We start from the raw sequence: 72,089 nt of genomic DNA on the forward strand, positions 1-72,089 counted from the left end.
GAATCATATTAACTATGTCATAGAACCTAACTCGATGGAGCTTTTCTTTCTCAATGGCTCTGGCATCTCTCAGCTTTGTCAAAGATGCCCTGCATCCTTGTTATGAAGTACAATAATCAAAGTATAATCCATAGCCCTCCTGATGTGCTTGGAAAAACATCAAATATCAAGGTAATAGACAACTGGGGGGTATATTAAATATATTCTTCTGCAGTGCATGATAGCAGAAGGAGCTGCCTTGATGGTGGAAGCAACCATTTCTGACACACTATCAGGATCTGGGGTTGCCAGTCTCCAAGTTTGTAACAATAGAAAGGGGACACCCCAACTGGGTCAAAAAGCTTTTTTTCTTTTACAAAGTAACAAATGCTCACTCTTTATGCAATGGATTTCATAAATAACAATTTAAAGACACGACTCCAGATAACTGAAGCAAGGTAAGTCATTAAAGTCCATTCTTTTTTCAGAACAACAATTGGTCACTCTTTATACACTGTAGTAATTAAAGTCCATTCATAGTAGTGCTCTTATCTTCTTTCCTTTTGCAGCTTGTCCTTTTGCAGCTTGTATTTATCAGTTATTGTTACCAGAGGAATTGGCATTCCCACGCAGACGTACAAATCGGGGCCGGCTATTTGTAAATGCTGATTTTCGTCCCACAGACTTCCTCAGGGGCGTTGTCAGTACTGGTGCCCACAGTCCTTCCATATTGTTTTTGCTTGCTGTACTTTTCCAGTAATATATCCCGTGTGTGTGTTATCAGGAGCAACTTGGTTCCCGAGACAGCCTTATCTGAGATGGCTCACCACAGCAGCCTTGGGACAGCTCCTTTCACTTTCCCACCTTCTGTACCAGCTGGGTAGACACCGAGGGTGGGGGATGGTTTAGAGGGTTTGATATACTGTAGCAAGTCCCTAATACGTCATTCTCAACAAGAGATCTATGTACAGCCAGAAGCTTGCTTTAGCCTTTGGATAACCTATGGACACTTGTACTTTCTGAATATATAATCTCTCAATAAAGAACCTTTGACTCAGGAGACCTTGGATTTCTTGCTGCAAGGGGTGGGAGACGAAATCAGAGTATCCTGCTTTCCATAGACTGACAGGTGTTTAATCTGTCTCCTTTTGTCTTATACACGTATCTTCTATCTCTCTTATTAGGTAACTGGAGAGCGACACCAATACTCTTTCTCTGGCGTATCTGGAGTCTCCAAGTCTGGGCTGGGGTTCTCCTGGAATTGCAAGTGATCTCCAGACCACAGAGATCAGTTCCCCTGAAGGAAACGGCTGCTTTGGAGGGTAGACTCTAAGGTGTTATATCCTGCTGAGGATCCCTCACATCCCTAAACCCTTCCTAGGCTCCACCCCCCAAATCTCCAGGAATCCCCCATCCAAGAGATGGCAGCCCTATCAGGAACACTATGCATATTCCTGAAGGCAGGATGGAGCAGTCCAGTTCTTGGAACCCACTTGGAGAACACCATTTTGCTTCATTGGTTTTGCAAGGGATGCACGCTCCGTAATCTGACACTTTTTTATTGTTGGATTTGTTGATTTACTTTATTTCCCCATATATCCCCCCCCCCATGGGACTTGAAGCTGCTTACTTAATTATCCCCTCCATTTTATTCTCAGAATAACCCAGTGAGGTAGGTTAGGCTGATAGTGTGTGACTGGTCACCCTGGTCACCCAAGGTCACCCAGGAAGCTTCGAAGAAAGAGTGGGGATTCAAAACTGGGTGTCTTAGATCCTAGTCCAAGACCCTACCCATTACACCCAATGGACCCTCAGAATTTGCAATGCAATTCTAAGCAGAGTTATACCCTTGAAGGGCTTTTTTTTCAGCTGGAATGCGGTGGAATGGAGTTCCAGCACCTCTTGGAAATTGTCACATGGCCGGTGGCCCCTCCTCCTGATCTCCAGACAGAGGGGAGTTTAGATTGCCGTCTGCATGACTGGCATGGAGGGCAATCTAAACTCCCCTCTGTCTGGAGATCAGGGGGAGGGGCAACTGGCCATGTGACCATTTTTGCCAAGGGCAATTTAAACCTTTAAAAACTCCCCCCTTGTTCCAGCTGACCCAAAGTGATGTCATTGTGTGGTCCTGAGTTCCCCTACTGAGTTCCACCACCTCTTTTCACAGAAAAAAATACCTGACCTTCTAAGTCCTTTGAAATCAATGGACTTAGAAGGGTAGAACTCAACTTAGGATTGCACCGTAAGGCACCAAAGGGCAGAACACCGCATGACAAGATATTTCTGGAAGTCATCTGAAAGAGCAGACCTATGTTGAGTTCCAATCCCTCCCCGCTATAATATATAATATGACTTTCCTATATCCACTCAGGGAACCTTCTATGGAAGCAACTGGAATGTTCCAGTTTTAAAAATTTGCCTACTAGCTGGGATACGTTTTATGGTTTGCTTGAGCAGATTGGAGGCAGGTCCTGAGGACGCTTTCAACATACCCACATCTCAAGCTTAATCACTACACTGTGAGGTTTTTTATACAGATGTGCAGGGAAGGAACAGATAGAATAACATAAGAATATACCAGATTCAGGTACTGCCTTAAAGGTACATTTCCAGGGTAGGAGCTGCCAAGAGTCAGAGCTCCCTTCCTCAAACCTGAATCTTGCTCTACTACAGATCAACATGGCTATCTACCTGAAATGATGAGAAAAAACAGAAAGTCATATTCAATGTTATGAAGCTTGGAGCTTGTCATAAGATTGCAGTGGACTGCACTGTCCTTTATATCTACTACAGGAAACAAGGTTTGCTTTGGAATGATGCAACAACTTTCCTGGGCTCATTTTTGTGTGTGGAAGAGGCAGTGTCATGTGACATTCAAATTGAAATCTCCATGCAGCCACAAGGCCGATCAGGTGATCTTGAGCCAGTCACTGAGTCACAGCCTAACCTTCCTCAGAAGGTTGCTGTGAGGACAAATTGGAGGAGAAGAAAAACTTGTACAGCTGCCAAGAGCTCCTGAAATAATAGCCTGGATAGCAGTCACAACCCCTTTTGTCCCAGTAGTTCTCCTTCAATGTTTAGCTCACTTCCTTCAATGTTACGAAAGGACGTGTCTTTCATTTCCCGTGTAGCACTTCAGGCCCCCTCTGTCTTTTGTCTCTCCTCCTCCTTTTTTACCGCTTGCAACATGTGATGCATCTTTTTGAAGTCATATTCCTACATGAATAAATATGCACAGAGAAACGTGTACACAGACTCCCTAGAAGGCATTGGCTGTTTCTTCACATGTTTAAAGGGATGGCCCACTCACTGAATGCCGGTGGCTTTTCTTTTTCACTCTACACGTCTCTGATTTCAGAGTGGTAGCAGGCTGTTTGGCTTCCATTTTTTTGGTGCCTTTTATGAGAACGCAATTTCCCGCATTTTCCTGTGCCCTGAAAAGGCGCCAAAAAAACCAGACGCCTGATATTGTTTTGAAATTGGAGAATTGTGGAATGAAGGAGAAAAGCCCCCAGCTTTTGGTGAGTGGGTCGTCCCTTTAAGGACGCGCGGAAGCAGCCATTGACCAAAAAATGACCATACAAGATAATGCATTAGAAAGATTTGTAAGGATAAAAAATGGAAGATGGGAGAACTATGTTGTCAGCTGTCTTGGGGCCCCATCAGAGAGCAATGTGAGGTACAGACTCTAACTTCATTAATGACTCACTTAGGACTTCAGAACAGATTTTCCAGAGCCTTGTTCCAGAGGTTTTATGGATGGACCTTTAGGAAAAGGATTGATGGTAAATTTCAGGGTTCCCTACACCCACTCCTCTTGCTTCTAGGCTGGTCAATGGAGTAGCGACATGCACCTTTTAAGGAGACACGCTGAACCTTGAGGTGAAGTTTCCAGGCAACCTTGTCTTGGGTGATGTTCTAAGAAGACAAGATAGAGGCATTGGGTTGTATACAACCAACTTTTCGGTTGGTGGAAAGGAAAGGAGGGAACCTCTTCAACCACCAAAAAAGGCTATGCTGGGGATCATGACTAGAGATGGGCATGATCCGCATTACAATCGAAAAAAATCCACGATAATGGCAATCACGCGATCGTGACCCGGCGGATTGTGATCGTCCACAGCCAACGATCCAGCAATCGGGAGAGGCCTGGATCATTGCATTCGGGCTTGGATCGGGGATCCAGACACTCAGGCACCAGCAATCTATTCCCCTGGCAACGGAGCCAGGGGAAAGCCTGAGCTCTGTTTGCTCTCCTTCTGTTGCCCTGGAAACCCAAATGGAAGCCCAGCTTTCCTTGATCAGCAGGGCTTCCTTCCAACCACGGAGCAGCAAAGCAGTCACAAGTTGGGAGAAGACACCCGGGGGAGGGAGGGGGAAGGGGGTGTTCTGTAGCTATGGGCACTTCAATCTCATCCCTGCAACCCCTGATAGGCAGCTCTGACGGCCAAACACAGACGAGCGGCCAGACCCCCCACCCCCTGAGGGGAGGCGGCTTGTCGCCATCTCCCCATGCCTGCCGGGCCTGGCGGCCGCTGCCAACACCCAACTTCCCACATAGCTGGGAATAGCAGCGCGGCCCGCTTTGGCCTCCACGATCCATGATCCACGATCCACGGCTCAGGAACGGGAGATGATCAATGTGGATCGTTAATTTGGGATCATCGCCAGCGCCGATCCACGATCAGCTGGATAGTTAATTTTTTTTGGATTGTGCCCATTTCTAATCATGACTTCTGATTATTCAAAAACCATGTAGGATGGGAACTGTAGGAAGGAAAACTGGGTGAGATTGAGTGGGAAAGCTGGCTGGATACAGTCCATTGTTATATTCCTCGAACAAGAATGTGTCTGTATTTTATCAGAAGTTCAGTGATATATTTCTCCCTGAGTCTATCTCCATCTGTTATTTCTTTCAGTGTTGTTACAGCCATTAGGGTATAAAGTGATCTGCCAGCTTTCAAGATGTCATTTTTGCTACAAATAATTGCATGGGCAACACTGCAAAAAAAAAAAAAACCTGCCAAGCTCAATAGTCTTCCATAGAGACAAAAAGAAAAATAACTCATCTCACAATAAAAGGGAAGGGAGTGGTGGAATATATTCTGGATGAATAGGGTATTAGCATGCACTCTCATTTCAACAGATGACTTATAATTAAAAACAATAGGCACCCTCTAAATGTTCAGATGGAGCTTACTCTCAATTCATAGTAGCAACAATAAGGACTCATATGTTGAAAAATAGCATTGTCTGCTTCGCATCATAATAGCAGCATTCTTCCCAGCTCCTTGTTCATGAACTGCAGAAAAGCCATCTATGTCTGAGCACTTAACCGGGAAAACTTAGAATAATGTGCTGCTTGCGTATTTACACGCACATTAAGGGTCTTTAAGGAGGGAGCTAGTTTGGTGTAGTGGTTAAGAGCAACAGGACTCTAATCTGGAGAACCGGGTTTGATTCCCCACTCCTCCGCTTGAAGCCAGGCGGACGACCTTGGATCAGTCACAGCTTCTCAGAGCTTTCTTAGACCCACTCACCTCAGAGGGTGATTGTTGTGAAGGTAATAATAACACACTTTGTAAACTGCTCTGAGTGGGCATTAAGTTGTCCTGAAGGGCGGTATATAAATTGAATGTTACATTATTATTAAATTGTCCCACTGACTTGAGTGAGATAAAGTATGTTCTACTATTATTATTCAGATGTCAGTGAAATTAAGAGTGGAAATGATTCTTATCTCAAAATGCTTGCCTTCACCAGTATAATAGGCAGGTATGTTACGTAAATATTGAAATACAAAGCTAAAGGTAGCTGTTTTGAGTTGGAGGAGGGATATCTCAGCCTGCTCTTTTGGCAAGAAGAATATGATAGAAAAACAGAAGAAAACTTCTGACATGAAGATCCCTAACAACAGATCTGATTGCATATTTATAGGAAATTTGACTAAACATTATTAGATATGGGCATGAACAGCATTACAAACTGAAAAACCCACGAACAGCCCATTTATCTGTTCGCGAACAAGCCATTCATGAGGCTCCATTCTAAATGAACAAGTGGTCGTTGCGAGCCTCGTTCGTTGCCTTTGTCAGCCATTCATCAAGCCAGACAGTCTGGGGCCTTTCAATCAATCCCCCTGGAAATGGCAGGGACTGAACTCTGTCTGAACTCCTGGCTTTCCTTCTAGCTTTAACCCTTCAAAGTACTTCCAGCAGAGAGTCCCATTTTTGCCACTGTAAAGAGAAAATGACAACCAAGGCATGCATCATGCCTTTCCCGGGGTGCAATCTCTCTGAAACTTGGGGGGTCTTCAGAGGACAGTGAGGACTATGTCCCCTGCAAATGTGGTGGGTATTGGACATTGGGAAGGTCAATTTGTGGGGTGTTTAAAGAGCCCTGCCCCTTGCACATGGCAGGAAAGGGCCCTTTAAACTATCAGCTGGCAGGCATCAGGGGGGAATTCCCCCTGCCACCTGCCAGCTGATAGTTTAAAAGGATCTTTAAGGGACCACGAACAACAAACAACAAATGTGTTTGTGAACAGGGTTATGTTCGTTACTGTTCATTGTTCATAGATGGCAACGAACGATGAACAGCTTGTTCATTTTTTTCCCGTTCGTGCCCATGTCTAAACATTATTGCAAATGTATAACTTAATTTAGGAATGGTTCCATGGTATAGGGAAAATATATGTAAGTTGGGGGCCCAGGAGAAATGAAGTAATGAAGGATAGGCACCCACATTTCTTTAAAATAATAAATAATATAGTAGAACCATCTTTGGGGTGTCCTCTTATTTGATACCTTGTTCTATTTTACCACGAATAAATTACCAGGATTTTTGGAGGCGCCATTTTATATATTTATATATTATTATATATATGGCATCAACTTCCTACCACTTATAAGAGACACTATTATAAAACTTGTATTTGCTTTTATTTGTGGGGACTGATATATCTTTGATATTTGGTTTTAACTAAATTTCTTTGGCACAGGTTATTAGTACCTACTTTTCTAAATAGATTTCTCCATCAGGAAATATGGAGGCCTGTTTTAAAAAGCTTTCTATATTCTCTGTATTCACTCTCCACATAGACTGGATGATCCATTTAAAAGGTAGTGGTGGATGCCTCTTCTAATATTAAATCAAAACTCTGTATTATTACTTTCAGGTCAATAGCAAATTTCAAGAAACACCAGGACAACTTCAGGAATCAAAAATTCCTGGCAGATTTGGGTGATTTGTAGACTGTTCTTTGATATCATTCAGAGGTTGCTCCAGGCCTCACGCTTTAGCCTTTAAAAGATTAATGTCTAACTAGATGCTGAACAATGTACAATAAGTTCCACTGTGTTAGAGCTCGTTCTGTTAAGAATTGCCAGCAAGAAAAGAAAAAGATAGAATAGAAATGTCACACACAAACGCAGATGAGCCATTGGCTATCTTTTTCTAAGAATCATTTCTTTCCCTTTGCACCTCATTTTAGCAACTAATTTTATGTAGGATTTTGGAGGGAAAGGAACAGGGAAAATTAGATGTTCAGAAGAGAGAGATGGGAAAATACACAGCAGATTGAATAAAGCAAGCAGTGTTTCTTCATTCAATCTGACTTCCATCTCTCCACCCAACCCCTCCGGTTTCTCTACCATATTGAATGTTGGACTCTGTGTAATTCTCAGTGGGCAGACCTCTCACATGATGGGCCTGTTCTCATGGAATGAGTGTAATGTGTAGCTTGGCTTTAAGATGCGAATGAGCTGTAATCTAATAGAAAATGCTGGCTTGAAGCAACTTGTACTCAGACTTCGGAAGTCAAACTGTCAGAATTATAGATGGGCAAGAACAGCAATAAAAACAAAAAAAAGCCACGAACAGCCCAATCTGCTGTTCGAGAACAAGCTGTTTGTGAGGCCCCATTCTAAATGAACAGGTGGTTGTTGCAAGCCTCGTTCATTGCTGTTCATCAAGCCAGACAGTCTGGCACCTGCAATCACTTCCCTTGGCAACTTAAGCAGGGACTGCTTGAACTCTGCCTGAACTCCTGCTGTTGCCCTGGAAACCCCAATCTAAGCTAAATTCAGCTTGATAGGTAGGTCTTCCTTTCAAGTGTGGAGCTCCAATGATGGAATAAGGCTGTTACATCCTCTGGAATAAGGTTGTCAGACAATGATGGAATAAAGCTGTTACATCCTCTGGAATAAGGATGTAACAGCCTTATTCCATCATTGTCTGACAACCAGTTACTTCCAATGGGATAACGAATTCTATGAACAGATGGATGGGGTGGCCATGGGGAGCCCTCTCAGCCCAGTTATAGCAAACTTCTACATGGAACATTTTGAAAAAACAACTCTAGAATCAGCACCCCACAAACCTAGTGTATGGTTCCGGTTTGTGGATGATACATTTACCATTTGGAGCCATGGGGAGGAAGAATTGATGGGGTTTTTGAATCATCTCAACAACATCCACCTGAACATACAATTCACAATGGAGAAAGAAATCGAGGGAAAACTCCCATTCCTGGATACCTTGGTCATCCGCAAAGCAAACTTTCAGTTAGGTCACAAGGTCTACAGGAAACCAACTCACACTGATCGGTACTTACACAAAAACTCCAATCACCACCCCCGACAGAAAAGAGGCATAATGAAAACATTAGTGGATCGCGCAAGACGGATATGTGAGCCGCACTTTCTCAATGAGGAAATTAACCATCTAAACCACGCACTTCAGGCAAATGGCTACTCCAGAAATGAAATCTGAAGAGCAATCAAACCCAGGATGAATCAAACAACCAAGGAAAAACAGTCTCCTACATGAAAAAGCATAACCTTCAAGCAGTATTCAGACCCACCCGAAAAATACAACAGATGCTACGATCAGCAAAAGACAGTAGAGACCCCCTCACCTCTGCAGGAGTATACCGTATACCCTGCAGCTGTGGACAAGTTTACATCGGGACCACAAAGCGTAGCATCCAGACAAGAATAAAAGAACATGAAAGACACTGCAGACTTGGACAACCTGAAAAATCAGCACTGGCTGAACATAGCCTAACACAAACAGGGCACAGTATCTTATTCCAGGACACCAAAATACTGGACAACACTTCCAACTACTTTGTCAGACTGCACAGGGAAGCCATTGAAATTCACAAGCATAAGCAAAACTTCAACAGGAAAGAAGAAACCTTAAGAATGAACAGAGCATGGTTTCCAGTTCTGAAAAACACCAGGCTAACAAAACACTCTACACCCGACAATAGCCCTGCGGAGAAGATTAGCACATCAAGCACCAATCCATATGCAAAAGAACCTCCTCAGGATACAGTGAAGCCTCCCGCCATTAGCATTCCACACCCTGGGAAACTCTTACAGGATGACTCAGCTCAACCCCACCCCTCCTGAGTAGATATAAATGACCTACATCTTTTCCACACTGTGACACTGAGAGATCTCTGTCTTTTGGTGCTACACCTCTGAAGATGACAGCCACAGCTGCTGGCGAAACGTCAGGAACTACAATGCCAAGACCATGGCAATACAGCCCGGAAAACCCCCAACAACCAGCAGGAAAATACTTCGGCAATCCAAATCAAATGGTAAATTAAAAATCTCCTAAAGTTTGTGTTAATTTAAGGTGTCTCCACTGGAGATGGGAAAGGAAAGTGGATTAGATGGGGAGGTGAAAAGTCCTCGGCTGGCAGGATGTGTCAACAGGAAGGTTTTGGGAAATGAGAGAAAGGGTCATGGGAAGGGTGAGTCAGAAAAACCCAGGAGAGCCAGTTTTGTGCAGTGGTTAAGAGCAGCAGGACTCTAATCTGGAGAACCAGGTTTGTTTCCCGACTTCTCCACTTGAAGCCAGCTGGGTGACCTTGGGTCAGTCACAGCTTCTTGGAGCTCTCTCTCAGCCCCACTCACCTCACAGGGTCTTTGTTATTGTGGGGATAATAATAACATCCTTTGTAAACTGCTCTGAGTGGGTGTTAAGTTGTCCTGAATATATAAATTGAATGTTATTATTATTATTATTAGACTGGGGAGAGCCAGAGAAGGAAACTCCTAGGCACAAACTGGAAGTTGGATAGCGAGGAGAAGAATAGGCACCAAGGAGGAGTGAAGGCCGTAGTGAGAGGGGAAGAGAGTAAGAGCCAAGAGAAGGGTGAAGTTAGAATGTACTCTGTCTGTCTTGAAGCACAAGTATCATTTCCATGGTGGTGGGAGAAAGTCCAAAGTGAAAACCTAGCTCAACATGTCAGGGAAAAGGGGATCCTTTTTACCGTATAACCTTTTATGCTATTGATGAATGGCTTGATCAGGTTACCAGCCAGATCTGTATTGTAAGGAAACTGTTGACTTGGTAAGGTTATTGTCCTGCAAGCAACAGCCATTAATTTTGGCCTGGGTGTGAAGGACCCCATATAACCACAGAAGAGGTCATTAATTTGTGTCTATGTTGGCTTTCCCTTAGGAAACTGGCTGTTATTATCCTCATGACAAACACCCTGTGAAGGTCTGAGAGAGCTCAGAGAAGCTGTGACTTAAAGTCTCCCAGTGGGCTTCAAGTGGAGGAGTGAGGAATCAAACCTGGTTCTCCAGATTAGAGTCCTGCCGATCTTAACCACTACACCAAACTGGCTCCCTTGACACATCTATTTATTTATTAATTGTTTATTTACTTCATTTATAGCTCACCTTTCTCTCCGAAACTCAAGGAAACTACAAATCATAAATATATATGCATTTGTATCAAGTTTCTATTTGTGTGGTGGTCTGTCAATGTATAAAAGTTCATTCGTACATCCATAAAATATTGCACAAAAAACAATCTTGATGCACCCCTTTACAATCACATCAACTGTGCTGCTTGCAGTGCTTTTAGAAAGGAAGATACATATATTGGCAGTGGGGAGTGCAGATGAACAGTAAGAACTGAAAACTGAATCAAAATGGGCAGATGCCAACTTTGAAATGATACCAAGAAATGTTCCCAGTTAAACTAGGAGAAGAAGAACGTAGCACAGAGACAAATTTCAGAACAATTGAGCTGCAAAAGAGGGGCAATTCATCCTTACTCTTTTGTCATTCCCAGAATTCCAGAGATAGTTCTCCTGAGGAGGAATTTCTCAAATTCACTTCTCACTCGTGCCTTCTTTCCATCCAAATGATTAAAAATCAACAAGTATAGTTATGAAGTACTAGCAACAAAGCCCGTTGTGGGGGGAAAATACAATGGGGTCTAGAACGGGGAGGGCGGGTGGGCAAGCATTCGCTCTTCCTCTGTCACTGATTCCAGCTGGTGATGGAGGGGAGTGGGCATTGTCATCTGCTCCATGCCTGATCTGCCTGATCTCGGCCCAACTGGGTTAATGCGGGGGTTAGGTATTGCCACCTGCTCTGCACCTAATACCAGCTGGGTTAAGGCAGGGAGAGGGCATTGCCACCTGTTCCGCCCCTAATACCAACTGGGTTAAGGTGTGGGGGGCATTGCCACCTGCTCCGCTCCTAATACCAACTGGGTTAAGGTGTGTGTGTGGGGGGGGGGCATTGCCACCTGCTCCACTCCTAATACCAGCTGTGTTAAGGTGGGGGTGGACATTGCCTCTTGCTCTGCTCCTAATACCAGCTGGGTGAAGGCAGGGGGTGGGCATTGCCACCTGTTTCACTTCTGATCCCAACTGGTTCAAAGGGGGGGCATTGCCACCTGCTCCACTCCTAATACCAGCTGTGTTAAGGTGGGGGTGGACATTGCCTCTTGCTCTGCTCCTAATACCAGCTGGGTGAAGGCAGGGGGTGGGCATTGCCACCTGTTTCACTTCTGATCCCAACTGGTTCAAAGGGGGGGCATTGCCACCTGCTCCACTGCTGATACCAACTGGGTTAAGGTATGTGGGGGGGCATTGCCACCTGCTCTGCTCCTAATACCAGCTGGGTGAAGGCAGGGAGTGGGCATTGCCACCTGCTCCACTCCTAATATCAGCTGGGTGTCTAGCGGAGCCATAGTGAGCCCATTTGCCTATATTAGTTTAAGTTTCTAAAATCTTACAGGCCCAGTTTGGCCTGACACCCCAGGAGTGGAATGTGCAGCCCAGTAATTAATTGCACCTGGAGCTGGCGTCCTTGAGACACAAGGGAGTTTTGGCTCTGCACGTACGCCTTCTCAGCCTAGCAACGCTGATTACAAGGTGCCTCTGATTGGCTGGCAATCTTTGAAAAGATGGCTCCTCGCTGTTAACAGGGAACTATGCCACACACACTCACGGAGATGTTGTTGGATCATTCCATGCTATGTTAGCATGTGAGAGACTTTGCTCCAGGTCAGGCCTGAGATGACTACCTGCCTGGCATGGTTTATGGATTTGTGAGTATGAGCCTCAAGCCTCTTCAGAAATGCAAGTTAGCAAGTTTATGTTTTTAGTCAGTTAGCTATAGTAAAGAATAGGCAAGTTATTTGTTATTTTAATGCCATTTGCTTGTGCCTTAATAGAGTGGTCCCTGCATCTGCATACACTCTTCTGAGTTAATACTGTACTGCTTGTACAAGTCTTGTGTTTGAGTGTCTGACCATTTGTGTGCAAAATCCTCCAGACTGAGAACCCAAACAAATAGGGGTGTCCAACCTCCCCCAAGAGCTGCCAAAGCCTGAAGGCCGCGGTCGGCACTTGAAGCAGTAGCCAAGGTGGGGGGTGAACTCCTTGTCACTGGGTGAAGGCGGGAGGCGGGCGTTGCCACCTGCTCCCATCCTGCTCCTGGCCTGGGCTTCCTACCATGGCACGTTTTCTGGAGGGACATGATGCCTTGCCTAGGCTTCCCTTCATGGCAGCGCCCTCTGGTGGTGCACCAGGGTATAAAGTGAGTTGTCTGAAATACGCGTACTCTATTATATAGTAAGATAGTTATGCTAGGGATAGCCTGTCAAATGAACTTGTCAATGTTGCTGTACAAAGTTATTCATTTAATGGCCTTTTATTCCTAGCTGTGCCATCTGTAATTAAGGAATTGGCTTCTGTCAATTGGGATAAATCTCATTGGGTTGAAAAGTTTATTTCAAGTGGTATCCAGTGAGATGGCAAGACAGGGCGAGTTTTGCTGCCACTGCTAAGTAGCAAAAAAGGGAGAGGAGGGCCTTAGTCCTTCCTTGTGTTATAATGGAACCTATGAAGATCCTCCAGGTTCTCCAAGCTGCATGTGACGTAACTCAATTGATTTTATTTACATTTAGTACAATTTGGGCCTAGAAGCCCTAATTGCTGGCAACTGGTGGGAGAGCTGGGGATGGGGACAAAGAGGTGTGCATATGGGCAACATCACCAATATTACCGTGCCACTTCCAGGTACAATCTGGAAGTGATAAAAGGTAGCTCAAGGAATCACTAGAAACTCTTTGGTTTCTATGGCTGGCTATTCTTAGAGCTACCATTTGTCTCTTCGAGGTTGTACCCAGAAGTGACATAATGATATTGATGATGTTACTGTTTTTTATTGTATTTTTCTTCTGTTGCCCCTCTGTGTGACAGCAGGCAATATGGTTTGCCAGCAGGAGGCTTCCCCACGCCCATAGAGGGAGGCCTGGCAAGCCTACAACAACTCCATCGACTCACCTTTTCCTTCCCAGACATCACCAGGAGGCCGATGGCCTTTCCTCCAACATTTAATTCTTTCTTAACTGTACCATCCTCTTAGATGCGCTTGGTTTGCTAGCATGCCTAATTTTGATTATATGGTCCATTTTTTTTTATTTTATAAAGTATCCTGTTTACCATATATTTTCCATTTTATAGATCTTGTATTTTTAAACTATTGTTATTTAGTAATTGCATGTTTTTACTTGATTTTAATTGTATTAAATTATGCTTAAGGCCAATGGCCTTATAAGCAGAATAAATGGTGATGATGTAACTCTTACCACAACTTGTGGGTGTGAACAGCCTATGTGGAGCATTGTTGACTGATCAGTAGCTGCATTTTTGCATGGTGTTGACGACCTAGGTGGCTCCTTCATGGATCTCTCATTTCACTGTTGCACCACCGCACCAGCAATTGCGGGTTCCTTTGTGCCATGTAGGGATGCTATGACTTTCACATTGAACATGTGCAGTAGTCAAACCTAGCCTGTTGAACTGCAATGACTTGAACTTCGGCTGAACAAGTTTGCACCCTCTTTTTCAGAATTGCATATATGCAAAAAAAACACCCTGCTTATCCAAACAAATCAACAGCCATTATGGTGACTGAAGACTATTTGGATGAACACTGAAAGGTAGGATTTATTGTAAAACACATTGTGTATGTATGGTTGATTTAACTGTCTGTTGAAACAATTGACCAGAGCAGTGGCGCTGCAAGGATAAGGGAATAGAACTCAATTGCACTGTGCAAGCATGTGCATGTGAGAAATGCTGATTGTGCTGTAGTGCATTGTTAGAAAGGAATAAGGTGAAGCCGTCGACTGAGCAGCTATGAACTGGTTCAAGAAACAAACATACTGTCCATTAAAAAATGGTTCACTGTTCATGACCAGAAAACAGAACGGGAGCTGTACAGGCAGGAGTTTGGACATTACCCCCCCCCCCCGCCAAGTTGGAATAAAGAGGTAGACGCAAGAGTTGGGAACTAAAGGGCTGCTTTATTAAATTACAACAACACAACTGTCAACACAGCAAGGGCCTAACTAGCAGTACAGGTCAGGCCCTGGACCTCCTCCCTGACCTGTCTGGGGGAGCCCCGCTGTCCTGAGTGTGAGCCATCCAGCACATGACTGGGACCCAGCTGGCCAGGCAAAGTGTTTTCCCCCCTTGAAGCTCCAGCTGTGAAGCTGGGGGAGGACCAGCTTGTCCAGGGATTCCCCACCAGGCAGTCTGTTCTCGCAACTAGGCCGTGAAATAGCCAGCCGCTCCTGACAGACCCCAATTCCTGATCAATGAGGACATGCCAAGAGTGCTCACCAGCCTGCTCACTTCCCCCAACTTCTCACTTGCCATTAGAGAATCCCTCACAGACCCACCACAAGCCAATTACCACAACCCATGCAAACAGTGCAAAGTAGGTGAAAAACTTCTCACCCATTTGCCAATCATGGGCAAAGGAGAAAGACCTGCACTGGCACTTCCAGGCATGAGGCGCAACTGCATGCTGAGGGGGGCAGAGCAGCCATATAAGGCCTCTGACTCCACCCCTTCATGAAGTTTCCAGATGCCCAGGAAAGTTCTGCCTCCTCCTCCTCCTCCAGCGAGGCAAAGGGCAGCCCCCGGCCACTGTAGCTCAGGCCGCCATCCATGAGAGCCGTATTCTTGGCCCCATGTATTTTTGCAGACTTGAATTTTAAGACATCCATCATTTTTCTCTTGCACTCCCTCCTATCTATCAGCCTCCTTCTTTCATTGAAACAGAATAGCTGAAGTCCAGTACTCTTGGACCTAGCTCCAACCCATTGTTGCACTAAGCTATGCAAAATGAGCAAGCGCCAGAAACAAGATAGTTAATAAATGCGTCTCTGTAAAGCAGCTCTCGATGACATTTCGGAGGCGATCAAAAGCTACCTGGCAATGAATACCAGCGAAAAGAATAATAAACCAGAATGAGAATTTTAAGACATCCATCATTTTTGCAGCTGTAATTAGTGTTCATTAAACATATGTGTTAATGGGAAGCTGGAGTCACCTGATTTGCTAAAGTACATCCTCCACTAATTGACAGCACCTAAAGGACACCATTTTTTATGCATACTTGTCTTGCGTTAGCTCTTGCTAATGAGTGACATTAGCAGCTTGGCTCCCTTTTCCACTCCAAATAAATAAATTCATTTTCATTATAATCAGATAGATTGCATGGTTGTGCAGCAATGAGCTGTAGATTCAGAAAGGGCAGTGAAATTAACCAAATGCATCATTACTCGTTATGAGTTTAAACATGTGCAACGGAACTGAAACAGATTTGAGGTGAGAAATGACATATCTGAATGCTCTCCCATACCTGAGTGTGTACACACACAACAATTGCAAACATACAAAACTAGCAAGTCAAAAGAAAAGCAGGATTCCACTGAAATATTTTTGTATGGCTTGTGAAAGTGTGTGGGGGGGAAAGCTCTGACACTAACCTCTTGCACTATGTTAAATATAGCGTCTCCCAAACCATTTTTCCTCTTGTGCAAAATATTGTGCAGGGCGTTCCACAAAATGAACAGGACATAAGTAAGTCCATTTATGTTTCTGCTTGAACATTGCTGGATTCAAGCCAAAGTCTTTAGATGTGAAATTTTAACCTAACAATGATTGTTGTTGTTAACTTTTAACAACACAACTGTCAACACAACAAGGACCTAACTAGCAGTAAAGGTCAGACCCTGGTGTAACCCTGGATCTCTGCCCTGACCTGTCTGGGCAAGCCCCACTGTCCTGGGTATGAGCCATCCATGCACATGACTAGGACCTGGCTGGCCAGGCGAAGTGGTTCACCCCTTAAAACTCCAACCACCTGGCTCTGAAGCTGGGAGAGGACCAGCTTGTCCAGGGGTTCCCCCCAGACTGTCTGTCCCTGACACTGGACCATGAAGCAGCCAGGTGCTCCTGACAGACCCCAATTCCTCACCAATGAGGATATGCCAAGGGTGCTTAACAGCCCCACTCACTTTCCCAATTTTTAACTTGCCAGATAGAATTTATCACAGAACCACCACAAGCCAATTGCTGCAAACAGGATATTTTTTTCTCAGAAAAGAGTTGGTGGAATTCTCAAGAAGGGAACGAGGAAGAAACACACGGGATTCTTTGAAATAATGTTATTTTCACGCACTTGCTGAGTATTTTCAAGAAGTGCCGGAACTCCGTTCCACTGAATTCCCGCTGAAAAAAAGCCCTGACCACAACCCATGCAAGCAGTGCAAGGAAGACAAAAAACTTGATAACTGTGGGCAAAGGAGAAAAAAAAATCCTACCTGGCCCTGGTAATCAGCAACCAGCTAGATCTGCACTGCCAGAGAGTGGGTGGGTGGGCTGAGCATGAGGCACAACTGTCAAGGGGGCAGAGCAGCCTTTTAAGGCCTCCAGCTCTGCCCCTTCCAGCAATTCTCGGATGCCTGGAAAAGCACCAGCTGCCTCCCATCCTCTGTGAAGGCAAAGGGCAGTCCCTGGCTGATCCGCACACGTTGGATAGTGCACTTCCAAACCTCTTTAGAGATCATTTGGAACTGAATTTTTCGAGCGTGAAACAAAAAATCCACTTCCAAACAATAGCTAAAGTGCTTTGAAAGTGCATTATCCAACATGTGCGGAATCAGCCCCTGATTGCAGTCCCTGGCTGATCCGCACACGTTGGATAGTGCACTTCCAAACCTCTTTAGAGACCATTTGGAACTGAATTTTTCGAGCGTGAAACAAAAAATCCACTTCCAAACAATAGCTAAAGTGCTTTGAAAGTGCATTATCCAACATGTGCAGAATCAGCCCCTGATTGCAGTCCCTGGCTGATCCGCACACGTTGGATAGTGCACTTCCAAACCTCTTTAGAGACCATTTGGAACTGAATTTTTCGAGCGTGAAACAAAAAATCCACTTCCAAACAATAGCTAAAGTGCTTTGAAAGTGCATTATCCAACATGTGCGGAATCAGCCCCTGATTGCAGTCCCTGGCTGATCCGCACACGTTGGATAGTGCACTTCCAAACCTCTTTAGAGATCATTTGGAACTGAATTTTTCGAGCGTGAAACAAAAAACCCACTTCCAAACAATAGCTAAAGTGCTTTGAAAGTGCATTATCCAACATGTGCGGAATCAGCCCCTGATTGCAGTCCCTGGCTGATCCGCACACGTTGGATAGTGCACTTCCAAACCTCTTTAGAGATCATTTGGAACTGAATTTTTCGAGCGTGAAACAAAAAATCCACTTCCAAACAATAGCTAAAGTGCATTGAAAGTGCATTATCCAACATGTGCGGAATCAGCCCCTGATTGCAGCAGCTCATGCTGCTGGCCAGGAGAGCCGTATCCTGCCATCCTAAAAGTGCCCATAACATGAAATGCATAGTACAAAATGTTTCAGAGAAACATGAGTGTGTTGCGATGTGTTGGTAAGTACTGATGTTCAGGTTGATATGTACTCGGGCTGGTGAGACCAACACTATAACCCAATAATGATGATCACTGGAAATACTTTACTAGAGAAATTTGCTGAGGACTGTGCGAAATCTTACTAAAAATGTGCGCATCATCTTGAAGCTTGTTAGACCTCCCTTGAAATACTTCAACTGTTTCAACTGAAAAGGGATCTCAGAATTTGCACCGAATTTTGCTTTAGTTAGGAATGCATCCAAAATTCTCCTTATCCAAATTTCTCTACAGATTTGTGAAGTTTCAGATCACCTGAAAGGAAACCAATGTATTAGGAGGATACTTCAAAAGATGCAGCCCTTTACCTGAAAAAAGCTATTTACAAGGGAGACACAGAAATACAATTGCTTGTATATACAGGAACGACAACCAGCATTATAGATGAAGCAGACAATGGGAGCCTGAAGGACAGTCCCGTACTTGAAAATACTGTTTTGTGTGTGTGTGTGTATCCAAGGAGAAGGTATAAATTAAAAAAGAAGTATAAGATGGTGGTGAAATCTAAAAATTACTAAGTAACTGCAACTTTCTATGTATTTTAACTTTATTTAATTTAGTATGTAACATACTATTTAACATACTAAGCTGGGAGAAGTATTGATTTGTACATTTTTAAGGCTATCAGCAAAGAAAACAACAATACTGCAGAAGAACTGAAGAGCTTGTGTGCATGAGTCTCTCTACAAAAGATATTTTACACAGGGATGCTCAAGTGACTTTTTGTGTGGTCTTATATTCAAGTGTACTCCATCCCCTTAGCAGTACATGTGTATCCAGAATGGGAGAACAAGTGTAAGATCTTTCACTTGAGTGTCCCTGTGTAAGATGTCTTGTGTAGAGAGACTTCATAAGAGGCAGAGAACCCAGTTTCATGTAGGGGATGTTGAAGGATTAAATGCTGTCTCCGTTCCCTACATGCCTCCAAGACAAATTAAGGATAAGTAAGCTTGCAATTTGCCTTGTGTGAGCAGAAGACACAATATCTTTGAGTCTTTCTACACAAGATGCCTCGGTGTGCATTTGTCAAGTGCAAAGAGACGCAATGTTAGCTGGGAAGTGCAGTTTTAAAAGACAGCCTGCGGAGATCGCTCTTTGGAGGGTTTGTTAATTTCATCTTCACCTCCCCAAAGGCTCTGTCAATTTCACCTCTCCAGTCTAAAACTGTGTGGGATCCCAACCAGAGGGTAGTGAGGAACGGAAATGGGCTGGATCTGCCTTCCAGAGCCAGGCTTGGACCTGAAGAGGTTATAACGAGCTGAAGTTTCTCTTCTGGCATTTCACAGCCCCTTCACACAGCTCCAGTGTATAGCAAAGCCTTTGCCCTGCCAACTGCTCTGTGTTTTTAAACTACCCTTCTCGGCTCACATTGCATCTTCTGACACATGCTCTTCATGTGTCAAATGTCTTGTGTAGAGAGTAGCTCAAGGTAGCTCAAGGAATCACTAGAAACACTTTGGTTTCTAAGGCTGGCTATTCTTAGAGCTACTCTGTTTGAGCACTAAGCCAGGCACACAGTAGAATGACAGTGCAAGACCTGAGGAAACACCACGTTATTCTCCTAGGCTGGGTAACTCCCCCACCTCCTAGGTGAGTAACCCCCCCCCCATCAATTGTTCATTATGCAAGGCTGCTTTCATTCCTAGGCAATTGGGCTTTAATTTGTGTGCGAGAACACTTTTTTTTCCAATTTGCAGAGTTCTCAACATGAGAGGCATTCAGGTAGTGCACTTTCCATCTCCAGCTGGTCTAACAAAGAAAGCAATAGAGCTGAAGAGTAAAATGATTGGGGAGAGGGAGCCTCAACTGCTTTTTTAATTCTTGTTTATATAAAGGAAACAAAAAGTCCTTTCTGATTTCTTCTGAGACAAGGTTCTTTATTGAAGTGCGGATCCCGGATGGAGGCCTGCTGCTGCCTCTGATAGCAGAAGGAAGCCACCGTGTGCCACTATCCGTATGTGAGATCTCGAATATCTGTCCTCCCTCCCAAAGAAACCAGTCGATCCAGCAGGGTTCGAAACAAGTGGCCGAAAAGCAGGAGAAACTTTGTAAACCATAGCATGGTCATTTTCACACTGCTTACCGGCCACAGAACATCTTGTTGAGCTCCCGGAATGACAGCTTTTTCCTAGTGCAATTTTGCGCGAGAATAGGAGTTGTTGTGCAAAATCATGCCAGGAAGATGCTGTCGTTCCGGGAGCTCGGCATGATGTTCTGTGGCCGATAAGCAGTGTGAAAACGGCCCATGTTTAAAGGTATTACTAGCTCAATTTTAAAACAGTTAAAATCAGGTAGGAGTTTTATTTTGCCTATCAGAGCAGGCATCTTACTACGTAATTGAGTAAGTGTATTTCAGACAACTCTGTACCCTGGTGCACCACCACAGGGCACTGCCATGAAGGGAAGCCTAGGCAAGGCACTATGTCCCTCCAGAAAATGTGCCATGGTGAGAAGCCCAGGCCGGGAGCAGGATGGGAGCAGGTGGCAATGCCCGCCTTCCGCCTCCCACCTTCACCCAGCTAGTATTAGGAGTGAGGCAAGTGGCAATGCCCACCATGCAACTTAGCCCAGCCAATATTAGGAGTGGAGCAAGTGACAATGCCCACCCCCTGCCTTCGCCCAGCTGGAATTAGAAGTTGACCATGTGGTAATGCCCAGCCCCACCTTAACACAGCTGGTATTAGGAGCAGAGCAGGGGCAGTGCCCTCTCCCCACCTTAACCCAGTTGGTATTAGGAGCGGAGCATGGGGCAATGCCCTCTCCCGGCCTTAACCCAGTTGGTATTAGGAGCAGAGCATGGGGCAATGCCCTCTCCCCGCCTTAACCCAGTAGGTATTAGGAGTGGAGCATGGGGCAATGCCCACTCCCTGTCTCCACCCAGCTGGTATTAAGAGTGGAGCAGGTGGCAATGCCCACCCCCACCTTAACACAGCTAGTATTAGGAGTAGAGTAGGTGGCAATGACCCCCCCCGCCGCCGCCATTACCCATTTGGGATTAGGAGTGGAGCATGTGGCAATGCCCACCTTGTGCCTTCACCTGGTTGGGTTCAGGTGCAGAGCAGGAGGCAATGCCTTTCTTCCCTTCACCCAGCTGTGATAAGGAGCAGAGCAGGTGGCAATGCTCGCCGTCTTCAACCTACTGGAATAAGCCACTGAGCAGGCAGCAATGCCCACCCTGTCTTCACCCTGCCGGAGTCAGGAGCCAAGCATGCAGCAATGCCTGCCCCCCCTTCAACCTGCTGGGATCAGGAGCAGAGCAGGTAGTAAAGGCCACCGCCCATCTTTACCTGTTAGGATCAGGTGCAGAACAGGAGACAATGCCTGTTCCTCCCTTCACCCAGCTGGGATCAGGTTCGAAGCGGGCGTCAATGCCTTGCCCCCCCCTTTACCCAGCCATAGTCAGGTGCAGAACAGGAGGCAATGCCCCCCCTTTACCCAGCATGTGTCACACATGGAGCAGGTAGCAAAGCTCCCCACCCCTTCACATGGCCGAGATCAGGCCGATCAGGCATGGAGCAGATGACAATGCCTATCCCCTCCTTCACCAGCTGGAATCAGTGACAGAGGAGGAGCGAATTCCTCCCCCCCCCTTTCTAGGGGGGATCCTTCACCCATCTAAGAGAAGGAGAGCAAGAGCCAGCCATTAAATTCACCATCCCGCTCAAATCAGGTGAGTTTTGTATAATACAGTGGCTTAGATTCCCCAGAGTTTTACCAGGGGCAGAAAGATTTCTCCTTGCTGATCACAACTTTCATGCTTTTCCCCTCCCAGAGTGGCCCAAAATGCCCCCTCCCAAATCCTGTTCCTGGGACCTCTTGGGAAAAAAAATGGTAGAGCTAAGCTAATTTGTTAAGGAGAGATGTTGAGAACTTGGCAAAAACAACTTGCATCTGAAGAAGGGAGCTCTGACTCTTAAAAGCACATAACCTGAAAATTTTTGATGGTCTCAAATTTTTGATGGTCCCACTGGACTCAAATCTCACTGTTCTACTGCAGATCAACATGGCTGCCTACCTGAAAATGTTTGAAAACATTGTGATTAACATTCATGCTTAGTGTCAGATTTGCAAAAGTAAATTATTTTGCATGTGTTTGCCCTGTATTTTAACACCCCCCTCCAAATCCATTTCTCTTGTAGGACTGGAAGGACATTATTTCTTTCACTTCTAAAATAAATGTACACCCTTATTTTCCATCTGGGAATCCAGTAAAATATTGATTGATTGATTGATTGATTGATTGATTGATTGATTGATTGATTGATTGATTGATTTGATTTGATTTGATTTGATTTGTATTGCGCCCTCCCCACACCAGCAGGCTCAGGGCAGATTCCAATTCATAGAATAATATAAAACACAATATCTTTAAAACCAATAAAACATCTTAAATATTTAAAAAAGACCACACACACAACAAGCAATACAGCAGCAGGCTTTGAAAAACATGTGGCAACAGATTTCACCAGCAACCACCACCCAGCCACCGCCAGAAATATATGGCAAAGGCTATATATTGTAGGGGCACATATATCACATATAACATTGAATCCAGCCAATGTGTTCACTCAGTCTTAATGATTAGAACCAGTGATGTCTTTGAAAAATGAAAGCAGAAACTTTTGAAAATGGCATGTCAATAGGGGCTGAAGTTCCTTCAGCAATTTCATTGAGAATATTTTGTTTGTTTAAATTAAAGCCATACCAGAAGCAATGTGTTTGTTCATGAGGCTCTCTGACTTCAAGACAATGGAGGCTCTTGGACTTTACCTTGCAGTTGAAGGATTAATTCACCCCAGCTTATCTGGCCTTTGTTTTCCATAGTTTTGTTGAATGTGGTAGAAAACAGTCGTCTTTCTGAGGTAAGAGTACTGTTGGAAATTTATGGCTGCTGCTAAAACTCTTTATGATGCTGGCAAATTGAGTTCTTAATAGTATTGCTGTTTGTTTTTGCTGTTTGGAATAGCTGCCAGGTTTTTGACCTGGTGTCGTATTTTATCTACCAATGTCTATATTGCGTGACTGTGTGCGGTCAGGCACATATGTGCATCCATGTGAAAATGGTCTTATTCCTTAAATGAAGTCCTTAGTCATAAGAATGGACTCTGGAAACCGATGTGAAGAAACTGCATTTCCTCTGCAAAGTCAGTTTGATAATAAACCTGTTTACTCAGATTGTAACACTGAAGAAAAATGAACAACACTGAAGGTAAACACCTCCCAAGGTTATGATAAACTACTCACAATCTCAAAATCTCAATCAACATTGGCCATTTTCATACTGCTTACCTTCCCTCGGAACAACCCGGAACATCGAGCAAAAAAGTGGAAGATTGCGTTTTCTCGCACGATATTTGCATGACGTCGTAAGAAAACATGACTGCGAGAAAATACGATCTTCCATGTGTTTTGCGCGATGTTCCGGGTCGTTCCGAGGGAAGGTAAGCAGTGTGAAAATGGCCATTATTTTAAGTGACAAAGTGCTCAAGTGCATACAATGCAATAGATAGGAATCAATCAATCAATCAATAAATACTCAATGCAACAAATAGTCAATTGTATAATAAATAGTTCAATCATAAAGACTTCCCTTTCTCAGTAATATCAAAAAAATCATTCACATTTCTCAAATGCAGACCTGAAATGGTCTTGCTAATAACTTTTTCTTGTATAGGTCCAGAAAAGTTGGTCTGCAGTCAGGTCCTGGTGGGCACTGAGGTAAATAAACATCTTTTAATGGTCATTATTTAGGTGCCAATAGCACCAATCTCTTCTTTCCAGCTTGCACTCCACCCCCAACAGACTACTATCTCCTGTCTGTTTTGCAGTGCTATCTGCAGTGCTTTCTCAAGGAATAACCTTAATAACTCAAATATGCACAACCACACAGATCTTCAAAGAACCAAATGCCTCATGCTATCCTCGAATGATGGCTGCTGCTGCTTCCGTCTTGGGAAGTGTTTACCTTCAGTGTTGTTCAGTTTGTCCCAAGGAAACCTCTTTCTTTTGGCTGTACACTGAAGAAAAATGCCAACCGTTTGCTTGTTTGTTTGTTTAGAATATTTCTATGCTTCCTTGAGGTGGCCTACAGTAAAAAAAAAAACAGTACAAAACACAAGTCATTTAAAAAACCCAAGCCACTAGACATTAAAAGACTTATCCCTAAAACAGAAGCAGGCCACTAAAAAGCTGGTAAGATAAAACCCCTAATTAAAAGGTACGGTTAAAAGACACATTTTAGACTGGGGCCTAAAAAATGTAAAGCAGGCACCAAGTGAGCCTTGAGGGAGAGGGCATTCCAGAGACATGGTGCCACTACAGAAAATGCCCTGTCTCTAGTCACCACCTGCCTTGCCCCTTTAGGCGGGGGAATGGGGAGCAGGGCCTCAGAAGCACATCTTAACTGGCAGGTGGGATAATATGGAAGGAGATTGTTCTTCAGGTAACCTGGGCCCATTTAGGGCCTTAAGGTAACAACCAACACTTGGAACTGTGCCTAGAAAAAGACAGGTAACTACTAGCATAGCTCTTTTAGCACAGGGGTGATACAAACCCTGTCACCAATCCCTGAAGTACCCTGGCTGCCTCATTTTGAACCAATTGAACTTTCTGAACTGTATTTGAAAGCAGGCTCATGTAGAGGGCATTGGAGTAGTCTGGTTTGGATGTGATCAGAGCGTGAATCGCTATGGACAGATCATGCTTTTTGAGGCACAGCTCCAGGTGGCCAACCGGCGGGAGCTGATAAAAGACGCTACATGACACAGAGGAGACCTGAACATATAACTGCTTGTTCAGGGGGAGTAAATCTCCTTCAGGACACGCTGGCTCCACAATCTCTGAGTAGCTTCTCCACTGACCAACAGTCAGTTGACCAGACCTGGCTCTCGTCTGGATTGAGCTTCACTTTATTGGCCCTCACCACGACCTTCTCCAGGTACCTACTCAGGACTTCTCCTGACCCACCTGGCTCAGTTATTAAAAAGATGCTGGGTGTCATCTGCATATCGGTGGCGCCTCACTCCAAATTCCCAGATGACTTCTCCGAGCAGTTTCCCTTAGATGTTCAGTAGCAGGGAGGATAAGATGGATCCCTTCGGGCCCCCATAGCGTAAATGCCATGAGAGTGAGCTGCAGTCCCCCAACACCACCTTCTAGAATTGGTTGGCCGAGTAAGAGTGGAACCGCTGAGGCAGGGCAACTCCTACTCCCAGCCCACTCAGCCTCTCCAGAAGAACTTCCTGGCCGATTGTATCGAAAGCCACTGAAAGACAACGGAGAATCGACAGGAGCGCAGTTAGAGCCACAATCCACACACCAGCACTGATGATCCTTGACTGGGAGACGACTCGCTATCGAAAGGCTGGAAGTGATTAAGGGAATAGACAAATAGAATAAAATAAAAAAAAACGTACAAGTAGGGGACCTGAAAGGTCTTGCAAGGGGAATCTCATTTCCTCCCTTCCCCACTCTTGTCTCTTTCCCTCCCCTGAAAGCACATGCTGCTTCTCCATTTTTCCAGCTTTCTTCTCTCCTTCCCACCCACCCGCCAACCTACCTGTCTTCAGCTTTCCTTCCTTCCTTTCCCTGACAGCTGCTTCCCAAGAAAATCCTGCATGGTTTCAACCACTGTGCAGCAGATGCTGTCAGGCTGGGCCAAGCTGCACTTTGGGGGACCTGCAGTGACTTGTCAGGGGGGCACCTCACTTACCCATGTATATACTTTCCCACACTGTCTCCTCTTTTCCTCCTCCTAGCAACTCCTATATTACCATCTTTCCGTATTTCCTCCTCTCCTTCCCACCCACCCACCATCCTACCTTTTATCTGCCCCTCATAGTCCGCTATATTTATTATTTTTTTACTTCATTTATACCCGACCTTTCTCCACAATGGGAACCTATCATTCTACTCTCCTCGATTTTCTCTTCACAACAACCCTTTGAGGTAGGTTGGGCTGAGAATGTGTGAATGGCCCAAGGTTACTCAGAGATCACCATGGCAGAATTGGAATTTGAACCTGAGTCTCCCACACCATCTGAAACACTAACCAATATATCACACTGGCTTTTGTGTGGCTGCTGCTGTTGAACAGTAGTGAGCAAACAGGGCTGGGTGAGTCATGGAAGTCACGTGGGACAAGTTGCCAGGCCGGGCCCTATAGGTCTCCATCAAATGCTAAAACAAGCCTGGAAAGGACACATCACCCTTTCAGTACATTTTATTGACAGAAACCAGGGCTTCAACTGGAAATACTGTTGTGGTTGCTGAATGACAGCCACAGAGGGTGTTTGTTTCTTAAAGCTACAGGCACTGCTTCGATTATTTTGAGTTTTTTAAATATATATATATATATATTTCAGATTTTTTGCAAACCTAGGTATTTTTCAGGTTTGTAGAAAGATCTGTCTTATCTGTTCATGACGCCAATCTCTGGATTTAGATATCCACATATTTGGCCATATTAAGATTCCTACTATGTAAAAGGCTAAGCATGTTTCAGACAACTCACTTCCTACCCTGGTGCACCACCAGAGGGTGCTGCCATGGAGGGAAGCCCAACAGAGGCAGCCCATCCCTCCAAGAGCACACTGCGGCAGGAAGCCCAGGTTGGGATCAGGCATGGAGCAGGCGGCAATGCCTGCCCCCTGCCTTCATCCAGCTGGGATCAGGAGTGGAGCACATGGCAATGCCCGCCCCACCACCTTGATCCAGCTGGGATCAGTAGCAGAGCATGTGGCAATAGCTGCCCCCGACTTCACCTAGAAGAGATCAGGAGTAGAGCAGGTGACAATGCCCACACACCCCACCATCACCCAGTTGGGATCAGGTGCAGAGCAAGTGGCAATGCCCAACCCCTGCCTTCACCTGGCCGGAATCAGTCACAGAGCAGGAGGCAATGCTCACCTCCCTTCATCCAGCTGGGATCAGGATCAGAGCAGGTGGCAATGCCCACACACCCCACCATCACCCAGTTGGGATCAGGAGTGGAACAGGTGGCAATGCCCACCCCCCACCTTCACCCAGCTGGGATCAGGTGCAGAGCAAGTGGCAATGCCCAACCCCTGCCTTCACCTGGCCAGAATCAGTCACAGAGCAGGAGGCAATGCTCACCTCCCTTCATCCAGCTGGGATCAGGATCAGAGCAGGTGGCAATGCCCACCCCCACTATCACCTGGCTGGGATCAGTAGCGAAGCAGGTGGCAATGCCTGCGCCCCCTCACCTGGCTGGAATCAGGCACAGAACAGGTGGCAGTGCCTGCCCCCCTTCACCCATCTGGGATCTGGAGCACAGTAGGTGGCAATGTCTGGCCTCCGCCTTCCCCCCAGCCTGGATCAGTCACGGAGGAGGAGGAGGCAATGCCCACCTACCCCCTCCCCTTTCTAGAGCCCGTTGTATTTTTCCCCCACAACGGGCTTTGTTCGTACTTAGATATATTGATTAAAGGTGGATCATTCAAAGCGTCAAGATGGAGGAATTAACTAATCTGGAGAGTCTGCTCAAGTTAACTAATGCAGTAAAGCCAGGAGAAGGAGAGAAAATCAGTGAGAATACCTAGGGAGCCTGAGAAGCAGAAGAGTACCCAAAACTTGTGTAGAATATCCAGGTGTCCCCAGGAGACGAGCAGAGGAGAGCAGAACGGTATATTGTGCGTCAGATGTGGACTTCAGGAAAGGGTGAAAGTCGGATTGCTTGCAAAGAAATGGACCCCGCAACCGTGAAAAATACAAATTCCTTCCCACAACAAATAGAAGCATTATTAGAATAGCTGGTTAGAAAGAGAAAGAAAGAAAGGGAAAGGAGATTTATTTGAATACAAAATCTAGAGCTCCTATACTGAACATGGCATATATCTAATAATAATAATAACTGCACTCTTCTAGACAGATTGGTGCCTCACCCAGAGCGGTGAACAAGTTAGTGTTATTATTATCCCGACAATGCAGCTGGGGAGCTGGGGCTGAGAGGAGGGGCTTACCCAAGGCCACCTGCTTAGCTCATGGTAGTAGTGGGATTCAAACCAGCAGAGTACTGATTCGCAGCCGAACCACTTAACCACTGTGCTACAGCAGCTCTTTAGATGTGCCTGCCTCTGGAACAAATAAGCAGATGAGCTGGGAAAACTGTTCCTCAATGGTACCATTTTGATTATATTTTTTCTACAATGCAAATTAGCTGAAATTAAGCTCCAGCTGCTATCGATGTCATACATTTGGATATTTTTATGCTACCTTTTTTAGAGCTCACCTAAGGCAGTGGCAGTAACTCAAGAGCAGAACAGGTGCTCGGCATGCAGAAGGACTCAGGTTCAGTCTCTTGTATTTCCCAGTAAATGATTGCAGGCAACAGGTGTTAGGGGGGGAAAGCTTCTTTTTCTCCTAAGTATACTGCCAATCAAAGGAGATGATACGAAATAAAATGAACTGGTAGATTGAACCAGCACGTCTTCATATCTTCAGGTGGCACCATTTCACATGCAGTCATTTCCCAAGTTTAATATGCACCATTATTTAAACATCACACACACGTCCAAGTAAAACGTGAGATCTGTTGCTGCCTATTTTTGGCCTTGGCTCTTCCCAAGCTAAAAAGGAGCAACATTAGTTTGTAGGATTTGCCCTCAAAGTGTAGAATGAGAAACCGGATAACTTGCAGTACAATCCTAAGTGGAGTTATACACTGTTACACACTGTTGATAAACTTATGTGTATATGTGCTGTCAAGTTGCAACTGACTTACGGAGATCCCAGCAAGAGGCTTTTAAGGCAAGTGAGAAGCAGAGGTGGTTTACCAGTGCTTTCCTCTCCAGAGCTGTTATTACTAGGGGTGTGCACCCCGAAAATATTCGGGTTTCCTGCTTCAGGTTTACCCAAAGCAGGAAAAACATTTGGAAATACCCAATCGGGTATTTGGCTCGCTTCGGAATGCTCCGTAAAGATTCAGAGCATTCCAAAGTGATTCAGGGGGCTGGGCTTTCTCCCAGCCCCCCCTCATCCCCCCCACTTAACACTCGTCCCCTCCAACACACTTACCTGGGCCTTTAAAGGGCCAGTTTAAGCAGGTCCCTTTAAACTATCAGCTGGCAGGCGGAGGGGGGATCACCGCCTGATAGCTGATAGTTTAAAGGGCCCCTTTCATGCTGCTTGCAAGCAGCAGGGCCCTTTAAACAGTCCAAACCCAACCCCCCCAGCCCCAACCCCAGCCCCTCACTTACCTTGGATCTGCTGCTGGGGTGGTGGAGGCCGTGGTCCAACAGCAGTGGCTCTGGCCTTCTCCACTGGCCTGCAGGCTTGCACGGCAATGGAGGAGGCCAAAAGGACCCTTCCTGCCCCTCATATGGCCACCACAGAGCTATTTGAGGGGGACAAAAGGCTGGAGGCGGTGGCTCTGGCCTTCTCCGCCACCCTGCAGGCCTGTGCGGTGGTGGAGGAGACCAAAAAAGGCCTTCCCGCCCCTCAAATGGCTGCTGCAGTGGCCATTTGAAGGGCAGGAAGGGTGTCTTTGGCCTCCTTCGCCACCCTGCAGGCCACGCAGCAGTGGAGGAGGCCAAAAATGCCCTTCCTGCCCCTCTCAGGAGGAGGAGGAGGCCACAGGCCCACAGAGTGGCGGAGAAGGCCGGAGCTGCTGCTGCTGGGCCGTGGCCTCCACCAACCCAGCAGCAGAGCCAAGGTAAGTGGGGGGCTGGGGTTGGGGGGATGGGGTTGGGGTTGGGGTTGGGGGGGGCTAGGGTGGAGACTGGGGCTGGGGCAGGTGGGTGGGGTGGGAGTGAGAGGCTGGGGCTGGAGTTTGTGGGGTTTGTGCCATTTAAAGGGCCCTGCTGTTTGCTGCAGGAAAAGGGCCCCTTAAACTATCAGCTGCCAGGCCACAGGGGGATTCCTCCTGCCGCCTGCCAGCTGATAGTTTAAAGGGACCTGCCACTTGCAAGCAGCAGGAAAGAGACCCTTTGAAGTTGCCCTGAAGCTTCTTGAAGCAACCCAAAGCTGCTCCATTCCATGCTGGCCCCTATTTGGGAATCCCTAATCTTTACAAATAGGGTTCGATTCAGGTATTTTATCTGAATTGGAAACCCAAAGCACACACCCCTAATTGTTACCCAAACAAGAGTTCTCCTAAATTAGTTGGGGAAATCAGCATTAAAGGAGACAAGCAAGAGGGGGTAACTAGGAATCTCCACTAATCTTTATGGGGATTATTCCCTTAGAGAACTCTCAAATAAATCAGACAGAAGTTTAACACGAAAGGTTTTTTATTAAAAGAGAATAAAAAGGACAATAACACACACACAGCAAACATACAAGGCTAACTAAGAGGAAATTAGTGAGGAAAGTGGTGGTGGGGGGAAGCAGTGTTCTGGAAGGATGATAATTACCAGTCTCAAAGAGCACAGGTCCTCAGAGGCAGCAAAACAACCAGCATTTCATGGAAAGAAGAAGAGGAAGAGAAGGCCCAAACAAATTTGGGGGTGCATGGATGGTTCCCAGAACACACACAAACAGCACATGGCTGGGAAGCCCAGTAATGTGGTAAAACTTTCCCAATTGGGGTAAAACTGACATCCTTATCTAAAACGATGGCTTAATGGCTGTCTCTGGAGGTGGAATAATAAGTTGAGAGAGACTTGAAGTGACTGTCAGGGGTAGACCATAGGTGAGAATATTGCTTGATGACCTGGTAAGCACCAGATGGGAAAAGCTATCAGGTTTGCTGAATAGCTTTGATTAGGGTAAGTGGGTGACGGGAGGTATAGCAAGGTGTTGATGAGATTAGATGGGTTTTCTCAGGAAGCCTCATTATATCTGCATCTCTCTGGGCATGGAGGGGCAGTTGGTCAGTCAACCACCTCTGACTTATGTTCTAGTAATTTTCCAGTCTCCTGCCCAGCTGGCATGCACTCCGCCCTGAGCTAGGCAGTACCTTGGACTTATGGCATAGGAGGAAAGGGTATATGATATTCCATCAATAAACTGCCCTCTGAGCATGAAGAGGGGATCTGACTGCTAACAGTATCTTTAGTGCCCCCCGGCATCCAATTACTGACCCTGCTTAGCTTCAGGATATACCATGCTACTTTCCCTCCATGTTGGTATATTTACTTTGCATTTTATAGAACTGTGTTGACACCTTGAGCAATGTCACATCAAATCAATGTCTATATGCCCTCCTAAGTAGAAAAATCAATTCCCCAAGGTCCTCTGTTTTCCTCACACCTTTCTGGAGAAATACCATCCTGTAAATAAACACCTGGCTAATTAACAGCATGGCTCGGTCCATGTCGATATCTCAAGCAGCATATATTTCATATAGCCATGTGAATACTCTTTTGGAGAACACATAATTTGCACGCTGGGGCATTATCACATCTATGATTAGCATCCACTCTTAGAGACTTTAACATTTCAGTTGCTGTTGTTACTAATGTATATGCTCCCTGGAAGCAGTTTGATTCAACCCATCTTCAGAAAGGACTCATAAAATTCAGGATTGGATCCAATGATTAACTTTTCCTTCCTCTTACCAAGAAAGACTTCCTCTGACAGAAGGTTGTCATTGGAGGATTCTTTCTCACATGGAGGAAGATTTTCTTTGTTGGAGGGAGACTTTGAGAAGGGGTCTTAGCCGAAGGCCAGGGAAAATCTATTAGTGTCTATTTTATGGTATATATTTGGCCTCCACAATATTCCATTGTTTTTTCATAGTTGCTAGAAACAGCAATCAACAGATCATCAACTTTTAGAGATGTTTTTTCCATTGGGAAAAAATGTAGATATTGCAGGAAGACTGATTGGTCCATGGATATCTTTAGCCCTTCTGCAGCTTGTCAGTGTGTCTGAAAATCTTGTGAGGTAGAGATCAATTGAAATATGGAAGGAAGAACTTCTGCCAACAGACTGTTTCAAGGCCATGGCGACTTCAAGAAATTTGTTTGCATTCCATGCGATATTCATTAAACAAGGTGAACCCTGTGAAGACTTGTGAGGTCTTCTTGCAGGGGATGTTTAGTTCCCCCTTGCTTCCACCAACTATAGCTCTGTCTCAGTTAGGGTTGCCAGGTCCCTTTACCCTCACCTGGCACTCACCTTTGTTGGTGTGTTTGCTCATGTGCAAAGCAGGGCTCCACAATGATGTCACTCCTGGGAGTGATGTCATCGTGCAGGCCCAGGAGTGCTCCCACACTTCACAACCGTGTGATTTGGGCCCCAGACAGACCTGATTTAGCCCATTTAAGGTCCAACTCAGTCCACTTTGATGAATGGGAGCACTCCCAGGGTGGTGCGATGATGTCACTCCTGGGAGTGATGTCATTGTGCACCCTGGAAGCACACTTGGGAGGCCTGTTTCTCCCCACCTTTTCCCCACGTTTCCCCCTCAGGTGAGTGGTGGCAGAGGAGGAGGGTGGGAGCAGGGAATCCTGGAAGTGACATCATTGCACCGTCCCAGGAGCCCACCCAGGAGGCCTGCTCCCCCAACTTTCCAACCCCAGCTGGCCAGGTGTGGGGTGGGGGGTGATGGAGAGTAGGAGCGGGAGATCCTCTGCCTCCCCCAGGGGACCTGGGATCCTTACCCTCAGCTCTGGCTAGCCTTCCCTCCATGATTCATCATCCTAGTCAGAGAGCCAGTTTGGTGTAGTGGTTAAGAGCACGGGACTCTAATCTGGAGAACCAGGTTTGATTCCCCACTCCTCTGCTTGAAACCAGCTGGGTGACACTGGGTCAGTTACAGCTTTCTCAGAGCTCTCTCAGCCCCACCCACCTCACAGGGTGATTATCATGAGGATAATAATAACATAATTGGTTAACCACTCTGAGTGAATGTTAAGTTGTCCTGAAGGGTGGTATATAACTCAAATGTTATTATGTCATTACTAGCGGCTGCTGCCTTCACCACCCCTTCCTCCTGTTGCCTGCTGTATTTTTGAATTGCTATGCCAATCAAACTGCTGAGCTCCCTTCCCAAACTCTGCCCCCAGATCTCCAGGACTTTCACCAGCCAGAACTGGCAACTCTATTGCCATAGTAAGCACTTTAAGGCACCCACCTGGAATTTCAGCACAGGATTTCATCGGAGGAGGAAGACACAGTAATAGCAAGTGGAGTCTGGGAAACAAGGGAGGTGATTGCAGGGAGGAGACTGACATTGCAGGAGGGGGGGAGATCACTAGGAGAAGGCAAAGTAGTTAACAATACTAATGCTGCAATTCCTGGAGGGATATGCAGAACCCATATCTTCACACTGGAGAAAGGGAATAAGTTAGGAATTAGGACACAATGGCACATTTCCGTGGGCTTGTATGTATGTGGATTTTGTTATTTACTGCTTACATAAAGAAAAAGAAGGAAAGAAAAAAGATTGCTTTTTTTTTGCACCATGTGAATCCGTGAAGGTGAGGGAGAGAAGATGCCAAAGACACAATGTGCATGTTCCAGGTTGGGAATTAATTTTAGAAATTCTCAGTTTATCCAGGATTCAGGAGGAGAGGAATGCAGGGAACAACAACCCCTTGGACAACAGAAGAAGAGAACGAGGGGATTTGCTTGTCCTGAATAAAGTTCCTAAGGGAACTTTGGTAATTTATGAAATCTGCTACATAAAGGAAGCACTTTTAATAAAGTATAGTGGCTTTTATAATGGACTGATCTTCCCCACTGAATTTTTGTGGAATTGGTGCTTTTATCGCAAAGAGGTTTCATTTCCTTGAGCTGATATGCTGCAGTGGGGGACACTTAAAATAAACCAGTAGAATGGACATGAGCATAGCTGCTGGAAGGAGTAGGGTAGGCAGGAGAAAGCATTTCTGGAAGATATTTTATCTTCTAAAAATAAAAATGATCCTTTCACTGGAGAAAGTAGCACTTCACATAATCACAGGCATAGAGTTAACTCTATAGAAATACATTTGTGTGCAATTTTCCACTTGGACTATTTTAATGTTCTATATTCTAAATTATATTTATTGACTTAAATGGCTGTAGTTAACTTGTACTTTAGTTCCTCTGGAGCATGCCAATATTGCAAGATCTTTGTGGGGGGAAAACCCTCCCCATTGGACTGCTGTTGTTTTGATTCAGCTTTATGCTACAATTCAGCTCCGATTCTTCCTTGCTCCTGGTATGTCAGAAAAAGGGATACTAGAAATCAGGGCTTTTTTTCTGGGAAAAGAGGTGGTGGAACTCAGTGGTGGAACTCAGCACCGCACAATGATGTCACTTTGGGTCAGCTGGAACAAGGGGGGAGTTTTTAAAAGTTTAAATCGCCCTTGGCGAAAATGGTCACATGGCTGGTGGCCCTGCCCCCTGATCTCCAGACAGAGGGGAGTTGAGATTGCCCTCCGCACCGCTCCAGTGGTGCAGAGGGCAATCTAAACTCCCCTCTGTCTGGAGATCAGGGGGCGGGTCCACCGGCCATGTGACTATTTTCAAGAGGTTCCGGAACTCCATTCCACCGTGTTCCAGCTGAAAAAAAGCCCTGGTTGCTAGTAATACTTGTACATATCTTACAGTGAAATCCTAAGAAGAATTACTCCATTGAAGTCAGTAGGCTTAGACTAGAGTAACTCTGCTTAGGATATCACATTTAGTCTTATATTTGTAATTGTTCAATATAGTGAAAGGTCAGGAGCAGAAAGAGTCATACATTGTTGCAGATTAAGAAATCTACCGGTTGAGGTACTATGCAGAATCTTGGGCAGAGGAGATAAAGAATTGGGAAATCCTCCCACTGCCCACATAGTATAGACCTGATAGGAGCAATTCAGCACCAATGGTTAGTGAATTTGTATGTGTTCATGCACATGTGTGCAATGTGCTGCTCCGTAAAGTGTCTCCAGAGAGACACTGAATCACTCTGTTGGCTTGTTTTATTTATTTGTTTGTTTATGTTATTTATAGTCCACCTTTCTCACGAAAACTCAAGGCGGATTACAGAGTATGAGATTATTATGGTCAATATCAAAGATATTTCAATAAACAATGCCATAGCGTAAAGAAATGCAAGTTTACAAAGACATAACATTAGCAAAAAACCAATACAGAGTTGAAGAAATGCTGAAACGGAGCATAAGCTATTCTAGGACTGACATTCAACAACATAGAACTGCCCAGTAATATTATTCTTAAAGCAACAGATAGTATACAGTAGCACATCCTTAACACAACAGATAGAATGAAAGGCAACATAGCGGTGAAGTCTATGGTCCCTAACTCATTAGTAAAGCAACTCTTCAAAACCACCTCGCTACAGTACAGACTGCATAATGAGAAACAACTTGTAGCATCTGAAGCTATTGGCTCTGCCCCATGAAAGCTTCTGCTGGAATAAAAAGTTGTTAGTCTTTAAGGAGGCACAGGACTCCTGCAAACGAATATTGCAACTATTCTTCGGGAATTGCATCGCCAACTGTCCTTACAATTTACAGACCTCCATGTCATCATTTAAGGCTGGAAAGGGGGCCGTGGCATGTCCCCACGCCTCCATCAATCAGCGCTGTCACCAGGAATGGCCGAGTGCAGAGACATCCCCCCCCCAGCCATGAACGGGCCCCTTAATTTATTGAGATATCTCCCCATGGGACTTTGCTTGGAAGGGCCGCCATCATTCCTTTTTGTTCATGCATGGTACAATTTAAAGGTACGCTGCCTCTGAACATAGTGATTCTGTTTAGATGTCACAGCTAGAATCATGGAATCATAGGGTTGGAAGGGATCTCCAGGGTCATCTAGTCCAATCCCTGCACAGTGCAGGAAATTCACAAATACCTCCCCCCCTCCCGACTGCCACAGTGACCCATGCTCCATGCCCAGAAGATGACGAAACACCTCCAGGATCCCTAGCCAAACCAGCCTGTGGGAAACCGCCACCTGACCCCAAGGTGGCAATTAGCACCACCCTGGGCATGTAAGAAGGGCCACAAAAACCAAGCACTGATACAACCTCTTCTTGCCCTCCCCCTTCCGATCTGCCCACGCTCATAGTTATTGATAAATATATGGAGAATCGGTTTGTGCGATCCCCCTTTAAAGTTAGATCTTGGGGATCACGGATACTCACTGTGGTTGTAAAAGACATAAATTAAACACTGTATGAAGCACTTCCTTTTGTCAGTGATAAACCTGAAACAATCTTATAAAGATTCAAGTTCAAGTATTAAGAAAAAGGAAGACAGATTCTCTTTAACTAGAAGCTCCATTCGTCTTACTTCACAGGGATCCTCTAATTCTTACTTATGTTAGATTCTAGATAAAGGGCTTCTTAGTAGGAGGAGCTGGGGCAGGGATGAATGTGAACCAGGCTCAGACCTCTGAATAGTTTTCAATGCCATTTTGTGCACATGCTCCCAGGGGCAGGGCCGGATCGAGGGGGGGCAGGGGGATAGTCTGCCCCTGGCGCTGCCATGGAAGGGGCACCGGGAGCAGCTGCCAGCTGCCGGAGCATGCAGGCAGCAGCATGGGCAACCTCGCAGCCCCCCACGCTGCCTTTCGCCTGCCCTGCGGGACAGGGGGCGATGGCTTGCCATGCACCCCCTGTCCTGCAGGGCAGGCAAAGGGCAGCATGGTCGCCCACGCCATTTGCCTGCCCCGCAGGACAGGGGGCAGCCAGCCGCCCCCTGTCCTGCGGGGCAGGTGCATGGCACAGGTGGCCTTGCAGCCCCCCGCACTGCCTTTTGCCTGCCCTGCAGGACAGGGGGCATGCAGCAAGCCAGCCGTCCCCTGTCCCGTGGGCCAGGCAAAAGGCAGCAGGGGGGGCTGCGAGGCCACCCGCGCCATTCACTTGCGGAGAAGCGAATGGCGCGGGCGGCTTCCCAGCCCCACACGCTGCCTCTGGCCCCCGCGTGATGACATCACCAAAATGATGTCATCATGCCGCGCTGGGAGCGTGCATGCACGCTGTGCCCGTGCACTAGGCCAGACTAGGGTTGCCCCGGGTGCCGGCAACCCTAGATCCGGCCCTGCCCAGGGGTCAACCATGTTGTTTTGAACTTCAATTATAATCTACTTTGTTCTCAGTAGGGACCCAAAGCAGTTAATATCATTCTCCTCTGTTTCATTTTGTCCTCACAATGACCGTGAAAGGAGGGTAAGGCTAAAAGCCTCTGGCCCCAGGCCACCCAACAAGTTCCTTCGGCAAACTGGAGAACTGACCACTAGCACCAAGTACTCCCACCCAAAGAATCACACCAGTCTTCCAACAATAAACAGCATAAATATAGTTCATTAAAGTGCAAAAGTGTAAACATGATATAAACTTTAACTTTATGATGTACAATTTATTGTATCTTTCATAGAATTGGGGTATGTATGAACTATTGTTGAATTGTTGAAGCCTTTCTATGAATTATGGTTGATCAGGGCTTTTTTTCTAGGAAAAGAGGTGGTGGAAGTCAGTGGGTTGCCCTCGGAGAAAATGGTCACATGGCTGGTGGCCCCGCCCCCTGATCTTCAGACAGAGGGGAGTTGAGATTGCCCTCCGCGCCGCTGCAGCACACGGGCTTCCTGGCTGTTAGTGATCCAGGACTTCCTGGCTGTTAGCGATGCATGTCAGGTTGTTTTTCTACTCGGCCATCACAGAACCTTTAAAGAATAGCTGATGGGCAGCACGTGGGCAGAGGGGCTGGTACATTATTGTCCTTCGGCGCTTCATGAATCATCTCACTGCTCTCTTGTCTGTGCATGTATCGTCAGGTAACCATCAATTTATGGCACCCCCAGCAAAGGGGCTTTCCAGGCAAGTGAGGAGCAGAGGTGGTTTGCCAGTGCCTTCCATTGCAGAGTCTTCCTTGGTGGTTCCCCCATCCAAGTACTGACCCTGCTTAGCTTCTGAGATCTGACGAGATCAGGTTATGCCATGCTGCCTTCCCCCATCACCACTGACATTTTCCTAAAATCTTGTGTTTATTGCATCTTAATGTATTGTTAACTGCCTTGAAGATCTGTTATAAAATGACATATAAAGACTTTAGTTAATGACGGATCAAGATGAGTAGCCATGTTAGTCTGTCTGTAGCAGTGAAGTGAGCTGTGACTCACTAAAGCTCATACCCTACCACAAATTTTGTTAGTCTTATAGGTGCTACTGGACTGTTGCTCTTTTCTACCACTTAAATAATGATGGTGATTATTTCAATAATTAGTAGCTTACACAAATGCTAAGAGTTTTACCTGTCTTTCATATACTTGAGAAAGCATTTTGAAATCAATTAGAGTGCAATCCTAGGCAGAGTTACTCTCTTCTAAATGTAATTCCATTTAGAATTTTATTATTAGTCTACTTGAAGAGGCAAGGCCTGAACCTAGAAGTCTGGATAGTAGCATTATTATACCTAAGGTTCTTGAGAAAACTTCGGCTCCTGTCCTTTTTAGGTTTCAGTGGAATGCAGACAACTATTTTGTTTTATAATTTTTTTTTTGTCTGAATTTGCTTCTCTTCATTGAAAGTCAGCATAGTGTAGTGGTTAGAGAGTTGGACTGAAATTTGTGAGGCCTTGGTTCAAAATCCTACTTTAGCATGAAATGTTATGGTAATGTTGGGCCAGTCAATGTCTCCTCAGTCTTAGAGTCTTTCTACACGAGACATCTTACAAGAGGACGCTCAAGCGTAGGGAGACGCAATGTTAGCTGGGAAGTGTAGTTTAAAAAGACAGAACCAGATATCACTCCTCAGAGGGTTTATTAATTTCATCGTCACCTCCCCGAAGGCTCTGTCAATTTCACCTCTCCAGTCTAAAACTATGTGGAATCCCAACCAAAGGGCAGCGAGGAATAGAAATGGACTGGAGCTACCTTGCAGAGCCAGGACCTGGAGAGGTTCTAATGGGCTGAAGTTTCCCTTCTGGCATTTCACAGCCCCTTCGCACAGCTCCAGTGTATAGCAAAGCCTTTGCCCTGCCGCTGGCTCTGTCTTTTTAAACTACCCTTCCTGGCTAACAGTGTATCTTCTGACATGTGTTCTTCATGTGTCAGATGTCTCATGTAGAGATACTCATACCTACCTCACATGGTTATTCTGAGACTAAAATAGGAGAACTTTGTCCATTCCCCTGAGTTCCTTGGAGTTGGGTTGCCAGGTGTTAACTTATGGCAGAAGGGCTCTAGCAGGTGGGGACTGCCTTCCTGTCCTTGCTTTCCAGACCAGCAGGAGAAAGATCTGGGGACAGAAATGATGGTGTGCAGTATATGATGTCCTGTATGGCCAAAGGTCCCAGGGATGCCAGCCAGAAGGCTTTGTGGCCAGTCAAAATAAAAAATGTGCTAGATAGATACTGAATGTTCTCTAGAATCAGAAGAATCAAGCAAATAAACAGCTTCAGAAAATCAGTGGTTGATCACATATTCACCTTTGATTGACATAAAGTCATTAGTTTCACCCTCTTGTCCTACAAGGTTCTGAGGTACAAGACCTGTTGATTTTTATAAAGCACAGATCTAATTTGAATATGTATGTACATGGCCAGATATTCAAATCTGAATTTACACCAGAGCAAATCTCGAAAATTGATTAAGAAATGCTATGAATATTTCAGCTCGGCTTTTATTTAAATAAGAGTTTAATAATGCCCTTTTGAATTATTTTACATTTTAAAAAAGACTCCGTATAATCACCTGTTTTGCATATACCCAGATTGCATATATCAAAGGCAGAGAAAGATACAATTATTGTGTATCTCTGTAGAGAAATTGCATACCTACTCCTGAAACCAGTTGGTTCTAGGGATGACTGGATCTCTCCAATTCCATAAAGTCTTTCTCTGATGTGAGTCAGGCTGGGAAACCCAGAATTGACTCACGTCAGAGCCAAGCTATAAGAGATGAATTACATGAGGAGGAGCACATGAAGGGAGTTGCAATGTTTGCCGGGAAGCTGAGTTTTAAAAGAGATCAGAAGTCTTTGTCAATTTCCCCTCTTTATAGAGCCAGCAAAGATGGCTCCTCAGAGGGTTTGTTTATTTCCTCCTCACCTCTTAGAAGAGAAGGTGAAACTGACAGAGCCTTCAGAAGGCAAATTACCATTGGACTTTTACATTGAATGCTTCCGTCGACGTACCCAGGCTGAGATAATTGACAAACAACACCACTTAAAGCAGAATCTCAGCCATACAGAAAAAGATGCCATAAACAGCCTCCAAAATAATTCTGACATCGTAATCAAAGAAGCTGACAAAGGCGGCGCAGTCATCATCATGGACAAACATAACTACATACAAGAAGCAGAGAGACAACTCTCCAACACAGCATTCTATAAAACACTACCTTCTGACCCTACGGAGCAATACAAAAGAGAACTCAATAAAATATTAAAGACATGAACATACAAGAACGTATCCATATGGACACAGCCCAGGAGCCACAGCCAGGAACATTCTACCTACTACCCCAAATCCACAAACCAGGTAACCCAGGACACCCCATTGTTTCAGAAATTGGCACTATCCCAGTAGGAGACTCAGGATATATGGACTCTATCCTCAGGCCCTATACCACTAGCACACCCAGCTATTTATAAGACACTACTGACTTTCTCAGGAAAATACAGTCCATTGACAACCTACCGGAAGACTCCATCCTAGCAACCATGGATGTTGAGGCTCTGTATACCAATATCCCACATGTGGATGGACTGTAAGCCATCAGGAATATTATCCCAGACAAAACCACAGTACACCTCGCCACTGAACTTTGCCACTTCGTGCTGACTCACAATTACTTCAAATTTGGTGACAGCTTATATTTACAGGTTAATGGCACAGCCATGGGCGCATGCATGGCACCACAATATGCTAACATATTCAGGGCAGACTTGGAGCAATGCTTCCTCAGCTCCCATCCACTGAAACCATTCTGTGCTTAAGGTTCTTGGATGACATCTTCATCATTTGGACTCATGGGAAGTAAGCCCTTGAGAGATTTCATCAGGACTTCAACAACTTTTACCCTACTATCTACCTGAGCCTGGATCACTCTACACAACAGGTACACTTCCAGAACACCACTGTAAACTACATAATGGACAGATAAATACCACTGGAAACCCACTGACTGATACTCATATCTACATGCCTCCAGCTACCACCCTAAACATACCACTTGGTTGATTGTCTACAACCAAGCCTTATGTTCCAATCATATCTGCTCCAATGCTCTTGATCGGGACTCCCACTTAAGAGATTTACAACAAGCATTTTTGTGGCTACAGTACCCACCAAATGAAGTAAAAAAACAAATCGACAGGGCCAGACTAGTACCCTGAAACAGCCTGCTTCAAAACAAACCTAAAGGAACTAACAACAGAAAACCATTGATTGTCACATATAGTTCCCAGCTCAAATCCATCCAACATATCATCAGTGATCTATGGCCCATCCTGGAAAATGATGCCTCTCTCACAAGCCCTGGGTGGAAGACCTCTCCTTGCCTACAGACAGCCCCCCCCCACCTTAAACGACTTCTCACTTACAACCATGAATCGGCTAGCAGAGTCACCAGCACAGGTACCAGACCCTGCAACAGACCCAGATGCCAGCTCTGCCCTCATATCTACCCAGGAAATATGATTACAGGACCCAATGGCATCAATTACACTGTCTCTGGCTCTTATAACTGCTCATCCTCCAATGTGATACATGCCCTCATGTGCCAACAATGTCCATCTGCTCTGTACATTGCACAAACCAGCCAAACTCTGCGCAAAAGAATAAATGGACACAAATCTGACATTAAAAATAGCAACATTCAGAAAACAGTGGGAGAACACTTCAGTCTACCAGGACATTTCATCAAGGACTTAAAGGTCACTGTAGTTCAACAGAAACCTTTCAAAAACAAAATCCAATGGGAATTGGAATTCATATGTAAATTTGACTCAGTCAGACTTGGATTGAATAGAGACCATGAATGGTTATCTCATTATCATTCCAGTCCAGCTTCCGTTCTAGCCATGGGATGGAGACGGCCTTGGTTGCTCTCACAGATGACCCTCGCAGGCATCTGGATCTAGGTGGGTCGGCGCTGCTTGTGTTACTCGATCTCACAGCAGTGTTTGACACGGTCGACTATGACTTGTTGGCCAGCCGCCTTGCTGACATGGGGATTAGGGGGACAGCCTTAAAGTGGATAGTCTCCTTTCTCCAGGGTTGGGGACAGAGGGTGGCACTCGGGGGAGATCTATCGCCCCGTCACCCTTTGGTGTGTGGGGTTCCGCAACGGGTGATACTCTCCCCAATGTTATTTAACATATACATGCGCCCCCTCGCCCAGTTGGTGTGGAGGTTTGGGCTGGGCTTTCATGAATATGCGGATGACACCCAGCTTTTTCTGTTGATGGACGGCCAGCCAGACATAGCCCCGGACAATCTGGCCAGAGCTCTGGAGGCTGTGATGGCATGGTTGAAACAGAGCAGGCTGAAACTGAACCCGGTGAAGAAGGAGGTCCTGCAGCGGGGATGGAGGCTGCCAGATGTTGGGATCCAGCTCCCTGCCCTGGATGGGACACCACTGGCAAAGTTGCCAAAAGTGAAGAGTATGGGTGTGCTCCTGGATGCCTCCCTGTCGATGGAGGCCCAGGTCATGGTGGTTGCCAAGTCTGCATTTTTCCGTCTCCTTCAGATCAGGCAACTTGCCCCTTACCTGACGTCCCAGGACCTGGCTACAGTGACCCATGCAATGTTCACCTCCAGGCTAGATTACTGTAACTCACTCTATGCTGGGCTACCCCTGGGCCTGATCTGGAAACTACAACTGGTCCAGAATGCGGTGGTGTGGGTCCTGACCTGTATATCCTATCAGTCACATATCACACCTGTCCTGCGCCAGGTTCAAGGTGTTGGTTCTTATCTTTAAAGCGCTGAGCGGGTTGGTACCTGCATATCTTTGGGACCGCCTCTCCCTGTATGTTCCCTAGAGACCACTTTGATCAGCGGATAAATGTTTACTGGTGGTCCCCGGCCTTAAGGAAGCCCACCTCGCTTCAACCAGGGCCAGGACCTTTTCAGTCCTGGCCCCAGCCTGGTGGAATGCACTGTTAATGGAGACCCGGGCCCAGCAGGACATATTATTGCTCTGCCGGGCCTGTAAGACAGAGCTGTTCCGCCAGGCGTTCGGTGGTTGAAGGGGGTGGTGCCATGTTGGCCTCCCACCTTTGGGGTGGGGGGTTCTCCCCACCATTGCACCTTAATGTACTTGGTTAATTTATTTTATTATTGCTTATTGTATGTTGATTTTAGAATTATTGTTTTCTTGTTATTATTGATTTTAACTGTTGTTCACTGCCCAGAGCCCCTGAGGATGGGTGGTTTATAAATTGAAATAATAAATAAATAAATCAGAAGTAACTGCCTTTCAGGCATTCTATTCAAATGCAGCTATGTAGGGGAGGGGTCTAGCCTGGATTGTATACTCCACCTCTTTCATGACTTTTGCAACTGATTTGCAACTACTCCCCCCTCCCCTCACCCCCTATATATATCTGGCTAGTTTCTTCATACCCCTCATGCATCTGAGGAAGAGAACTGTGGTTCCTGAAAACTTATACTACAGTAAAGTTGGTTAGTCTTAAAGGTGCTACTGGACTTTTTACTATTTTGCAGGAACTGTGGATACTAAGGGGGAAATTAAGTGATATGGGTGCACACCTCTGGGAAATAGGAAGATTATTGAATGTGATATACTTTTAATATCACTTCAAAAAAATTATCAGTGTTTACAGAAAACAAGGGAAAATTGGTGTGAGTGTGGGGTGTGTGTGAATATAAACTTGTTTGGACTGCTCATTGATGGAGCTTCTGTTCAGTAAGCAATCTGTAGTAGTAAATAAGGCATTAAATCTGTTCTAGATTTTGAAACCTGAAATTTTCCTACTTGTATCTGATGATGGAAGTTTGATTCTTGAAAGCTTATACCCTGGAAAATCTTGTTGGTCTTTTAAGGTGCTGCTGGACACAAATTGTGTTGTTCTAATCCAGATCAACGTAGCTACTCACCTGAAACTAAATTTTGAAAGGCATGGATAGAGAGACAAAAGTATAACACACACGATACCTTTCATAAGGAACAACCCCATGACACATAACAGTGTGCAAGCTTTCCAGTTCCCCAAAACTCTTCACCAGGTCAGATGTTACAAAATAAAAGAGAGGAAAGATGCAGATTTTAAGCCTATTTTTGACAACTCGATGTAAAGACCTTTGCAGGCCAGTTTTCTGGCAGGCAACAAAGATTAAGTTGTCCACTTGCTATAGGCCAGGGGCCATAAAAGCAAGAGGCAATAAAACAATTAAACTGCACAGAAACAATTCCCCAATGGAAAGAGACAAAGAGGCAAGGGCAGAACGTGGCAGTTGTGCTGGCAAAGACTGTCGTTGACACATTAATATTTGTCATACATTCACTTGCGTTTTTTCCTTGTATTCTTTGCCCTCGGAATTATGACCCAGCTATTCTAACTGGAGAGCTGAGCCTTGAAAGAGAGCAGCAGGGCACTTACTGAGTGAGTAGATAACAGAAGCAAGATTAATACTGGGGACATTGGAGAGGGCTGTGGTTCAGCAGTGGAGCATCTGCTTCGCATGTTCAGTCCCCAGCACCTTAAGTTAAAAAGGACCAGTAGCAGGTGATGTGAAATACTTCTAACTAGAGATGGGCACAAGCAGGAAAAAAATGAACCATGTGGTTCGTGGTTCATCAAATTTCATGAACCATGAACTTTCACAAACCTGCCCCCAGGTTCGCAAACCGGTTCATTTGGTTCATGAAAACGTCACATCCAGATCAGAAAATCGTTACTTCCAGGCCAGCAGAAGGTCACTTCTGGGTCAGCAAAAGGTCTGCAGTAAGTCCATCCCCTGTTGCCTGGGAAACTGATTAATCAGCACCAGGCTGTCTGCAGTGACGAACCAAAAAACGAACCAAATGAACCAGCCTAAAGTTCGTGATGGTTCATCAGAAATGGGATCCGACGAACTGCTGGTTCGCGAACCACAAACCGTCTTGGTTCGTCATGAATTTTGGTTCGTGCCCATCTCTACTTCTAACTGAAATCCTGGAGAGCTGTTGCTAGTCTGAGTAGACAATGCTGAACCTGATAGACCAATGGTCTGATTCAGTATATGGTAGCTTCATGTGACATTGTAGCCACTGTACCATATCAGGTGTCATCTCCAAAGCCTTCTGAAAAATGCAGAGATTGAGAGGTGGGGGAGGAGCCTCTGCAGCTATTATGAAGCCACAGAGCATTGAGACTGTATCCAGCAGTCCATGCACAACAAGAGGCACAGGGTAGAATGGGAACAGAACCCAGAAATGCTGTGTTAGATTTTGCAAGAGGCCAAGGCAGGCAGAGAGACTAGGAATTAGACTGGAAACAATGGAATGTGCAGGGGGCTAAAAGCCACTCAAACAGGCAAAGTCAGAATCAGTTGCCCAGGGCAAACACCTAGATATAACCTGGTGGAACATCTCTGTCTTAATGGCCCAGAGGAATGATAACAAATCCTGCTGGGCCCGGGTCTCCTCAGTGTGCCCTGGATTGTGCCATTGTATTGATTTAACATACTTTTTTTTTTAAAAAAAAAGATAGAATTGTTAATATATTTTAATAGAACAGCAGAATTTGAGTCTAGTGGCATCTTAGAGAGCAACAAGATTTTCAGGGTCTGTATCTGTATATGGTTGTTGTGGATTTTCCGGGCTGTATAGCCGTGGTCTTGGACTGGTCCAAGACCATGGCTATACAGCCCGGAAAATCCACAACAACCATCGTTCTCTGGCCGTGAAAGCCTTCGACAATACATTGTATCTGTATAGTCTGTATCTGAAGAAGGGAGTTTTGACTCTTGAATTCTACTGTAGTCCAGCTCAGCTATCTGACTGTAACTATATTTTAATAGCTCAACTATGAATCAGAATCCGTAATTTTGCTTGTCACTGTTCATGCATGTGAGAAACTTTGTAGTGTGGACTGCCCTGAAAGGCATTACAATTTACAAATACAGATGTATGAATGTGAGGAAAAGAGGAAACGGTTATTTCCTCTTACTGATAAAGCTAATATTTATTAGGAGTAGCTGGAACACACACACGGGGGGTGGAGCGGGGAGAGCTTCCCATCTTTTTATCTGTAGATGGAAATGTAAGGGCTTTGTCATACTGTGTGTCAAGAAAGACTCTTTTTCTAGATAAAAAAAAACCAAATCAAATAGTGGAAGCGAACAAGAGAATTGCCAGGTGGCAAGAACAAAACCTAGAAGGTGTGATTGACAAAGAAGGAGATAAACAAAGGACAGAAAGAAAGCAAAATTGACACCATTTTTTATACTTACCACGTTCAAATGTTAGCCATTTTCAAGTGGAAATGAGATTGTGGAAGGTGAGAAAGATAAAACCAGCCTGACGCTTGGTGATAGAATCAGGTAAGTTAAAGACTTATGAATTTTTATATACATGTTTGCCTCATACACATGCTTTAAAAGATAGCGACAAGCCTGATTTCTGAAGGTGGAGGAAGGCACAATCTTTTTCCTAGTGATTTTGCCACAGTGCATTTCATCTAATTCCTGACCCTCTTTCTGATAGCCCATCTCCAAACTGAAATCAAACCTTATATGAAAATAACAGTTATTATCAGTAAGGGAAAGGTTAAGGGTCAACGTTTTCTGACTGCACAGTGCTTTGTTAAAGTGACTGTTTGGAAGGCGCTACTATCAGCTCACACGGGCTAGGATGCTCATCCTATTGAAGGCCTCTCTCCCCTGCAGGCAACCAAATAGTGGCAGTATCAATATTCTAGAGGAAGCAGGAAACAGTAATAATAACTGTGGGGGAAATGGTTAATTCCTTCAGCATACGATTTTGAGATCTCCCCCCACCCTTGTTTAGTCTGAGTAATTAACCAAATCTTCAAAACTGATAATCTCAGAAGTAAAGTTTATTTTCTAGTAAACCTGATGCACATAGCAGACAGCAAAAGTACATCACAAAGTCTGGTAGTATCCACTTTTCAAAAGGAGGAGATACAGGTACACAATTTTGTTTATTGAACAATAAATTATTACATGAATATATATACAGTCAAGTGTAAGTTATACGATGTTCATCCATCATGGATTGACAGGTTAAGTTTGTATCTGCGTTGGGTCAAATACCATAAATTATCTCCTAAGACTGGTAATATCTAGACATGTCTGGGAAAGGATATGCCCAAGGCTGAGAAAGAGGCAAGTGTCAGACTATGGATGACAGGATATGGCAGAGAGATTCCTGGGCAGATTCCAGACGACTAACCTGAAGGCGCTGCATGCCGCCATGTTCCGGATCACGACGGGGAAAACGCGAAATATCGCGTTTTCTCGCGCGAGTTTGGCGCGACGTTTTCCATAGGCACAGGTCCATAAGTTTACTTAGAGCCAAAGAAGCATCCAAGTAGTATAGCTTCTTTGAAAGGAATCAAGGCTGGGCGAAAGTGCAATTCCATGCTGCTCAGAAGACAAATTCAAAGAGAAGTGGGCAGGAAGGGAGGTTCTGCAACATTTCAGAATCTCACTCTGCAGATGCTCAGAGGTAAGCAATGTCTTCCCAAACCTTGCTACTACTGTTTGAGCAACACCCTGTGATATATAACATTAAAAAAACCCTGCAAAGGATGACATTACAAAAGGGGACATACAGCACCACCGCATGGTGTAACAGAAAACTACAAACAGGAATTCCTCTTTTGAAAGGGAAAAAGAGAACGAGCGAAATCAATGATTATATCTAAACAAGCGGATTTCAGGGGGGAAACCCACTCCTCGTAACAATGCTAATTTCCATGATGTCTTCAGTTTTTTCATTTTGGAAGAACTCTACAGTAACAACTATGGAGCCACGGGTTTTATGGCTATAGAGATCAGTGTTGGTTACGAGGACACTTCTGCTTTCTTTGAAACATCAGCAGCCCCACCTTGCAAGGAAAGCTGACTACAGCCCTGGAGTCTTCCCGCAAGAAAAGTGCTCCTGGAGAGCGCCGTAACTAGTATCTCTGAGTCAGGTAATTAACGAAGTGGGAAGCATCAAGCAGTAGCGTAGGCCAAAGAGATGCCATTTGCCTGCTTCAGAAAAGGGGATCATGACTGAATAATGCAAATTGGTTTACAAAATTAGCAGTTCCCAGGGCCATGGCCAATATTTCAGACTTAATAAAGTCACAGGGCACTAGAGCAATAAATGAACCACATGGCAATTGGCAATTACAGTGTGAACGGTGGCCTCCTGTCAGCGTAAGGAGCTTTGTCCTTGAAAACTGCATGAATCAGTGTGTTTACTTGCAGAAGAAAGTCTCTGCTGCTCAGCAGAAATACCATTTGCCACACTTAGTGCACAGCATTAGCATTTCCCTTGTCATTAGCACTAAGCAAGCCGTACCAAAAATTAGTGCACCATTCGGCTTCCGTTTGCAAATGCAGACAGCAAATGGCAGAGGCCTCTATGAGAGGGTCTTAGGGACCAAATGCTTGTGATCTCCCCCAAGCCTTCACCCAGCCCCTACCCCTGTCTGTACACGCACAAATATTTCCATTGGATCAGTCTTTGCATTACATCTGAAGAAGTGAGCTCTGACTTACAGAAACTCATATAATAATAAACATTTGTTGTAGGGGTTTGCAAAATGAAACAAACGAGCCGGAAATGCTCCCGGAAATCTCAGTTTCGTTTCATCAAAGCAGCTTCAGGAGAAGTGAACCGAATCCAGGAAACCAAATTATAATGCTCCCACCTCAAAGTGTGTGTGTTTCACTTGGTTTTGTTTCTTACCTCAAAGTAGCAGCTGCATCTTTGTTTTCCTTAATGGCACTCGCCAGTCGGATCCCAAGGAGAGAGAGCCCTTCCATTATTAATTAATTCTGTTGGCAGAAAGGGGGGGGGCTGTGCGCCATGTGCAAGAGTGCATCTCCCCCCCAGTCATTACTCAGGCAATGGCACTGTCTCCCTGCTAATGGGGTCCTCACAAGAAGAGACTTCTCCCTGTCTATCGCCTTTGGAAATGTTTGGAAAGGGGCAGACTTCAATCATAGGCTGCAAGTATAAAAATGCTTCCCTGGAAGTGAGCACTATTGAATAACATGTGAGTTACATCTGAGTAGACCTATTCGGGTACATCTTGGTTTGTTTTGCAGTGCTACCCAGGCATCGGTCTCTCTCCACTACCTCCATCAGGGCACTTGGAAGGCCAGTTGCTGTGGTGGGTGTGTGCAAATGGTTTGTTTTATCAGTCAAACTTGATAAAAGCCCCAGAAGACTTCCATCAATTCTAAAGACGCTTCCCTGGGAATAAGCACTATTGAGGAAAGGAAAAAACACACATCTTTTTGGCGAGAGGGAATTCAGACAATCAGGCTGCCTGCATGACCTACATGACCTGGCCAGTCCCTGGGGTTAGAATCCAGAACTGGGGACTATATGGCTCCTAAACCCCAGTGTGTGTGTGTGTGTGGGGGGGCAATCAAGGGAAAAGGCAAATAGTAGATAGGGCAGGGCTTCCATTGTGGGGCAAGGTCTTTCACCAGCAAGGCCCATTTCCCACTGCCTCTTGGCCGTGGGAAAAAATAAAAATAAAAATAAAAATAAAAATAAAAATAAAAATAAAAATAAAAATAAAAATAAAAATAAAAATAAAAATAAAAATAAAAATAAAAATAAAAATAAAAATAAAAATAAAAATAAAAATAAAAATAAAAATAAAAATAAAAACAGTGCTGTTACTGATGTCACTGTGACCCTATTTGCACAGCCTTTGAAGCCCAAGCATTATCAGTTGCTGACCTGACTCTGTGTAAAGTTTTCTAGGGATGGTGCTTTCAAACACCATTTCCATCTGTTTATGAACCATATGTGAACTGTTTGTGAATCACTGTGGCCATTTCAAACAGTGCTGCTTTTTCAGGTGGTGGTGCGCACTTATTTTTTTAATGCTTCAGACTTTACCGCTATAGCATCTGTGCAGTAATGTGGTGATACCATACCATATGTGCAATACCAACGTTCACCACTATAGCATTATGGCACTATAGCACAAATTAGTGTCCGTTAAAAAATAAGGTAAAAGAACATGCTGAAAATGAGTGGGAAAATAAAAGAGACAGCTGGTGAACGTGCCACAGACATTTCAAACAGTGCACTGCAGTGAATCAGAAACACAGATAACACTTGAGAATGGGATAACATACATTAAAATAAAACCATCTCAAGCCTGCATTGAAAACAGACACAAGCAGCTTTGAAAAGGTAAAAACAATCCATTAGCAACCAGGAGCCAAAATAGTTGTGTCTGAAATGGCACAAAAATTCCACTAACAATCATCAGCCAAAACAGTTTTTAAAGGCTGTGTGTAAAGGTCCTAAGCCACTAATGTTTGTCACTTCCAGGTTGCACTCAGAATTTTTGTAGTGATATTAGCACTGTCGCCGATGGCACCCCCTACCTCCAGCTCTCCTACAGTTAGCATCCCAATGTCCATCTCCTGCTAATATGGGGTAAAACCCAGACAACTCTTGTCTTTCATGGTAATAGCACTGCTGCTATTCCTGCCATCCCCGCCTCTCTTTCTCTACAGAGCTGATTTATCAGCTTCATCGTAAGATGCCCACCACCACGTGGCACTTCCTTATCAGAAGCCTCTGGAACAAGCTGTCTCTCTACAGAAGGGCCCTACGAGTACTGGAGAGGACCACAGAGGCTCTCTTTATAAGCCTGCTTGCATACTTGCTTCCCATTGGGTGGCCCACATGAGGCAGAAGCAAACAGCCAGTAGCCTGTGGCAGCCTTTCTGATGCTGTGCACAATGTTGCCTCCATGCCTCCATGTGGATGGGTGAACAGAGCACACTTAAAGTACAAGAACACAAGAACACGCCCTGATATCACTGAGCAATGCATAATGTTGTTACTGGAACTGGTCTCCTTACAATAAAATGATTTGTGGGGGAATTAGCAAGCAAGGAAAATGGCTGTGCAGGAGGCCAACAATAACTTTTATTAAGAACAAAATGACATGCACATACACGCAGAATTATGGGGTAAAAATTCTCTCTCTCTCTCTCACACACACACACAGACACACACACAGTCCTAGGAACCTTAGTCAGAAATTGGAAATAGAGAAAGAGGGAGCAAATATATCTACCTATCCCGAAGAGGGGGTTCAGTCCGCAGGAGAAGAGAGTAGCTTCGAAGGCCAGCGTCCTTGGCTAGGAGAGCAGGAGGATTGGGCAAACCTCAAAGGAACAGCGCTTATGGATCCAGAAGCATTTACAATGAGAGAGAGGCTTAGGGAAGTGTCCCTAAGGGAACAGCACTTGGACTCAGGAAGTGTGCACAATTTAAATGAGACCAGGGCTCTACCTTTATAGGTAAAATGTGCCCTGAGGTGGAAGAGCCCACCTAGCCGTTAGAACAAAAACTTCAACGGTCAGTTCCTGGGTCTGACAAAAGGTTTGAGTACTTTGATTGGTAGCTGCCGGGGTGTGTGAAAGCAAATGTGTTGTGTACTGGGCCGAGCAAGGCCTCGAAAGTAGTTACTGTATTGATTGCAATGCACTATACTGTGTTGAGCTTAAGGTTCAGTCAAGGCTCCCAATGCCTGCATTCTCATTGGTCCTTAATCCCTGCAATATCACAGGTTACTTTCTCAAGGCAGCAGCCAATCGGTCCTCTATAATAAAGACCAATCAGTGGCCTGCCTGCTTCAAACATTGTATATAGTTTATGCAAATGATGGTATTGTAAAGTATGTATTCTCATTGGCTATCAGTTATTCTGCGGGTGGAGCTGCTGTATATATATATTGAGGGCTTCTGTTTAGTCAGTCAGTGTGTGTTGTGTTCCTGCTAAATAAAGAGCTGTTGAATTACCTTGTGTTTCAACCCACTATTTAACAAAATGCAAAACATGTTCTAGTGCTGTACAAAAGGGATAGTTTGTTAGTGAATTCCACCAGAGCTGAATTGATGGATTTTAGGTGGGGACTGTACTTTCCCAGGAACAACTTGAGTGTCATTTGATTAGCTCCTCAATCAAGGACAGGAGATCTCATCATGGAAGAAGGGAATGTGTTAAGTGGGGATGACTCTGCGAGACCTTTGTTGCACTGGGCACCTTTGGGGCTGGAAGGATAGTAAATCCAGTCGCCTCTCAATCACTCCACATTCCTGTACAGCATTCCGTGCATGCCGTGTTATCCTGGGTGGGGCTCAGCAACTGTTGGGGGTCCTCTGGTGGCAATACAGCAGCCATTTTAACTCCAGAGGCCTGAACATATTTAATATCACAAGCAGCTATATATAAAACTGCTATTAAAATGGCGGAGGCTGGGCCGACCGCTTACAACGTCTGGCAGCAATCTATAATGTGGACTTTGTTTTCTCTCCCCTCTGCGGGGATGTAAACCGAAAGGCCAAATAGCCGACAGATCTTAGCCCTTGGTTCTTAGCTCATGGCTCACTGGAGCCTAGTAAATCAAGATTTGCCCAGGATTTGTTGGCCTTGTTTGTCCATTTGCTTTATTTATTTAAATTGTGTTGGCTGATCTCGAAATTTCTCGAAATTTCTCGAAATTTCTGTCAGCCACTCTGGGTGACTTTGGAGAGAAAAGTGGCATAGGAAAGCCTAAATGAATGAATGAAGGCTTGCAAATCTTGAAGGACACGGCCATCATCAATTCAGGCACTTGCTGACTGCGCATTGGTATCGACACTGAAATATTAATGTGTTTTCTGATTTCTTTCCCCTCCCCCCGCAATAAATCAAAACTTCATTTTCTGCTTTGCAAAACGATCGTTATTAGCTATGTTCTGGTATGCATTTTAACAAAGAATCTCAGAATGCTCCCTAATCCTCTTCCTTTTCCCTTCCTTCCAGGGTTAACAATCACTTCACTTCCGTCGCTTAAGCACCTGCCTCTGACAATTACATTTCTAGTACCGTCGGTTGGTTGGCTGCAGTTCACACATCATTAACCATCGCTTTAGACTAAGTGAATTACTCATATCCAATATGATTGAAATAACCTGTGTTCCAAACCAAAAACCCATGATGGCATGTGCAGAATGATTATGTGCTTCCCCCTCATGCTGTGCGTACAATGACTTTTGTTCCATGGATGCAGCTCCCGATTAAATCAACCCCATCAAAGAATTACTAATAGAGCTTGATAGAAGCAGATGCAGTCATTTGTTTAGAGTCATTTGTTTGTGTAAATATTGCTTTATTAGCCTCTCTTTTGCCCCTGATTGGGCTTTGAATATCATTCTCCTATCACTTCATCTTCTCCACTGTGTGAGAAAATACCAGACATTTTGAACAGTTTTGGTCTCTTGCTGGGAATGTAATCGTCTTGAACGCCAGGAAGTTGCAGACTCTTTAACCAACTGCTAACTTGGAGAAGAAGCTGCAACCCAGCCAGATTTTGGGTCTGGCTGGGTGGGTCTGCCTCTGCCATCGATTTTGTAGGACTTGCTAAATTCTTGATGGCCCATTTTGATCCAAAGAAGGTTCCCCATCCTACCAAGATTCACTAAGTCCACACAAAGACCTTTGGTGAATGCTAATGGTTTCATTAGTGGCCAGACAACCCAATGAAGTATCTAGTTAACTATGGTTGTTGTGGATTTTCCGGGCTGTATAGCCGTGGTCTTGGCATTGTAGTTCCTGACGTTTCACCAGCAGCTGGGACTGGCATCTTCAGAGGTGTAGCACAGATGCCAGCCACAGCTGCTGGCGAAACGTCAGAAACTACAATGCCAAGACTACGGCTATACAGCCCGGAAAATCCACAACAACCATCGTTCTCCAGCCGTGAAAACCTTCGACAATATATCTAGTTATCATTCTTAATGCACGGAAACTGCTCCAAGATTTTGACAGACTGTATATATATACATAATAGGTTCTATGTGTAATATTTTGGCATGCTTAAATTCTATTGGCCCTGACCTGGATAGGCCAAGAGAGCTGGATCTCATCAGCTCTCAGAAGCTAAGCAGGGTTGGCCGTGGTTAGTAATTGGATGGGAGACCTCCAACGAAGACCAGGGTTGCAGAGGCAGGCAGTGGCAAACCACCTCTGTTCATCTCTTGCCATGAAAACCTCACCAGGGGTCGCAATAAGTCAGCTATGAGGGCTGGATTTCATTTTCAAACCCTATTGAAATCATTGGGAAGTAAGTGCCCAGGTGAAACTCTTCATCACTAATATTCTTAGGATTTATATGTTCAGACAGAACTACACAATACAAAGAGTGTATGGTGGTTACTTAAAACAGCAATTCTTCCTCGCCTGCTTCCCTTGTCCTAAAAACAGCAAGGAAAATAAAATTAAGTAGATAGTCCCAGAAGAAGAGGGACCCTAAGGAAACAGGAAGGGATGAGACAGATGCTGAGCTGACAACCAATTGGCTCCAGTCCAAAGCACATCCCCAAAGCTGCCCTCAGACACGATGCTCTAGGAGTTGGCAGCTCTGAGATACCTACGTAGAAAGTTTAGGACTCACCTGGGGACAGACGTACCTGATCATGACTAAACTTTCTGATGAGCAATGCCAATTCTGATGCTCCCATTATCTGAGGACCAGTGATGAACTGAGTTCCACTTCTGTAGGTGGAGAACAAAAACAGGGGGTGCCATGACAGGACTTTACCTTCTGAGGCTGCCCATGAGGCCTCAGAGGACTTCTTCACAACAGCTGCCAATTTTAACAGTAATATTTTTAACGTATTTCATCAGTATGGTTGGGGAACCATTCAACCTAATGGGAAGAATGCAGATATTGGGAACTTCATGTTGAAACAATACGTCAGGAGATTTGGTAACATCCCTGAAGAAAATGCAGCATGTGGTGTTACCACATTGAGAGTATCTTCTCCGTGCAGGGATGAGCAATCTCTTGATGTCATGCATTTTGAATTGATAGATATTACTGGTGGAGAGAGGGAAAAGGGTGTCAACAACAATATAAATATGTTTACATCCTTAGACGGACACATGGCTACCTGGAATTAGTGAATTGGTATCTCTCTGGTCCAAAGTAACCCAGGGAGCAGCCACAGAAGTCAGGTAGCACAAGAACAGCTGCCTTAGCTTAGATTATTGCTGCTCCTCTGACATGAGAGATTTTTAAAAATGATATCCCTTTGCTTCAATCAAGTTCTCGATGTGTCTTACAATTTTTTAAAAAATCACAGCATACAACCAAATACTACCTATGAAGCAGAACCATTAAAGCAAATGGCAGATAAAAATCCAAGGACACCCAGAAAATAAAACACAACCCAAACCAACATCAACAGAAACCAAAATCTAAGATCAACCAAATATCTCCACCTCCCTCACTATTTACTTAGGCAAAGCACCATCTCCTTATCTTCTAATATATAACAAAGGGTGAGAACAACACACATCAAGATAACAGTTTCCCTGATGTGATAGCTTCTGGGTTTTCCACCTTAGGGACTCTTTCACACAGACACCTCAGAATGCCAAAATGGCCTGGTAAAATAACACAAGAATCGTGCAAAATAACACAAAAATTGACTTGTAAATCTGGGCTTTTGTGATCTCTGATCTTTTCATGCTACGTTTGTTTGTTTGTTTGTTTGTTTGTTTGTTTGTTTGTTTGTTTGTTTGTTTGTTTGTCCTGCCTTTCTCATTGAGACTCAAGGTGAATTACATAGTGTGAGATTAATACAGTCAACATCAAGGACGGTTGTTGTGGGTTTTCCGGGCTGTATTGCCGTGGTCTTGGCATTGTAGTTACAATGCCAAACTACAATGCCAAGACCACGGCAATACAGCCCGGAAAACCCACAACAACCATCGTTCTCCGGCCGTGAAGGCCTTCGACAATACAACATCAAGGACATTTCAATAAACAGTGCCAAAGGGTAAATAAATGCCAGTTTACCAAGACATAACATCAGCAAAAATCCAATAGAGAGTTGAAGAAATGCTGAAACAGAGCATAAGAAATTCTCTAAGGCTGACATTAAACAATATAGAACTACTACCTTGTCTTCCATGGACAGGACAGTTAAAATTTTCATAAACAGTAAGGAAGAGGGGCACCTGGCCAGAATGGACAGTGTAACAGGGACCCAACCTGCTACATTTGATGGCAAAAGGAGGCCTGCTTCCCATCTGGCATGCCTATTCCCAACTTCTAACACCTATGTTTGAACTGGGGAAGTATATATACAGATCTTGTGGTCTGTTTCCCATATATATATATATATATATCTGCCTTGAGAGTCAGATTACTGAAGTGCACGTGGAGATGCCAACTGTCTGGAGAAAAAAATGTCCTGTCCTTTTAAAAGAGAAATAGTGGGATGCTATTTGCCAGGTGAAGCTACTTAGTTCAATGCCATGACAAGATTTGGTTGTTAATATCCACTCGTTATCCTTTTCTTAACGGGACAGGATATTATTCTCCACACATGTTGGCAATGTGGAATATAAAATAAATGTACACATGTCAAATCTGCAAATTGACCATACGCATAATCTTGCCACACATATACCTGGTACGTACATTAAGCCCCTCAAATCGTGGCAGGAGAGTTAGATGGGAGATGTATAGAGACATACCCTTAATTCCTAGCACAAGCTGGAGATGGTTGTTGTGGGTTTTCCGGGCTGTATTGCCGTGGTCTTGGCATTGTAGTTCCTGACGTTTCGCCAGCAGCTGTGGCTGGCATCTTCAGAGGTGTAGCACCAAAAGACAGAGATCTCTCAGTGTCACCGTGTGGAAAAGATGTAGGTCATTTGTATCTACTCAGGAGGGGTGGGGTTGAGCTGAGTCATCCTGTAAGAGTTTCCCAGGGTGTGGAATGCTAATGGCGGGAGGCTTCACTGTATCCTGAGGAGGTTCTTTTGCATATGGATTGGTACTTGATGTGCTAATCTTCTCTGCAGGGCTATTGTCAAGGATAGAATGTTTTGTTAGCCTGGTGTTTTTCAGAACTGGCAACCATGCTCGGTTCATTCTTAAGGTTTCTTCTTTCCTGTTGAAGTTTTGCTTATGCTTGTGAATTTCAATGGCTTCCCTGTGCAGTCTGACAAAGTAGTTGGAAGTGTTGTCCAGTATTTTGGTGTCCTGGAATAAGATACTGTGCCCTGTTTGAGTTAGGCTATGTTCAGCCACTGCTGATTTTTCAGGTTGTCCAAGTCTGCAGTGTCTTTCATGTTCTTTTATTCTTGTCTGGATGCTACGCTTTGTGGTCCCGATGTAAACTTGTCCACAGCTGCAGGGTATACGGTATACTCCTGCAGAGGTTAGGGGGTCTCTACTGTCTTTTGCTGATCGTAGCATCTGTTGTATTTTTCGGGTGGGTCTGAATACTGCTTGAAGGTTATGCTTTTTCATAAGCTTTCCCATCTGATCAGTAATTCCTTTGATATATGGCAAAAACACTTTTCCTGTGGGAGACTGTTTTTCTTTGGTTGTTTGCTTCATCCTGGGTTTGATTGCTCTTCGGATTTCATTTCTGGAGTAGCCATTTGCCTGAAGTGCGTGGTTTAGATGATTAATTTCCTCATTTAGCAAGTGCGGCTCACATATCCGTCTTGCACGATCCACTAATGTTTTCATTATGCCTCTTTTCTGTCGGGGATGGTGATTGGAGTTTTTGTGTAGGTACCGATCAGTGTGAGTTGGTTTCCTGTAGACCTTGTGACCTAACTGAAAGTTTGCTTTGCGGATGACCCAGGTATCCAGGAATGGGAGTTTTCCCTCGATTTCTTTCTCCATGGTGAATTGTATGTTCAGGTGGATGTTGTTGAGATGATTCAAAAACCCCATCAATTCTTCCTCCCCATGGCTCCAAATGATAAATGTATCATCCACAAACCGGAACCATACACTAGGTTTGTGGGGTGCTGATTCTAGAGCTGTTTTTTCAAAATGTTCCATGTAGAAGTTTGCTATAACTGGGCTGAGTGGGCTCCCCATGGCCACCCCATCCATCTGTTCATAGAATTCGTTGTCCCATTGGAAGTAACTGGTTGTCAGGCAATGGTGGAATAAGGCTGTTACATCCTCTGGGAAAATCTGATTAATAAGTGCAATAGTGTCTTTTACTGGAACCTTGGTAAACAGGGATACAACATCAAAACTGACAAGTATGTCTTGTGGATTGAGTTTCAGAGAACTGATTTTGTTGATGAAATCTGCTGAATCTTTGATGTAAGACGAGGTTTTCCCGATGTGATCCTGCAGGAGATCTGCCAGATGTCTAGCTAATTCATATGTCGGTGAACCAATGGCACTCACAATGGGTCGGAGTGGGACTGAATCCTTATGTATTTTGGGGAGTCCATATAGTCTAGGTGGCTGTGCTTCAGTCTTGCATAGTTTTCTGTGCGTGTCGGGATGTAGTGAGGAATTCTTGATCAGCGCATTTGTTAGCCTGGTGATTTTGCAAGTGGGATCTCGTTTTAGTTTTTTGTAGGTGGAGGGGTCCAGGAGTTCCTTAATCTTCTTTTTGTATTCCTCTGTTTTCATGATCACTGTAGCATTGCCTTTATCAGCTGGTAGAATGATGATGTCTGGATCTGCATTGAGGGTCTTGATGGCATTTTTCTCTTTGCGTGTTATATTGCTGGTGGGAAGCTTTGCCTTTCGTAGAATCCTGGCTGTCTCTCCTCTTATTTCCTCAGCTTCCTCTTCAGGTAGATGACGAATGGCAGCTTCTACATTTGCAATGATGTCTTCCACAGGAATTCTGGTGGGGGTGACTGCAAAGTTTCCTCCCTTTGCCAAGATGGAGGTTTCTTCTGGTGAGAGTTGACGGTCTGTCAGATTGATGACAATGCGTGCATTGTCGAGCATGGGGCTTGTCTGTCTTTTTTCCTGTAGTTTGTTAAACTTCTGCTTCTGTCTGGATGTGTGGTTGGTAAAAACTTGTTCCATCTTCCTGTAGGTGAGATTATCAACCTTGTCCCAATCCTGACTTCTCATTTTATGGCTGGTGTTGATATGCAAGCAAAATAGCTCCTTGTCTGTGGCAGCAAGTTCTCTGCGGGTAGTGTGGATTCTCTCACGTAAGAGGGCCTGTTCTAGACGGTCATAAATGCGGTTCGCCTGTGTGGTTTTGAAGATTCTTTTAGTTGTGAGAAAAGATGGAATAGTTCTTGTGTCCCTGCAGCGTAGAAGAAAGGTTAAAGAACAGAGTAGATGTGCTTTCTTGTTCCGAAGTGTTTCCAATCTCCGGGTCTGTTGGAATGTTTCCTCCCCGTAGAGGTGTTCGATGTATTGTCGAAGGCTTTCACGGCCGGAGAACGATGGTTGTTGTGGGTTTTCCGGGCTGTATTGCCGTGGTCTTGGCATTGTAGTTCCTGACGTTTCGCCAGCAGCTGTGGCTGGCATCTTCAGAGGTGTAGCACCAAAAGACAGAGATCTCTCAGTGTCACAGTGTGGAAAAGATGTAGGTCATTTGTATCTACTCAGGAGGGGTGGGGTTGAGCTGAGTCATCCTGTAAGAGTTTCCCAGGGTGTGGAATGCTAATGGCGGGAGGCTTCACTGTATCCTGAGGAGGTTCTTTTGCATATGGATTGGTACTTGATGTGCTAATCTTCTCTGCAGGGCTATTGTCAAGGATAGAATGTTTTGTTAGCCTGGTGTTTTTCAGAACTGGCAACCATGCTCGGTTCATTCTTAAGGTTTCTTCTTTCCTGTTGAAGTTTTGCTTATGCTTGTGAATTTCAATGGCTTCCCTGTGCAGTCTGACAAAGTAGTTGGAAGTGTTGTCCAGTATTTTGGTGTCCTGGAATAAGATACTGTGCCCTGTTTGAGTTAGGCTATGTTCAGCCACTGCTGATTTTTCAGGTTGTCCAAGTCTGCAGTGTCTTTCATGTTCTTTTATTCTTGTCTGGATGCTACGCTTTGTGGTCCCGATGTAAACTTGTCCACAGCTGCAGGGTATACGGTATACTCCTGCAGAGGTTAGGGGGTCTCTACTGTCTTTTGCTGATCGTAGCATCTGTTGTATTTTTCGGGTGGGTCTGAATACTGCTTGAAGGTTATGCTTTTTCATAAGCTTTCCCATCTGATCAGTAATTCCTTTGATATATGGCAAAAACACTTTTCCTGTGGGAGACTGTTTTTCTTTGGTTGTTTGCTTCATCCTGGGTTTGATTGCTCTTCGGATTTCATTTCTGGAGTAGCCATTTGCCTGAAGTGCGTGGTTTAGATGATTAATTTCCTCATTTAGCAAGTGCGGCTCACATATCCGTCTTGCACGATCCACTAATGTTTTCATTATGCCTCTTTTCTGTCGGGGATGGTGATTGGAGTTTTTGTGTAGGTACCGATCAGTGTGAGTTGGTTTCCTGTAGACCTTGTGACCTAACTGAAAGTTTGCTTTGCGGATGACCCAGGTATCCAGGAATGGGAGTTTTCCCTCGATTTCTTTCTCCATGGTGAATTGTATGTTCAGGTGGATGTTGTTGAGATGATTCAAAAACCCCATCAATTCTTCCTCCCCATGGCTCCAAATGATAAATGTATCATCCACAAACCGGAACCATACACTAGGTTTGTGGGGTGCTGATTCTAGAGCTGTTTTTTCAAAATGTTCCATGTAGAAGTTTGCTATAACTGGGCTGAGTGGGCTCCCCATGGCCACCCCATCCATCTGTTCATAGAATTCGTTGTCCCATTGGAAGTAACTGGTTGTCAGGCAATGGTGGAATAAGGCTGTTACATCCTCTGGGAAAATCTGATTAATAAGTGCAATAGTGTCTTTTACTGGAACCTTGGTAAACAGGGATACAACATCAAAACTGACAAGTATGTCTTGTGGATTGAGTTTCAGAGAACTGATTTTGTTGATGAAATCTGCTGAATCTTTGATGTAAGACGAGGTTTTCCCGATGTGATCCTGCAGGAGATCTGCCAGATGTCTAGCTAATTCATATGTCGGTGAACCAATGGCACTCACAATGGGTCGGAGTGGGACTGAATCCTTATGTATTTTGGGGAGTCCATATAGTCTAGGTGGCTGTGCTTCAGTCTTGCATAGTTTTCTGTGCGTGTCGGGATGTAGTGAGGAATTCTTGATCAGCGCATTTGTTAGCCTGGTGATTTTGCAAGTGGGATCTCGTTTTAGTTTTTTGTAGGTGGAGGGGTCCATCGAACATCAATACATCGAACACCTCTACGGGGAGGAAACATTCCAACAGACCCGGAGATTGGAAACACTTCGGAACAAGAAAGCACATCTACTCTGTTCTTTAACCTTTCTTCTACGCTGCAGGGACACAAGAACTATTCCATCTTTTCTCACAACTAAAAGAATCTTCAAAACCACACAGGCGAACCGCATTTATGACCGTCTAGAACAGGCCCTCTTACGTGAGAGAATCCACACTACCCGCAGAGAACTTGCTGCCACAGACAAGGAGCTATTTTGCTTGCATATCAACACCAGCCATAAAATGAGAAGTCAGGATTGGGACAAGGTTGATAATCTCACCTACAGGAAGATGGAACAAGTTTTTACCAACCACACATCCAGACAGAAGCAGAAGTTTAACAAACTACAGGAAAAAAGACAGACAAGCCCCATGCTCGACAATGCACGCATTGTCATCAATCTGACAGACCGTCAACTCTCACCAGAAGAAACCTCCATCTTGGCAAAGGGAGGAAACTTTGCAGTCACCCCCACCAGAATTCCTGTGGAAGACATCATTGCAAATGTAGAAGCTGCCATTCGTCATCTACCTGAAGAGGAAGCTGAGGAAATAAGAGGAGAGACAGCCAGGATTCTACGAAAGGCAAAGCTTCCCACCAGCAATATAACACGCAAAGAGAAAAATGCCATCAAGACCCTCAATGCAGATCCAGACATCATCATTCTACCAGCTGATAAAGGCAATGCTACAGTGATCATGAAAACAGAGGAATACAAAAAGAAGATTAAGGAACTCCTGGACCCCTCCACCTACAAAAAACTAAAACGAGATCCCACTTGCAAAATCACCAGGCTAACAAATGCGCTGATCAAGAATTCCTCACTACATCCCGACACGCACAGAAAACTATGCAAGACTGAAGCACAGCCACCTAGACTATATGGACTCCCCAAAATACATAAGGATTCAGTCCCACTCCGACCCATTGTGAGTGCCATTGGTTCACCGACATATGAATTAGCTAGACATCTGGCAGATCTCCTGCAGGATCACATCGGGAAAACCTCGTCTTACATCAAAGATTCAGCAGATTTCATCAACAAAATCAGTTCTCTGAAACTCAATCCACAAGACATACTTGTCAGTTTTGATGTTGTATCCCTGTTTACCAAGGTTCCAGTAAAAGACACTATTGCACTTATTAATCAGATTTTCCCAGAGGATGTAACAGCCTTATTCCACCATTGCCTGACAACCAGTTACTTCCAATGGGACAACGAATTCTATGAACAGATGGATGGGGTGGCCATGGGGAGCCCACTCAGCCCAGTTATAGCAAACTTCTACATGGAACATTTTGAAAAAACAGCTCTAGAATCAGCACCCCACAAACCTAGTGTATGGTTCCGGTTTGTGGATGATACATTTATCATTTGGAGCCATGGGGAGGAAGAATTGATGGGGTTTTTGAATCATCTCAACAACATCCACCTGAACATACAATTCACCATGGAGAAAGAAATCGAGGGAAAACTCCCATTCCTGGATACCTGGGTCATCCGCAAAGCAAACTTTCAGTTAGGTCACAAGGTCTACAGGAAACCAACTCACACTGATCGGTACCTACACAAAAACTCCAATCACCATCCCCGACAGAAAAGAGGCATAATGAAAACATTAGTGGATCGTGCAAGACGGATATGTGAGCCGCACTTGCTAAATGAGGAAATTAATCATCTAAACCACGCACTTCAGGCAAATGGCTACTCCAGAAATGAAATCCGAAGAGCAATCAAACCCAGGATGAAGCAAACAACCAAAGAAAAACAGTCTCCCACAGGAAAAGTGTTTTTGCCATATATCAAAGGAATTACTGATCAGATGGGAAAGCTTATGAAAAAGCATAACCTTCAAGCAGTATTCAGACCCACCCGAAAAATACAACAGATGCTACGATCAGCAAAAGACAGTAGAGACCCCCTAACCTCTGCAGGAGTATACCGTATACCCTGCAGCTGTGGACAAGTTTACATCGGGACCACAAAGCGTAGCATCCAGACAAGAATAAAAGAACATGAAAGACACTGCAGACTTGGACAACCTGAAAAATCAGCAGTGGCTGAACATAGCCTAACTCAAACAGGGCACAGTATCTTATTCCAGGACACCAAAATACTGGACAACACTTCCAACTACTTTGTCAGACTGCACAGGGAAGCCATTGAAATTCACAAGCATAAGCAAAACTTCAACAGGAAAGAAGAAACCTTAAGAATGAACCGAGCATGGTTGCCAGTTCTGAAAAACACCAGGCTAACAAAACATTCTATCCTTGACAATAGCCCTGCAGAGAAGATTAGCACATCAAGTACCAATCCATATGCAAAAGAACCTCCTCAGGATACAGTGAAGCCTCCCGCCATTAGCATTCCACACCCTGGGAAACTCTTACAGGATGACTCAGCTCAACCCCACCCCTCCTGAGTAGATACAAATGACCTACATCTTTTCCACACTGTGACACTGAGAGATCTCTGTCTTTTGGTGCTACACCTCTGAAGATGCCAGCCACAGCTGCTGGCGAAACGTCAGGAACTACAATGCCAAGACCACGGCAATACAGCCCGGAAAACCCACAACAACCATCGTTCTCCGGCCGTGAAAGCCTTCGACAATACAACAAGCTGGAGAGATCATCTTCATATGGACCAATCCAGCCAGTCTTCACATCCAGTCATCTGAAGTTCCTAAGAAGATTTATCTTGGTATATATCAATCTGTGAAACAGGACCTATGTTGATAATCAAAACCCAGTACAGCACAACTGAGTACATTGATTTATTATTAATAATTAGATTTCTGGCCAACCTCTCCTCCAGAGAGCTTATGGCACCAACATCTTCCATAAATATTCTTTTAGTTTAATGTTCCAGCCAGATTTTGATATTCTATAATCATTATAGTTAAGTACCTCCTGCAAAGATATTTTTACATTATTATTAGTTATGGAATTCTGTCTAATTACTAATTCCCAAAGGAACACTTAGCACAATCTAAATCTTGATAATAGGGCATGAGGAATTAAAAGAACAAGCTTGCATCTGTCTTTGAATAATGACAGTGACACTAATAATTTGTTATATTCATTGCTCAGCAGTTATTTGAACTGTTCGCTGAGCGTGATAAACATAATTAGAATTAATGAAACTTAAGGAATACACAGAAGAACAGATGTCAGAGCTGGTTGTAGATGCTTCCAAAAGGGATGCCGGGAAGATGGAAACCAGAAGTTCACTTCACACATACGTATTTGTTCATCACTTGACATCTGCAACACCGGATGAAGATGTGTGGATGTAAATCCTAAGATCTATTCTAAGATAGATCATTATCCCCCTTTCCACAAAACACAATGATTGCAAAATCAATTCACATAATAAACCAAGAGGTATTGATATATTTTATGTATTGTTGTTTCTTTTATGCTCTGTATTTAAATAAAACTTTTAATTAAAAAATAAAAATAAACCAAGTCATCAAATGTGGAGGCCTATAGCAAATGTATGAATCAGCCTAGTTTGAGAACTCTGCTTATTTGACTGATGTTTATCCAACATTAATTCTGATTACTCTCAAATGTGTTTTCACGACCTGCATTGCAATACTGATGCATATTCACAGCCCATTGCCATAAATTCACACTTACAGTGCAATCCTAAGAAGAGTTATGCCAGTCTAAGCCCATTGAAATCAATGGGCTTAGATGGGAGCAACTCTTCTTTGGACTGCACTATTAATAACTCTGATACTTTCTCCACCCTGAATCTACGTTTGCTCACAGCTTTCTTGAAGAACTCAACCAAATCTGTCTCTGACTAAATTAACTTCTCCTCAACTGAGCCTCAGGGATGAAGTTATCAATTCAAGGGAGGAAAGGGCTAGGTATGAATAGTTTCCCCCCCGAAAGGAAATTCAGTCCACAGAAAAGAAAGTTGATCCACAGAACCCTAAATTAATGCCCCTCTAGGTATAGCAATCTACATTATTCCAAGAAGCTGGACAGAATATGGAAAATCACCATTTCAATAAAAGCCAACAAAGTTTTTAACAACACATGCCACTGTCTTAACTGGCCTTTAGTAAAATTTCTGGATCGGTGCTGTTTTCCCACGTCTTTAAAATAGCGTAAGTCTCACCAAATGCTGGTGGCTAGACATGGGAGTGAACCAAAAAAATTTAATGAACCAGCAGTTCACAGTTCGGTGCCGACGATGATCCTGAGATTGCGAACTGAAACGGACATTTCCCGTTACCGAACCGGTTTGCAGTTCGTGGTTCGTTGGGCGCGGAACGGCCCCCGTTGCACTTAGAGAGCCCATATTCCCGGGGAGTGTTTTGCAGGCTCTCCTACAGCCATCACCCAAGCTTGGACAAGATTGCAAAAGGGATCTTGGAGTTATACCCTCTCCAATCCAAGGCCCCCAGGAAACTCCCACAAAAATCCAAGCTCAATTATACTCACAGGGCCAAGCTACAAGTGACGCCTGACACAGGTTGGACACTTGTCAGCTTCCCTCAAGTTTTGATGGGAAATGTAGGCATCCTGGTCTTGCAGCTGTAACAGAGAGCCAAGCTGTAAAAACAGGACGCCTACATTTTCCATCAAAACTTGAGGGAAGCTGACAAGTGTCCAAACTGTGTCAGGCGTCACTTGTAGTTTGGCCCTCAGTCTCTCTCCCCAAAGGCTAGCAAGTGGCAAGCAAGAGCTCTGTCCCACTCCACTGCTCACTGAAAGTGAAACCCAACTTGGGAGCCCATGGCTATTTGTAAGCACAGGTCCCGTTGAACAATGCAGGAGGTCTGTGTTTGGCTGTCAGAGCTGCCTATCAGGGTTTGCAGGGATGAGATTGGAGTGCCCGTGGCTACAGGACACCCTTCCCCCTCCCTCCCCTGGGTGTCTTCTCCCAACTTGTAACCGTTTTGCAGCTCCGTGGTTGGAAGGAAGACCTGTCGATCAAGGTAAGCTGGGCTTCCATTCGGGTTTCCAGGGCGACAGAAGGAGTGCAGACAGAGTTCAGGCATTCCCCCGGCTCCATTGCCAGGGGAATTGATTGCTGGCGCCTGACTGTCTGTCTTCCTGAGCCATGGCCGAACACACTGAACCAGGCTTTTACCAACCACTGGTTCGTTGGCCGTGGCTGATAACGAACCGCCGGATTGCGATCGCGCGATCTCCATTTTCGTGGGTTTTTGAAATTCGTAATGTGGTTCGTGCCCATCTCTAGTCTAGACTAGATCTAAGCAAGACTAAGCAAGCTTCCATGGCTGAGGGGAGATTCCAACTTGTTTCTCCCAGATTCCGACACTCTAACTATGATGCTGGCTCTCACAGATGATGAATTCATCACTTTGATAGATTGCATTAATCAATACATCCTTGGGATGAGTTGCTTTTCACATAATGGGAATGTTTGGAAGATAAGCTGTTGCAGGATCCGCAAAACTTCTGAAGTTGAGACAGCGTGGATCTGCTTGCAGTGGCAAGAAAAACAACAGAATATACAATTCAAAGGAGTACTATGCAGTCAAGAGATTATTGATGGCACAGTCACTGAAAGAAGTTGGATTCTCACTGCCTACTTGTCAGTGGCAATACCTCTCAGCTGCCAGAGATCACAGAAAGTGGTCAGATAGAGCTTCTCTGAAGAAGTGTCCCATTACAGTAGTCTTTGCATTGTGACATTCACTGGAGCATTGATAAAGTCATAAACTTTGCCCTTCTGTTGGGCTTAAACTAAAATGATCCCTAGTTGATTCCTGGCTCTGAGCTGCATAGCCAAGGTGGGCCTGATTTCATCAGATCTCAGAAGCTAGCAGGGTTGACCTTGGTTAGTAATTGGATGGGAGACCTCCAACTAAGACCAGGGTTGCAGAGACAGGCAATGACAAGCCACCCCTGTTAGTCTCTTGCCTTGAAAACCCTCTAAGAGTCACCATATGAATCAGATGGTTAAAATATATTTTAATTATATTTTATCTAAAATAGAAAGAGACTTGGAGAGTGTTGGGGGTTCTTGGATTATACTTTATGGAAAATAAAGAGAATCAAAATAAGAGGTCCTGCCATGTTTTATTTATATTTCATGATAACTATCACTTACTATTCCACTAAACTAAACTGAAATGATCCCTAGTTGATTCCTGGCTCTGATCTGGATAGCCAAGGTAGACCTGATTTCATCAGATCTCAGAAGCTAGCAGGGTTGACCTTGGTTAGTAATTGGATTGGAGACCTCCAACGAAGACCAGGGTTGCAGAGGCAGGCAATGGCAAACCACCCCTGTTAGTCTCTTACATGAAAACCCACTAAGAGTCACCATATGAATCAGATGGTTAAAGTATATTTAAACCCTATTTTATCTAAAATAGAGACTTGGAGAGTGTTGGTGGTTCTTGGATTATACTTTATGGAAAATAAAGAGAATCAAAATAAGAGGTTCTGCCATGCTTGATTTATATTTCATGATAACTACCACTTACTATTTCAACTAGTGACTTCCATCAATTCAGTTTGGTACTACGCATTTCACTTTGTAAGGTGAAACGGCTTACAAATGGGATGCACTCTTTAGGTTTAATTCCCTATCATTCTTTCTTAGCTCCTAGGCTTTGAATTACTTTGATGAGCAACCACAGATAAAATGAATAACACCGGCGCTCTCTCATTAGCATCCACTAATGGCATAATTGATTCTGGAAACATTTTGAACAAGAAACACCTCCCTTTGACTCCTGTTGCAACAAGGGATAAATGGAGGACTCTGAGTGATGACATAAAATGTTGTGTTTATCCTACTATATGAAAGACAAGCTGTATTGGTGACAACTCACTTTTTATCCTCACGCAGGCATATTGCTGACGACTCTGGCCTCCAGGCAGCTGCGAAGTACCCACTTGCTGTCAGGAGGGGGCCTGCTGAATCGACGGTCTAAGCTCCCTATGCCTTCCCTCAGCACCTTCCTGCTCTGGCCTCCAGGCCACTGTGAAGCGCTTGCTTGCTGCCGGGAGGGGGGGGGGCTGCTGAATCAGTTTTCTGTAGCCCATTGTATTTTTTCAGACAACAGGTGTTGTTTCTAGTATGTACCATAAATCACTAATCTGGCTCGATTCGGCACTAAGAATTGAAGCTCCCATTTCTATGGCAATCTAGGACCGACAAAAGCACTCCAAGAACTGTTAAATTCTCCAGGCCTGTTACTATCGATCAAGGACCTACAAACGAAATACCAATTGTCTGATAGCCAACAAACGGAAAATATAGCCATCTGAAATATCTTTTCATTTGTTTCTTCTTCAAAATGCCTAAATTAATTCCTTTCTTGGGAAAACAGCATTATCTCTAGATCCCACTAGGTCACTATTTAAAGGAGAATAGAGGATCAACATTCCATAAACAGAATATGACATGTATCCTTGGGGCACATGATCCTTCCAGAGCTGTAGAAACAAATAAAGGAATAGTTACAGTTACCACTAGATTAGATCTCAGAGGCTCTGGCTACTACGGCAAAAAGTTTTCCTGTGAATTCATTGATCTCCTTCCCAATTGGTCAAACTAAACTATTCTGATAACTCTGTTGAAGATTTGGGGAGGTAGCTGCTAATCTGATACGCATGTCTTAGAGCTGTAAAGTAATTTATGGTTTCTGGGAAGAGGTCGAGCAAATCATTAATCTTACTCTAGACACAAATTGTGAGTTTTCCTTGGTTCATTTGGTTCCTGGCTACACTCTGGCTCTATGATCCCGAAATAAGATGCACGTGGCTTGCATTTGACAAGCTGTCTTGCCGGCTAAGAGAGTAGTTTTAAGGGCTTGGAAATGCCTCACCTAATTGGTGGCTTGGTAGGTGAACTCCTAGATTTGGCATCCTGCAAGCATGTAATATGTATATGTTTAACGGCATATGGAATACTTTTTTTAGGTAAGTAGTCATGTTGGTCTGCAGTAGAACAGCAGCATTTGAGTCCAGTGGCACTTCAGAGACCAAAAAGATTTTCAGAGTATAAGCTTTCAATAGTCAGAGCTCCCTTCTTCAGACACACAGCTCTGACTTTTGAAAGCTTACACTCTGAAAATCTTGTTGGTCTCTAAGGTGCCGCCGGACTCAAATCCTGCTGTTTTCTGTAGTTGTTTGATAACTATATTGCCCTACAATGACTTTTGTTGTAGCTATCACTCAACTGTCCTCCCATTTCTTCCCCCTTTTCTCTGTTGTTGCTCCTTTTTATTGGGAAGAAGACTGAAAACAGACTGTGCATTCACATGACAGCAAAGATATAATTCTAGGAGACTGTTCTCTTCCAGATAACTATGTACTATCCAACTAATGCATTGACCTTTTTCTGAATTTCAAAGTATATGAAACAGTATATTATTTTTCACTTAAAGGGAATGGAAAATCAAAATAAAATTGACACTGAGAGATCTCTGTCTTTTGGTGCTACACCTCTGAAGATGCCAGCCACAGCTGCTGGCGAAACGTCAGGAACTACAATGCCAAGACCACGGCAATACAGCCCGGAAAACCCCCAACAACCATCAAAATAAAATTACCCGCGAGGACGACTAAAGAAGAGGTTAAAAGCGCCATTTTGGAGGTCCGTCGGGCTTCTTCAAAATATGCAACAAAGCGACAGTTGCCTCGTGAGATCATTATTGACTTTTCATTTAAAAAGATTCGGGACACCATCCTATATAACTCATACAATGTGGATTTGGACTTTATGGGTTTGAAAGTCAAGATTTTGAAGGACGTTCCATTTCTAGTCCGGAAAAGGCGTTTTAAGTATAAAAAGTTTGCAGCTCTTCTGAGGGACCATGGAATAAAGTACAAATGGTTATTCCCGGAAGGAATATGGTTTAGATATAAAGATCAGGCCTATAAGATACTATCAGAAGATCAACTAAAGGATTTTGAGGATAAAACCCCGGAATTCTGCTGCACCGAGAACGAAGAAAAGGAGAAGCCGGAGGGGGGGGGGGGAAGAGGAGGAGAGCACCGCAACAGCGGTTGCACAAAGAGAATTGCGTCCGGGACCTAGAAGGGGGAGGAAAGTTTAATCAGAATTTGAAATGTTTATTCTCTGTATGATTAACCACTCCATCATTATCCTATGGAGCTATTTTTGTATTATGACAGTATGAAGGGAAAACATTGAAGTGTAGTGTTTAGTGTTTGTAGGTCATCCCCCCCCCTCTTCTTTTTCCATCCCCCTTTGTCCCTTCCCTTTCCCCTTTCCTTGTGATAGTCTTGTGTAGTGCTGTGTAGTGTTTTGTAGTTTGAAAAAAAAGAAATAAAAAAATTTAAAAAAACAACAAAAAAAAGAAAATCAAAATAAAATTCAGAAAGCAAACTGCGTCCGCCCTGTAACTTTGTATGCTTTGTCTCAGCAGCACAGTGTTAAGATTTTAGTCTCTATATTATGCAGGAGCATAATAAGACTGAAGAGTTCCTTTTTCTTCCATTTCCGCTTTCTCCAGAGACTGTAACTACTAGGGATGTTGCGAGTTTGGCAGTTAAACATAACCTGCCCCAAACTCACAATCAGACCATGAGATGATCAAGGATATGTTCAGCTTGTTCAGAAACTCAAACAGCTGCAAAACAAGTTTGCCGTTGCCTGCGGGTCAGAAGCCAGAGCACATTCGATTGGAAGATCAGCTGGGATTCGGTCTCCGATCTCCCAGCCCTTCCTAGCCTGGTGCTGAGACACTGGGAAGCTTTGGGGGGAATTAGAATTTGGATCACAGCTGATAGGGGATCCTTTGGGAATGGGCTTCTGATCCTGCTAGGGTCCCCAGGTGCCTGCTGGTGTCGTGCAAACTCCCGGCTGTTTTCCCCCTTGCCTGCCGATCCTCCAGCGATTGGCAGGAAGTGACAAGCCCACCGAGGTTGCCCGTCACTGGCAGGCAACCCAGGAACCCGCATGGCACTCAGATTCCCAGAAGGTGCAACAACATTACTCCCAGAAGTGATATTGTTGCACCAGCTGCGGGAGCATTCCCATATTTGGTTTGGGGCCAATTTTGGCCCCAAATGGGCTGAAGCAGCCCTGTTTGGAGTGCTGCAGTGCTCCTGTGGCTGGCGCAATGATGCCACTTCTAGGAGTGATGTCATCACATAGACACCAGAGTGCATGCACATGAGAGCTGCCACCAACATGAGGTAACTGCCAGCCACTGCCCCCCCCCCCACCGCCAGGAGGGTAAAGGGACCTGTGGCAACCCTAGATCCTACCCTCCGTGAATAATGCCTACACAGATCATTTGGAGATCAGATGCAATCAACATCGGATATTTCTGTTTCAAAATGGAGAGGAGAAAGAGATTGCATCTCTTTTGTTACCCCCCCCCCCCCACACACACACACTCTTCTGTTACTCCCACACACCAGCTGTGGGAGGGAACCGAAATAATGCTTCTGATCTTCCCATTGCAAATGGGAGGGAGAAAAATCAAAAGGAGTCCAGTAGCACCTTTAAGACTAACCAATTTTATTGTAGCATAAGCTTTCGAGAATCAAGTTCTCTTCGTCAGATGCCTGATCCAAACTGGCCACATACAGAAGAGAAGGGGAGAGAGGGAAAGAAGGGGACATATATCACAAGGGGACAGGATGCAATTAGCGTGGAGGCAACCCAAACATTCCTTTGCTAGTAAATGTAAACATCTCCTTTTGGCGTGGAGTCAGTTTGCCGTGTTTGTTTGGAAAGTATCCAATTCCTATGTAGTATAAGCCTTCGATATCCACAGCTCTCCCTGCCAGATGCATCTGACAAAGAGAACTG

The sequence above is a fragment of the Eublepharis macularius genome, chromosome 11 (genome assembly GCF_028583425.1).
Source record: "Eublepharis macularius isolate TG4126 chromosome 11, MPM_Emac_v1.0, whole genome shotgun sequence".
In the NCBI taxonomy this organism is placed as follows: domain Eukaryota; kingdom Metazoa; phylum Chordata; class Lepidosauria; order Squamata; family Eublepharidae; genus Eublepharis; species Eublepharis macularius.